The sequence below is a fragment of the Propithecus coquereli genome, unplaced genomic scaffold, assembly GCF_000956105.1.
Source record: "Propithecus coquereli isolate 6110/MARCELLA unplaced genomic scaffold, Pcoq_1.0 Scaffold310, whole genome shotgun sequence".
In the NCBI taxonomy this organism is placed as follows: Eukaryota; Metazoa; Chordata; class Mammalia; order Primates; family Indriidae; genus Propithecus; species Propithecus coquereli.
In genome coordinates, this window is record NW_012148731.1 from 1928420 (window position 1) to 2000508 (window position 72089).

The 72089-nt window shown below is 45.5% G+C and overlaps 1 long non-coding RNA gene across 1 annotated transcript; it reads left to right on the top strand.

The window, feature by feature from the left end:
• The first annotated feature begins 17669 nt into the window (after positions 1-17669).
• On the top strand, positions 17670-60417 carry LOC105814968. The gene is made up of 3 exons (XR_001137718.1): positions 17670-17713; positions 38479-38543; positions 60008-60417. It is a non-coding gene; the product is annotated as an uncharacterized LOC105814968 (long non-coding RNA).
• The last annotated feature ends 11672 nt before the right edge of the window (positions 60418-72089 follow it).

Below are 72089 nucleotides of genomic sequence, written 5' to 3' on the forward strand. Positions count from 1 at the left end.
AGACACACACGGAGCCCCCAGTTCTGTTCAACAAGCGCTTACCGAGGACCTATCTATGCTAGACTGTGCCAGGCTTTGGTGCTACAGTGAGGAAAATGTTCTGGTTCTTTCCTCTGTCTGTTTACTGTCTCTTCGATGCTAAATAAAGAAATAAAGATACTGACTCTCACATTGGGAGGGCCCTTTGGCGTTTGCAAAACGTGTTCACTTCAAACGGTCCTGTGAAGATGGAAAGAGCCAATCTCCCCTTTCTACAGATGGGAAAGTCAACTCGGAAACACCAAGGGACAAGTTCAAGGTCATCCAGCCATGACCAATCCGCATCTCTACCTCCTGCCACTTCTTAAGTCACTTTTAACCATCTCAACTTTCTGTTTGAAACGTTAAATTCTAGTAGGTGAGCAAGTCTGGGTGGATACAGTGATGGGAAAATAAGAAAGAAACAAAAAACGTAAGTAAACCCTTTCCCATAGTTTGTACCATGAACAACCACATGGACAAAAAGCCAGCACGAGTCTCCTTGACTTGTGACCTTATATTGTGACTTTCGACCCTGGAGAATATTTTAATTTGATTTTTTCCCCTTTATGTTTTCAGAGAGCATTTTTAAGAGTGCCAATAACCCGGTTTAGTCAGGCCCTCCCTCGCTTCCTCCCTTCCTTCCATACTTCCTTCCCTCATTCATGTATCTGTTGATTCGACAAATATTTATGGCCATTCCTTTGTGACAGGGACTATGCTGAGGGCTGGAGATTCAGAGACAAATAAAATCCACGTGCTCCCCTTGAGGGGCTCACAGTCCTATGGTGAGACAAGAGGTAGACTAGGAGGCTGGTGACAAATAGTCACCGAGGCCTGGGCACACAGCTGAGAGGAGGGAGCACATCCACTGAGAGGCCTCCCAGAGCAAGCAGCTGGCGTGGCCTGTGGGAGAGGACAGTGGAAGGGCCCTCCCGGTCTGGGTGGAGAGTGACCCAGCAGCTGTTGCAGAGTGACCTCACGCAGAGCGTGTCCTCAGGGAAATGACCAGCTCGAAGTCCTCTCATTGTGTCTTCATGTGACGGAAAGAGAGGGACTGAGCTTGATCCATGGTGACTCTTCTTCTGAGGACACTAATTCTTTGAGATGAGGCTCTATCCTCATGACCTTGTTTAATCTCAATTACTTCCTTACTCCAAACGCAGCCACACTGGGGCTCAGGGCCTCAACATACGAATTTGGGGGGACCCCAATCAGCCTCTCCTCACGGCACATGGCCCCTGACCCCCCACTCCTCTCACTGCTCCTTCAGCCCCCCAGCCTGAGAATCAGGGTTTGTGGAGCAGGCCTGGTGCTGGCACGCACCCACATGCACACGCTACTCCATGCACGCACCCACATGCACACGCTACTCCATGCATGCACCCACCTCCACACACTATTCCATGCATGCACTCACATACACACGATACTCCATGCATGCAATCACATGCACATGCTTGCACACACACTGACACGCACAAGCTGTCTCGGTAGCTCGAGTAACTGCCTGACAAAGTCATACACGTACCTGATACAAAATTCAGAATGTATAAAAACGGGATGAACAGTAAAATGTAACTGGCTCCCGCCCCGCCTCCCAGCACTAGTTTTCTTGTTCCACAGAAACTCCCAGTTTCTTCCGTGTCCTTCCGATGATGTCTGGTCTCCGTACAGCCTTACACTAGCACATGTTTTAACCCAAGGGTGGCGAGGGATGCACACTGTTTTTCTGGCTTTTGTCACCGATCCTTCCATCTTTGAGAGCAGCCCCATCTATAAAAACAGACCTGTCCCTGTTTTATGGCTACAGAATGTCCCATTCTGTGGCTGTCCCAAAGCCTTCTTACCCAGAATCCTCGTGAGGGACATGAGTTTATTTCCAGTCTTGTGGAGACAGTGATTGTGACAAGCTCCTTAGGCGATGCTGTTGCCCACCGACGTCTGGGAGCTTCTTTCACACTGTCTCCTGCCGACACCTGCACTTGCCTTTGTGCCTTTCCACCCATGATCCCCATCCCAGGGCTGGCCCCTGCAGACACCACGCCTCAGAGCAGATGTGGCCTCTCGCTGCTCACTGTCCTCCTTAGGACAGGGGCAATGCACTGCCCACGGCCGATGGGGACCGAGGTGCCGCTGTTCCTCCTGCCGCTGTTCTTACTGTTCGGAAATGCACTGTGTCCAGAAGGTTGAAGAACCGGATGCCATTACTTCCTCTCCTTGGAGGTACCGGGATAACTAACATTTCTCTTGGACAGTGTCAGTTGATCTGCACTCACTGGAGGTGCGGGGAGCAGGGGTGTGAATCGATCTTTCTTACCTTTTGATATGAAAGCCATTGATGGGGAGGAACTTCAGGATTTGGAAGCAGAGTTTCCATATTGACACAACTATTGGAATTCATCCTCCAAGATTCAGGTGGGATGGGATTCAGGAAGCAAAGCTGCCACTGCAGCTTCCTCCTTCCACGGCCCAGGTGACGGAAGCGACAGCTTCCTTCTTCCCAAAGGGGAGGAATCTCAGAGATGCCAACTCCGCAGCGTGGAGGGTTCCCTGAGCCCCAGACTCATGCATTTCCGGAGAGCGAGCTGTGAAATTCTGGGATCCTATTCAGAGCTCTTGCGATGTGCTCAGAGATGATGTTACATGTTTTCTACCATTTTGGCCATGATACAGCCACACTTGCCTCTGATTCTAAAGAAGCTCAGAATTTCATTAAGCCTCTCCTCGCTTCTCCAGGCTCCCTCCTCCCCCAGCTCTCCTCTTCACAAATTAGGAAAGAAGCCGCTTTTTATGATTTCCGAAACACTGTAGGTGTGTGTGCTCCGTCGCTGTCTTAGCATTGCGTGTACTGCATGTATATGTGTTCTCAGGGAAATCAAATATTATTCATCTTATATTAGAAAATAAGACTCTTCTAAAACACACAGTGGTGCTTTGACCAGTCTACAAACTATAAGGCATAAACATTACGCCCAGGTATCTAGATGTCACAAAATGCCCATTTGATGTAGCTTTTATTTGCCATCAAAGGCTGCTATCTCACAACACAGAACCAAATCCCGTGGCAAACTTTGCTTTGCTTCAATCAGATAAACGTGGATCCTGTAGAACTTCCTTTATCTGCCCTCCCCAAGCTCGAGTTCTGGGGAGAGGCCTTATTGCCTTGAGATTTGCTGCCTTCCGGAGAGACCCAGACTGCAGGCAGCTCATGGGTCCGGATAGGATGTGTCTTTGCAGTGTCTTGACTTCCACTCCCTCTCCCCACAGTGTGCTGCAGGCACTCGGCCGTGCGGTGACTGGAGGATGGTCATTCTGCACAAGGCAGCCTGACCCCCTCCTGGGCGATGGGGGTTCTAAGATCAGTAGGACCTAGTGGCCCCCACCCCCACCCCAGGGACTCACAGCCATGTGGGGGAGATGGGGGGTATGCAGACTACTGTGGTAATAGGTGGCCTTGTGGGGAGGATTTGGAGGGCAGGGGGCTGCAAGAAAGTTTGGTGCTGATATGTAGGTGTGATAGGTATGCAGGAATTCCCCAGACAGACGAGAAGGGAAAGACGGAAGGAACAGCATGTTCCAAGGTGTGGCGATACAGGAGGTAAGAGTGGGTTCAGTGAAAAGGAGGCTGGACCATTGGAGGCTATTGGGGAGGTGGTGGTGGCATCTCCTCCTGAGTCATCTGCTTCCTCTTTGATGGAGGAGCGTCACTGCCCAGCTGGCCAGGCCAGAGCTATCCTGGCTGCTCGCAGGTGCTGGGATCGCAGAGAGCTGTTGATCCCACCTCCTTCCACTGTACCGCACTGGCGTGGCCTTCCCGGCCCCTCAACTCCTGCGTTAGGAATAGGCAGCCTCCTTTTTGCCTCCTCTGCCTTTGGCCTTGCTTCCTCGGTCTGTCCTCTCCGCCACGTTAGAATAACTTCTTCAAAACTGTACCTTCGCTGGATCCCAACGATCAGTGGCCATGCATCCCAAACTATAGTTTTGTGTCAGAATCACCTGGGATGGGGGGAAGTCTTTAGTAAAATTCAGTTTCCTTAGCCCTATTCCAGACCTACAGGATTGGAATTGGAGATGAGGCTTAGAAGGCATGAAGGACACACACACACACACACACACACACACACACACGTGCATACAGTGATTGAGTTGAGTGACTGATTGATAAAGTAATATTCCAAAATAAGAATTAAAGTTCTCATCTAAGATGGCAATGGACGTATTAAACATTGGTTCAAGGTGTGTCCCGTCTGTCTCTGGGTTTGTAGTAAAAAGGCTTAGAAATGTCATCAATTCCTACCTTGTTGTCCCCTTCCCCATTTTAGGTTTCTCTCTGTAAATAATCTCTACCCCTCCAATTCTGCAACACTCTTGCTAGATCAGGCGGCTTGGGGGATGTAGACTTGGGCTTCACCATGGCCCCAAGGGCGGGCTTCCAACCTAGCAGTAGCCAATTAGAATTCTTCACCTCCGCTCTGCCCGCCTGTTGGATTGGAGATTGGCATATGATCCAACTCCTATTCCAAGAAGAGATAAACCGATTGACACATTTAGAGTCGTGTGTTCACCCCTGGCCAATCAGCTGTGGTCAGGAGGTCTGGACACTTGGTGAAATAAGGATTCCAGGGGGCTGATGAATGCTGAGGATGAGGAAGGTCTCGATGAAAGGGGATTTTGTTCTGAGCTGGGCTGACTCCCCCTAAAACATCTTCTAGGAAACAAAATGTGCAACAGTTAAGGACTGGTTAGTAAAATCTTGATTTATTCAGTTCATAGAGTGCATTGTTTTAGGGCCATAATAATGATGTTTATGAAAATCCTATAATAATTGGATGATGACAATATATTGATGCTGATTTTAAGGGTAATAAATAAACTCCAAACTGCATTTAAGAACTCAGTTCACCATTTTAACTTTGGGAGGGAAAAATCTTTTGCATAGTCATGAGTCTTTATGTCAGTTTGTTAGAATTGAAAAAGTTTTGAGTCTGATTACTTTCTTAGCAAATGAGGAAAAGGAGGCCTAGAGAGAAGAAGGCATATTGTGTGATGTCCATCCATGAGTTGGCTGCAACATGGGCCAGGGAGCCAGGTGCCCGGGCTCCAGGCCAGTGCTCCTTCCATTAGCCCATGCTCCTTCTTGCTACCTTGGCTTTGTGGTTTCCTAAAAGGGAAGCAAAGAAGGGAGCATTAACTTGAAACATAAGGAGAACCCCTGAGCGTTCGAATCCATTACCGAGTGAGGTAGCCCTCCTGGACCCAGCTGAAAGATAATGCACTTGGACCTGGCGTTGGTTTATCGGCTGGTGCTCCATCATCCAACGCCTTGTTCCCAGACGTTTTCATTACGCACTCTGCCATCGTGACGCACTGGCACCATGCCACTCCTCATGTACATTCCACAATGCTTTCATAAAACCATTAAAAGAAACCATTCCTAATGAGAGCTGCATAGGAGACGGATTCCTGAAGGTTAACGTGTCTGGGTTATCAGTTTTACTACAACTGGGTACCTACACGGAACCTGCAAAGGGGCAGTCACCAAAGGGAGACGCCACCTACTCTGCCTTGCCCTGTCCTTCCGGCACCACCAGTATGGTGTGTGGCCCTTCACGTACCACCTCCATCACCGCCACCGGCAATGACTAATTAGCACAGCTAGCAGCAGCGAGAAAGGGGGGAAGATCATCATGTAGGAAGAGCAGCATCTACCTAACCCTGCCTGGGCACTGCGCGGCTGAGGTCCCAACACCTCAGGTTGTGTCACTGATCCTTAAAGAACCTGGAGGGAATGGTCCACGGCCTTGTCTTCTTTGGAGGCATCAGTGGAAAGAACAACTGCCTTCTCCCCTATCCAAGGCCGATGGGGACAGAGAGGACATCGCTGTCCCTTTGATGAGAGAAATAAGTACTTTAGGATAAGAAGTATAATTGATTTGAACACGATGAAACGTTCAGGCAATGCATTCTTTCTGTTTTTTCTGGTCTTTGCAACTCAGAAAAACAAACGTATCTTGTGATTTTGACATTCCTTCATCTGCTCCCGTTTAAAGCACTTTATTCCTTAAGTAAATTTCTTTCTCTTCCCTCCCTCCCTTCTGCCCTGCCTCCCTCCCTCATTTCCTTCTTTCCTTCACTGAGGCAAGGTAAGGAGATAACACACAAAGATGAATGAACCACACTTTTCACCTGGAGGAGATTTGTGGTCCACAAATGTCCCCTCTACTCTGCACTCACTGAGCTCTCAGCACTCTGGGCTTCCAGCAGCCCAGACACACCAGGGCCACCCCATCCTTCAGGCCTCTCCTGTCTTCTGGGTGCTCTCTGCCCCCGGACCTGCCCCTGGCCGCCCATTCTTATCTTCTAGACCTCAGCTCAGAAGTCCTCTCCTCACGGAGGCCTTCCCTGATGGTCCTGGTTAAATCAGCTCCTTCCCTGACCTTCCTCTCTTGCACCACCCTCTTGCTTTTCCTTCTCAGCCATTATAACCATCTGAAATCTTCCTGCTCATTCAGTAGTTTCCTGTTTTTAAATTGTCTTTCTTCCTGATCAGAACATAACCTCCTGGAGGCAAAGTCTTCTTTATTGGTGCCCAGAACAAGCTTGACACCAAGTAGATGCTCAGTAAACGTTTCATAAATGAGTGGCTGGTTAGGGCAGGCACACTCCATCTGCTCTGGCTGCTGTAACAGAGAATCACAGGCCAGGGGCTTATGCAACAGAGACTTATTGCTGATAGTTCTGGAGGCTGGAAGTCTGAGATCGAGGTGTCAGCAGGGTTGGTTTCTTCCGAGGCCTCTCTCCTTGGCTTTCCGATGGCCGATGGCTGCCTACTCCCTGTGTCCTTACATGGTCTTCCCTCTGTGTGTGTCTATGTCCTAATCTCCTCTTCTGATAAGGACAGCAGTAGTATTGAATTAGGGCCCACCCTAATGACCCCATTTTAATTTAATCACCTCTTTAAAGACCCATCTCCAAATGCAGCCAATTCTGAGGTCATTGGGGTTAGGGCTTCAACAGACAGGTCTGAGGTGGGCTCAATTCAGTCCGTGACACCGGGCAGCTTCAGCATCATAGAGCATCATCCATCCAGTTACCTGCAAATCAGCCTCTGGGGGCAGCCAGCGAGGCTCGCTTCCTTCCATGTCACTCTCCTGCTCTGTCTTCCCCATGTCTTGTGGAAAAATGGCCTGCCCAGTGCTGCTTGTGCTGCTCACGTCACCTGGGCCCACCTGGGCGATTCTACTTGTTTTCCCCGACTCAGCTCTGTTGCTCCCAGGCTGGCGTCAGCTCCCTCTTACAAGCCTTCTTGGAGTCACATCACTGCTCTCCCTTACGTCATCCTGTCACGTTGCAACAGGATTCAGGATTTTCTTACCTGACTTCCCAGCACACTGGGAGCTCTTTAAGATTGAGAGCCGCACCTTTCGTTCCTGTATCCCCTGACTCTCTCGGCGGGCATTCAGTAAGGGTCCATGGACAGTCGGAGTTGGTTCTGAACCTGACTTTGGTCCCTAGGTGTATCATCCAGGGTTCTCCAGAGAAATGGAACCAATAGGACGTGTGCACATAAAGAGAGGGATGTAGCTTAAAGGTATGGACTCACGTGATTGTGAAGGTATAAGTCCCAAATCTGCAGGGTTGTCCGGCAGGCTGCGGACCTGGGGCAGAGTTGCAGTTCGAGTCTGGACGCTGTCTCTTGGCAAAATTCCTTCTTGCTTAGAGGAGTTTAGTCTTTGTTCGATTTAAGCCACCCACATTGGAGAGGACCTCTAAGCCCACCAATTTAAATGTTAATCTTCCCTAAAAATCACCTTCATAGAAACATCCAGAATAATATTTGACCAAATATCTGGGCACCTTGATCCAGTTCAGTTGACACATAAAATTAACCATCACACCAAGGAAGACACGCTGTTTGCCTGATCTTTATACATGAACAGCTTCTGTGGACAAACTTATGACTCGTGTGAACGCCGACCCTCCCCGCTGAAGTCGGCCAGAGACCCAGCGAGGCTCACACAAACCACAGGCTCCTCCAGTCCCCCTTGGCGGTTGTGGGAAGGGCCTTCTGTGAATAGCTTTGCCTACCATTTCCTTTCTAGTGGACGAGCTGAGGAGTCTAGTCTCTGGGTACCCATCTGGCAACCTTTCCAAGAACTAAATTTGCTTACAATGTCAAATAAAGCCTGTGAGACATTTCAGCTTCACTCTCCCGGTCTCCCTCTCCCTCTCTCCTAAGTACACTGTTAAATAATAGATTGTGAAATGAATACCAGGCTCTGGTGGCAGCGGTTGGTCAGGAAACGTGTGTGGGCGGCTGGAATGGTGAGGCGGATCGTTAAGCGGATCTCTCTCTGGTTTGGGTTGGTTTGTTTGGGCTACGTGTCCTCCCCACCCCCTGCCCCACCCTCACCCTGCTCCTTTTCCCACTGTGTCCCGTGACTTTGGGGCTTGTTGGGGTTGGAGGGAGGATGCCAAAGAACTCACCTGGGCAGCAATTGGCTCTGCCCAGGGCCCATCGCACAGGCAGAGCCGGGGAGCAAATGCTGCAGGTGAGCTTGGGGCGCAATGCCTTTCCTTGTCACGGGCAAGAGGGAAACTACATTTGTACACACTGATTAAACACCACCCAGAGCAAGACACCGACACAACACTCTGTACACAAGTCACTGCAGAGTATGCCGAATGCTCCTCAGAGCATGTGACCTCATGGTCCTGCCTTCCCAATCCTTACCGAAATCTGGGGGTGATAATGACGAGGTGAAGACCCCCGGGTGGACCCGGGGTATGCATGTTTCTTCACAGTGTCAATTTTGTCCTGTTGGAGAGACGCAGAGTAGGGGTGGCGGGGCTGCCCATTGCTTACTTGAAATCTCTTCTCACTCCCTTTAGTGGGAAAACCCCAATGCATTTAGAGTAGCGAAGAGCCCAGCTTAAAGGACCAACACTCGCAGATGAACAGGAATCAGCCTCACCTTTCCCAGCTTCCCCTGCGTCTGGGAGAGATCACGGAATGACGTTCTGGCTAATGGAACATGAGTCCATGTCCCTGTGTGGGGTTTTCATGAGTGTTGTTTAAGGTGAGCTGGCACAGCTGCTGTGTGCCCCTTTTGTCCCCGCATTCTCCTTCTTCCCGTTGGGAGAGTGACACGTTACCCTCTAATGCTACACTGCCTCGTGAGTGCATGCGTACGTACATTTCTAACACACCATTGATGTGTATAAGCACACTTCTGTGCGTCACACAAACATGGCCATGTTCACATATCTGCATATGAACATGCTCACCTATATATATTCAGAAATATATACATATAGACATAAACATTGCAGACCTTCTGACACATATAGCGCACACATGTTAAACACACATGCTTGCCTAAATATGTGTGCATATACCCACATTCCTCTTTCCATGCCTTACTCAAACGCACCTCCATCTGTGTGTTAGTGTGTACACATGGATGCACATACACATTCACATCCTCTTTGCACACACACAGACTGGAGGAACGAAGGACTGCTGGATGTCCACAGGTACTATAATGCCACATTTGAAGAATGATTTGGGCTTTGTCCTTGGGGAATAGTAGTTCACCTACTATGTGTGTAAAACTGTGCTGGATGTTTTTAGTGGGGTTTGATGTGGGGTTTCATTCTCAAGGAATTTACAATTTCCAAGGGGAGGAAAAAAACAAATGTCCGCAAAGGTCACCCAAAAAGCACCAAAACAAATATGAATAATGTCACGGAGCCATAGAGAAACATCCACCATGAGGGTGAAGGTGTTTGGACTTTCCTGGACCAGTATCCTATCAGAGGTCAGGAATGCAAACCACGTTTGCTAGCCAAGGCTGCCATATACAGTTGCACAGGATGTTCACTGTGCAAGGGCCTTAGACCAACATCAAGTCTGCTCTCTGCTCTTTAAGCTATCCATTTGCCATGGGACTGCACTCTCAAGAAGAAAGGGCACTTTGGGGGGTCTAGTTTGCATAAAGTTGCCCTATGGGCTGGGGGCAGCACTATGTCCATGGTACCCCATCCAAGCAACTTTGTAGAATCTGGTGCTTAGATCCCAGAAGAAAGTAATTTTTTGGCTGAGAGTAGGTCTGTTTACGCGACTCCTTGGCTAGTGGTCAGTGTTTAGCTTTGTTCTGCACTTCATGTTCACAAGCCGAACTTGCTGTGGTGCATTGAGTTAAATGAAAGGAATGAAGCGGAAAAAGCTCACTGAACTACCTTTACCCAGCACAGAGCAGCACAGAGAAATTGATTAAAATATGCATTCCTTTAATAGAGCGGCTGGTCCCAGTCTGGAAATTAATTAATGCTAATAGTACACAATCAAAACTGCTTTTGGAAATCTTCTTAGAACATTAACTAAAATGTTCATCTTTTTAATGCATTTGCCTGAACCACAGAGACTAAAAGCTTCGCTTGTTCCATGCAAATGTGAAGGTGAGGAAAGAAAAAAAAAAAGAAAGAAAGAAAGCACATTTAGGTATTTCAGGCTTGATAACGCTGGTGTTTCCAGTTAACCCAAACCCGCTCCCAGAAGGTGGTTCCATTAGCTCCTGAGATGGGAGGGGGCCTGGAAATTGGATACAGTCACCTCTGCATTTATGCCCTGGACCGCAGATGGGGAAAACCAAGTGCAGAGTGTGTGAATGTGTGTGTGTGATGGCGAGAGAGAGCACATACATGTGTGAGCGTGTGTGTGCATGTTGAGTGTGTGCGTGTGAATCTGTGCGGGATTGTATGCACATGTACGTGCATGTGTGTGTCTATTAGAGAGTGCATGTGCATGTGTGACGGTATGTGAGTGTGTGGGTGTGATGGTGTGAGAGAGCACATGCATGTGTGAACATGTGTGTACATCCATGTGCACATTGAGTGTGTGAATCTGTGCGTGATTGTATGCAGATGTACGTGCATGTCATGTTTGAACGCGTGCACATATTTGAGTGTGTGTGTGTGTGTGTGCCTATGAGAGAGCACGTGTGCATGTGTGAGGGTGTGTGAGTGTGTGGGTGTGATGCTGGGCACGTAGGCTGAGGCAGGCACAGAAATGTGGGAGCAGAAGCGCTTGAGCAGGACTGATTGGAGGGAGGCGGCAGAGGCCAGATACCCTACAGGAGGAAGAGAAGGTGAGTCACTGCCAAGAACAGGAGTTGGTTGAATGCAGGAGATCTTGCACTGTCCAGCGAGATCATAGGCAGTTGCAGAAAAATCAAGAGGAAAAACCTGCCCTGGTGAAGGTGCTCAAGCTCCCATATTTACCCATTTCCTATTTTCTGAGGGTGTTTCCCCAAATCTTCTCTTTCTTAAGGTTAAGGAGACCTCAGCACTGCTCCCCACCCCCGGGCTGGGGAGTTCTCTGTGATGGGGCTCTCCTGTGCGCTGCAGGGCGTTTAGCAGCCTCCCTGGCCTCTGCCCACTGGATGCTGGTTATGACAAGCAAACCTGTCTTCAGACATTGTCAGATGTCCCCTGTCCCCAGGAAACAGAGATAAGAGCCATTGGATGAAGATAATGTGGGAAGAGGAAGTCAGGTAGATTTGATACCGAGGGGGCTGGGCCTGCTGCTCAGTGCTGACCTTCGGCTCCTAAAGGCTCAACTGGTTTCAACACCTGGACTTCTCCAACTAAGGCTCTGATAGTTTTATTTTTTTTAAATTTTGAATTTGCATATAGTTTTGTCTGAAAACTGGAATGGAGTATTAAAAATAGATTCTGGCCTTTTTTTAAAAAAATATAATTCTAACCACCCCTTAGTGCTTGTTGGTCACAAGAGTGCAGGAGAGATTCTCATTAAAACGGGACCACATTTTCTCAATTGAGGTGTGCTCATTTTAAAATTTTAATTTCTTTGATTTCATTTTAAAATAAACTATGATGAGATAAATGCTAACATTTTAATAACGAAAACCAAATGACTATCAGTTTCTTTTATAGTTTATCATTTTCTGGTATCGAGCAAGGGGAAGGAGGCAGGCATGGCAGACACCCTGGGCTGGGTGGCCGCCACCCTGAACTCAAGCCCACACTTTCCGAATTTGAGCCATGAGACCTCCAGCGTGTCTGGGATACTCAGTTTCCTCTTCTGCCTGATGGAAATGTTTTCTGTCCTCTTGGACTGTTGGAGAATCCAAGTAAAATCAGGACTACCAAAAAACTTTGAAAACTGAAAAAAATAATGCTATGTAAATATAAAGAATTATTATCACACATAGGTTAAGCATCTGTTCTGCAGTGAGTAGGTCTATGCAAACCTACCCCCAAAAGCCGAGGGAGCTGAGAGGCTGAAGTCCCTGCATCTGCCCTCTAGAAAGTATTCTTTATGCAGCAAGCTTTCCGGGTAACACATGCTCAGCTGGTCGTGTCTTCAGACCTTCTTGCCAAGACTCATGTCCACTGGGGAGGCGCGACAAGCATCGTTATGAGGCATTGTTTAAAGATCTTGCTGCAGAACACCTTGGTATGCGGGGGTCAAACATTGGTCATCGTGGTCATTGTGGTGGTTTCTCTTCAAGATGACATCACTCTTGCCACGAAACGGGCTGTTTTCCTACAGCATCCAAAATCCCAAATCCCAAATCCAAAATGCTCCACAAGCTGAAACTTTTTGAACTTTGACATCACGCTCAAAGGAAACGCTCATTAGAGCATTTCCGATTTTGGATTTTTAGATTTGGGATAATCAACCAGTAAGTACAATGCAAATATTCCAAAATCCCAAAAAATCTGAAATCTGAAACATTTCTGATCTGATGCATTTCGGTAAGGGATATCCTACCTGTAATAGAAATTGTTATAATTCTACAGAAAGGTCGAATGGCATAAAACCAGGTAGCACTGAATACAAACCTTAGATCTGCCACTTACTGGTTGTGCAAGTTCAGGAATGTTACTTAAGTTCTGTAAAATTCTGTTTCTCCATCTGCACAACTCAACAGAGAACTCGCAGCATGGGACTGAAGGATTACAGGTCAAAGGTTGCGCAAAATGCCCACCCGGTGTGGGGCACAGCGTATGTGCTCAGAAACATTATATTGCCAATATCTCCATGGTTACTATTGTCATCACTATTGTTAATTTTTCAAACCCACTTAGCTTACATTTTTTTTAAAAAAAAGTCCATATGGCTGTGTTTTTAACCAAAAGCTAATACTTTTGGCATTTGTGTGTGCAAGGGACTCACTATACAGTTCAGTCTCGTTTCATCTGCACAGTCGCAATGACGTGCTTTCCAGGCAAGCTCTTAAAGGATGCTGTTATCGCATCATGAAGCCTGTGGCAGGCTGCCCTTGGCTAATCCCTGTCCCTGGAATCCCATGTTTGATCCTCACGGCAGCCTTAGGAAATACGTGATATTATTGGCCCATTTCACAGGTGAGGAAATGGAGAGCATGAGGTGCAAGGAGGCAAAGGCTTTTCCTTGTTCTCTGTCCTAGCTTTAGACCGTACTGTGGTGCCCGTCCCATGGCAGGCACTCAGTAAACACTGCGACCAACTCAGTGGACGGACGAATGAATGGAGAAGTTCGCTGAGTCCTCCGAGATGGCCTTGAGTGGAGCAGCAGAGACTCCCAACCAGATAGCCTGGCTCTGGTCGTCCCTCCAGGCCTGTAGGACGCAGACGCAGTTCCTACCAGAGACAGCGGCCCTGGAAACCCATCTCTGCCTTAGAGCTTGTCCCCTTTCCCTCACTCTACCCCAGAGCTGGAATCCCACAGCTCCTGACTTCTCTGGGTTGCACTAGACAAACCCGGCCTCCCCCTCTGGTCTCAAACCTGCAAGGTGCCCCAGGAGGAGGTCAGAGGGACATCTCTCTCCCTCTCATCTCTCAGACCCTTCTTCCTCTTCTGGGACAAATCTCTTCCCTCAGAGCTGGGACCAAGGATGCCACTTGGGGGCTTAGCTCTGTCTGCATCCTCCCCTTGTGTGGCGATGGACAGGGGAGTTTGTGTTTCTGAGCTCCTCTTCCCTTTATTTGGAACACGAGAGAGTAGCACCTGTCTGCTGGCTGGTGGAAAAGCATCCAACCCACAGTTGATCTATATAAATTTTGCAGAGTGCATGGATGCACCAACCAGAGATCCACTGTTTCAAAAGGAAACTGAGTCACAGTGGGCTGTTGGGACTCGACCCTCACAGTGCCAGGATTGTACCAAAGACTGACATCTCCCACCCCTCCGGACCTTTGCCGAAGTCCCTCCTACCATCCACAAGCCCTGCCTCTGCCCCCTTCCCCCTCAGCATCTCTCCAAAGTGCCGTTTCTGAAACACATTCTTTGCTTAGTCACATCACAATGTCTCTGAGAAACACACAGGTCCAAATAGGTTCACACAAGTCTCTAAACTGGTCCTGCCTAAGCTCCAGTCTCCTCACATCCTACAACACCCCGAATATTCTCAATTCCAGCCACCAGAAAGTCCTGGTGACATGCCCAAAGCCTCTGCCCCGCCTGTCAGCTGCCCCCAGGCTGTGGGCTATTCTTTAGAGCCTCAGATCCCAGCCCTGCCACACGCACGGGCCCTGTGTGTCCCTCTGTCACGGCACTGACCACGCTGCACTGACGTCTTGTGGTTTCGCCTCGTTAAACTGGGACCCTCCTGAGGGTTGAGGTGGCTCTCACCCTCTCTGTCTTCCCAGTGCCTGCCCAGGCGAGGTTCTGACCCAGAGTAGACACTCAGTAGAGCTTTTTGTACACATGAAAGATTTATCACAGTGCCTCCAGAAAGAATGATGGGACTTGCATAAACTGACACGGTTATTATTGGAATTCATTTATTAAAAAAAAAAAAAACTTCATATATTTTATTATCCCAAACACTGCATTTGAAGACATTTTTTATGCCAAACCTGACAAATGGATCGCTTTCCCTGGATTTTTTTTTCTTTTAATTATTTGCATTCATTTTCTGTTTCAAAGACATTTTAACATTGGGCAACCAGATGATGGCTTAAACAGACATTATTAATGGGAATATTAGAAAAATTAAAATCAGAACTTTTAATGTAAGCTGAACGAAATGCTCAGCCACCCGGCCAGATGGAACGGCTGGTCGTTTGTTCCGAGAGCACAGGAGAAGGTGACGGACTTGAGCAGAGCGGAGTGGGGGGCAGACAGGAAGTGAAGTAGGAGGAAGGGCTCAAGTCCCAGAGCAGCCCCTGGGGACCCCTGTGACCTTGGGCCAATCTCCTGACCTTCCTACAGCTGAGTTTCTTCATCTAGATGCTGCAGAGGGGCTGAACGAGAGAAGCGATTTTTAATCTGCATCTGGGAGCTTCCAGCTCTGCGGAGAGAGCTGCGGAGCTACTAAGTTGTATGCAAGATTGGGGTGGATGTGCGTTTTTCTAAATAGAGTGCCCACAACTTTGATGAGATTTCCAGAGATCTGGACTCAAAGACATTTAGTAACCATTAAACTATGTAAGTAAATCATTTAGTAAACCATTAAACTAAACCGTTTCTTTTTTTAAAAAAAGTATTTATTTTTATTTATTTATTCTTTTGAGACAGATTCTTGCTCTGTTACCTGAGTTACAGTGCAGTGGCATCATCATAGCTCACTGCAACCTCAGACTCCTGGGCTCAAGCGATCCTCCTGCCTCAGCCTCCTGAGTAGCTGGGACTACAGGTGTGCACCACCACATCCAGCTATTTTTTTCTATTTTTAGTAGAGATGGGGTCTAATTTTTCTTTTTTTTCTTTTTTTTTTTTTTTTTTTTTTTAGTAGAGATGGGATCTTGCTCTTGCTCAGGCTGGTCTCAAACTCCTGAGCTCAAGTGATCCTCCCGTCTTGGCCTCCCAGAGTGCTAGGATTACAAGTGTGAGCCACTGCGCCCGGCCAAAACTAGGCAATTCCTAAGCTTTGTTTGTTTGTTCATTTATGTATTCGTTTATTCATTCATTCATTCATTCATGCTTTCAAGTGACAGATAACGATGAACACTGGCAGGCGCCAGGCATTCTTTCAGGCCTTGGAGATACAGCCGTGAGTAAGAAAAAGCTGTTGTGCTCATACTGCTGCCTGCTCGGACCATTCTGTTCCTGTGTGCTGAGGACCTCGTGCTGATTAATACCTGTGCTGACTTTGAAAGTCAAACGCCACTGTTCAGCTTTCTGGCTCTGATCAGGTACGTAGGATCCAGGCAGACCTGGACTGCTCCAAAAGGCTGGGGGAGCTGGGCCCCCAAGAACCCATTGAGGGAGGAAGACAAGCCGTCTGGGAGAGAGCTCATCCTAGGGAAGAGAGCAGTCTGCTGACAAGGCTGGGTGGGGCTCAGTGCTTCTGCGGGCAGCGGGCAAAGTGCCCAGCCAGTCCTAGGGCACCGAGGCACATGACGCCAGAGAGAGCCATTTCCACAGAGAGCACAGAGTAGCACATCCTCTTCTTTGGTCTCTCTGTGTCTGCAGCCCCCACAGCGGGGTGTCCGGCCCCACCACAGCTTCCAGGTGGTGGGGGGGAATAGGGAGGAGATGCATGGGATGCAATGCAGTAGGTACCCCCCAAAACAGAGGGGACACTTTGATAGGGACTGAGCTACCCTAATCCCAGGAACCAGCAGCGACAAATATGTTTGTGGTTTTTGGAACCCTGGGTGAGCTCCTATGAGCCCTGGTTCAGGATGACCTAGGAAACACAGGTCGCATCCACTCAGGGGCTCAGTCGCCAAGAAAGAGCTTAGAGGGGCCACTCTAACATGTCCTGCCTGCCCCGAGTGGGGGTTGGGCGGGCTTGGCCGGGATGTGGGTCAGGGTGCGGCATCTTCTCCCCAGGGACAGTCAGAGCATGCTGTGGTCCAGAAGGGGTCCCAGTCAAGAGGGCTGATGTCTGCCTTCCAGTCTAAGGGATGAGCCCAGCTGGGAATGGAAGACTCCATCACAGAGCCCCGGAATCCAGGGAGACCCCACACGAGCACCTGCCAGACAAAATATAGGGTTCCCAGTTAAGTGTGAAGTTCAGAGAAGCAAATGGATATATTATTAGGATAAGCATATCCCCAATATTACACGGGACATACTTACCCTAAAAAATTATTTCTTGTTTATTTGAAATTCAGATTGATTGGGCATTCTGTATTTTTATTTGCTGAATCTGGCAACTCCTCTAGAGTAAGAGTGTGGCTATATTTCTATAAAACTTTTTTTTAACACAGAAAACTGGTGTCAGGGCCGATTTGGTCTGCAGGCCACAGTGGGCTGACCCCTGATCTAAGAGCATGTGACACAATCCAAACCACATTGAGCAGGGAGTCCCTTCTTAGCCAGAATGGCTCGTGGCACACAGTAGGTGCCCAGCAAGGGGGCCGGTTATTAATTTACTGACAAAGGTTACATTTAAAAGATATGAAACAACCGCAGGAGTGTCCTGACTCCGTGAGACAAGCATGTGCCGGCGGCCAGGAAAGGTAAGGCCTGCTGGGTAAAGCTCACGTTCTGAAGCTCCACCCTCAGAATTTAGGTCTGGGTGTCAGCACCTCCTGGTTGTGTTTCCTTAAGACATTATTTAATCTCTGTAAGCCTCCGATTCCTCATTTGCAAACTGAAGTTAGAAATACTTATTTCATTGGGTTATGTAGGGTTTGACGGGCTGCATTACTTATATTAGTGTCAGACAGACCTGACTTTTCCTTCCCAGCTCTCAAAGATTCTTCCTCCCTCCTGCTCCTCCTCTCCCAGGTGAGCACACATTTCCCCGGAATGGAGAAAGACTCCGCTTCCTTTAACTGGCTCACAGTTTAAAGGCAAAGAATTCCTCAGTTCCTGCTGCCAGATCGCATTTGCTAAACAATCATTTTCCTAACTGGGATTCAGACAATGTAGGAAGAAACACTTGAAAACAGTTTTAATTGATGTTGAAAACGAGAAGGGGGGGAATCAGAGCATTATTAAATTTTGCTGCCATAATGACCATTGTAGAATTGGCTGGTTATTTCCCCATTAGAGCATAATGACATCTATTGTTGGCAGCTCTGTGTTTGATTATAAGATAATGACAATAATTCATTGTTTGCCACTCTTTACCTTAAGACAAGGTAACCACAAGTTTAAAGGAAGAAGTACAAGAGGTAAATTATATGTTGCTAAATATGAAACAGCACCTCACTTGTCCTGGTTTATAACAATAAAAACAACAATTTCAGATAGAACATATATTTAGTAGGTTTTCCCCCTAGGAGAGACAGAGACATTGATCATCGCATAATTACTACAAAGGAAAATCCTGCTAAATTGTTAGGTTTAGATACGGTACAAAACCATCTTCTTAAACTCCAGAAAGAAAAGGGAGTTTTTCGAACCTTTTGCTTGCTGTTTGAATGAAATCATTTCTAATCACAGGGCTGGAAGCCACCCTAAAGATCCATCCAGGCTGGGGGTTTTCAAGCACCTTTTAAAAACGGAGCACCTATTTGCAAACACAGTCATTCATGGATCAGCCGCGTGAGAAACAAATCCAGTTCTCAAACTCATCTCTCTTCCGCCAGGTGTCCTGCCGGCTCCAACTGCAGGAGGAGTTGGAATCACCTCCTGCCCTCCGAGGCTGAGTCCCTTTTGCACCAGTGCACAGGGTCGTGGGCTTGGCTCCCCGGTCTCTTCCCCACCAGCAGGCAAGTGAATCTTGTGACCCTCAGTTCAGATCTGTGACTCCTCTGGAAGACAATTTAACAGTTTCTTACAAAGCTGGACATAGTCTTACCATAGGATCCAGGAATCCCACTCCTAAGTATTCACCAAATGAACTGAAAATCTTAACTGTCCACATGAAAACCTGCACATGAATGCTTATAGCAGCTTTACTCTTCATCACCCCAAACTGGAAGCAGCCAAGATGTCCTTCAGCAAGTGAATGGATCCACCAATATGGTGCGTCCAGACAGTGGAAAACATTGAGGAAGCAAAAGAAACGAGCTCTCGAGCCAGGAAGAGACATGGAAGAAATGTAAATGCATGATACTAAGTGGAGGAAGCTGAAAGGCTATACACCAAAGGCTCCCAACTATATAACGTTCTGGAAAAAGCAAAGGTAGAGACAGTGAAAAGGTCAGTGGTTGGTGGGGTTTTGAGGGGGAAGGCAGAGGGGTTAATAAGTGAAACCTGGATTTTCAGGGCAGTGAAACTCTTCTGTATGATGCTGTAATGGTGGACACATGACATTATCCACTTGTCAAAACGGACAGAATGTACAACACCAAGAGCGAACCCCAATTCGACTACGGACTTTAGTTACTGTTAACAGTAATGTGTCAATATTGGTTCATCAGTTGTAGAAAATGTACCACATTAAGGCAAAATGTTAATATACACAGAAATTTTGGGGAGGGGAGAGAAGGGTATGTGGGAACTGTCTGTACTATCTGCTTAATTTTTCTGTAAACCTCAAACTGCTCTAAAAATGAAATCTATTAATTAAAAAAAACTCTGGTTGGGCATCTCCCTCAGATAAAAACCCACGTCCTTACCGTGGTCTCAAACCTTCCACGCTCTGGCTGAGCCATTTCCATGCTTATTTGTTCTGCTCCATCGCACTTGCCTCCCCGGCTCTCTGCCACTCCTCCTCCCTGCCTTGCCCTCAGCCTGCAGTGCACACCCCCCAGAAAAGGCCTGTCTTGCTCCCCACTCACTCAGGTCTCTGCCCGAATGCCACTCAGGCCATCCGACCGGGAGGGTGGCTCTCTGTCCCTCCTACTGTCTCTTCTCACCAGCTTTTGTTTTCTTCTTAGATGTTGTTCTGTGTTTTTCTGCTTATCTTCTGTCTCTCCCACTGCAAGTCCCCGGCTGCCTCCCCCACACCTGGCTGGGTGTCCGGCTCACAGCAAGCACTCAGTGAGCATGTGCTGAATGATGAAGGCGGAGCCGCTCCTGCCGTCCCTTCCTAGGAGGCTCCATGCTGCCTGGAACCTCCTGGGGATGTAGTTTTGGGATGTAGCCCCAAACCCTTGATCTTACACCATTTTTGATAGGGTGTGGGCTCTGTAGGACCCATGTCACCAGATGGGGCATCTTGCTTGGCACTCTCCAACTTGGGACTTTGAGGGGAAATTCCAGAGGCTACTCCAGGGCTGTGTCTTGCAAATGATCTTAATCCAAGCTTGCAACAGAAGCTTTCCTAGGTTTAAGCACACACACACACACACACACACACACACACACACACACACACACACACAGAAACCTTAAGTTTGCCGATGGTGTTCAAAGTCTCACTATATGCTGCATGTGGTTGCCAAGTGAGGACCTGCAAACGATGCGATCTATGCAGATGAAGGCTGAGGTTCTTCCGGGCCGGGGCCAGGGCTATGGGGCCTCCTGTGCTGCCTTCTCCAGCAGGAGATTCCTTCACTGACTGTGCCTAGTGGAAAATTCTCTCCATGTCTGGAAGACACCATTTTCCCAGGCCACCTACAGGGAACATTCTGGGTCTGCTCCGTCTTCCTCTTTGGCAGTGCATAGTACCAGAAGGTGTGGTCTGGAGCCAGAGTGTCTGAGTCAGCATCCCAGCTCCACACCTCATTATACATGTGGCCTTGGGCAAGTTACTCCATCTCCTGTGCCTCAGTTTCTTCATCTGTAAAATGGGGGGAGAAGGATAGCCCAGATGAAGTGATTTAGTACTTATCAAGTGGTCAGGACAGTGGTGGGTGCAAACTGGCAATGATGAGTGTCAGCAGTATCAGTCACGTGTTGAAAGTCCCCATCCCCATTAAATGTCAGCTGATCTTATCTCTTCCTCAAGACCTGCACATACACATCTCAGCGGGTTCTCAGCCTGTCCTCGGCAGCAGTCCAGTGGCTGTCCCTACAGCACTCCACATTACATCTAGGCTGAAGAAACTGAGGGTGAAGGTTGCAACGTGGGAGGGTCCAGGTCGTAGAGCAAGTCAGCATCCTTCAAGGGATAAAAAGCCACTGAGCTCTGGAGGAGATGCTGGCATCTACTTCCTCCCTGAAAACATCTCAGTGAACTCACAGGAACACCACCCAGCCCTGCAGTCACAGTGCTGCTTCCTCACTGTTCTGCAGGTTGTTGATTCCTTTGAGACTTAAGGTGGGTGGCCATGAAACCCCACCTCTCAGAGCTCCAGCGCAAGCTCCAGCCAAGGGCCCCACCAATTTAATCAGTCTATCAATCACCAATTTAATACTCAGGCCACGCATCCCAGTGGCTGCTCCCAGCCAAGGACTGAACAGTGAGGGACCCTTCCTGGAAAACCCAGGACTGTTCTGCCCAGCAATTTTGCCCGCAGACTGTTCAAGGTCCTGCTGAATTTCCTTAAACAGCACTGCAGACTAAGACACTACTGCCTAACCTTTCCTTCCCTTTCTCCTTCACACTGGTCAGACCTACATCACAGCCTGGTGGCTCTCCCAGGCTCTCCTGGGTCCCTCTCCACACCACCCCCCCACCAGGCGTTTCCTGTAATAAATCTGTTGCATGTCGAATCCTGTCTGGGCATCTGCATCCCAAAAGACTTGGAGTGACATCCATGAGATACAACCTCGTTCCAGTAAGGTGCGCCTGTACACAGTCAACCTGAACTCACGGGCTTTCAAACATCCAAACTACATCCTCCATACATCTTCATTTAAAAATACCTGTATTCATTCAAAGCATGTAGCAGAAGGAATTATCTGCGTCGACCGAAAAGGCCAGTTTGCTTATTCAGTCAACAAACGTTTGCTAGTTGTCTGTTTTCTGCTCAGTGCAGTGGCAGGAAGAAAAGCACACAGCTGCTGCTGTTGAAAAGCCCCCATGCAGGTGGGGAAAACAGGAGACAGAGAGATAAAGCGATGCGAATAATTTTGTTGCAGCACAGTAGGACAAGGGTGGAGAAGAAAGACCTCGAGTCAGATCTTGAAGCAGAAGTAGTTTGCAAGGGAAGAGAGGAGAATGTGCCTCCTTGCGTGGGGAACAGCATCAGTTTCTCGAGCCCAGGTCTACAAAAGTACACGGCTTGAGGCTGATGCAGCTTGGCACAGCAGTGAGGCTGCCTGGTTCTGAATTCTGTGTCCACTACTCACTAGCTGTGTGGACTTGCACATGCCTCTAAGCCCTCATGCTGGATCACTGCCCTGGACAAATAGTGGGTAGCAATGCCTCATGGTGCTGTTGGGAAGATTGAAATAGTTGGGAAGTGCAAAGCTACTTAGAAAGGTAAATAGGATGCACTGTTAGACATTATCCATCATTCCAGCCAGCGTGTCAGAAGTGTCAGGCAATGAGGTTTGAAAGGTGATCGGATTTCACTTAACACTGTGGGTATTTTCTCCGTAGACAGTGACTCTGCAGTTTCTGGACCTTATGCGCTTACTAAGAGTTGGGCAGGCATCATCTTTGAATTTCATACCCAAAGCACAGGAGGCACCAAAATACTCCAAGTCTGTCTTAGGAAAGGGCATAAACATAGAAATCAGCCTCCCAGAGGAATCTCAGAACCATCTGGCTCTCCCTCCCACCCGAAGCAGGAAAGCCCTTCGCAGCATCCCAGAGCGACGGCCCTCCGGCTCCTGCCAGCACACTCCCAGGAGCGAGGTCCTCGCTCCCGCACGCGGCAGCGCGCTCGGGTGCACCCGACTGCTAGAAAGTTTGTCCCGACATTGAGCTGAGTCTGTCCCCCTGGAACTTCTACCGCTGCTCCTGGTTTTCCATCTGGAATTCCGGAGAACATGTCAGCTCTCTCACCCCCACAAAAGAAAAAAAGAAAAAAGGTTTGAAATACGTTGGCTGTTTTTGAATCCTTTTTTTCAAAGTAATCGTGTGGGTTCTTCTATTCGCTTTCCCCAGGACCTGGTCTCCAAGCCCCGCATCCCCTCGGACACCTGCCTTCTTGGAGCTGGACCGGCTTGAAGTCGGGTGCGGAGGCTTGCCCTGTCTCTGGGATGTGGAGGAAGCCACTGCCACAATTTAAACCTGCTATTGGGAGTTGGGGGGGGGGTTCTACTTCCTCTTCTGGAATTTCTTCCCAAGTGGAGGGAACTCCACTAGTGTAGTACTATACTAGCCTCTCTGTCCCTTCACTTTCTCTTTTCTGGTGAAGGCGGAGTAAACTATTTGGGAATTTTGGAAGGAATGCCCTGGGATGCTTGACTCAGATCTCTCCCTCTTTCCCCCACAGGAAGCCTCCTGCCTAAAGACTGTGAGTTCTGCTTCCTCCTCGTAAATTAGGTTCCCCACAAAAGGGTGTTGCAGTAATTCCATTCCGGGAGACAAGCACTGGGAAGGCCGTGTACCCACAGAGAAGCCTCTCTCTCCACGAGCGCCTTGATGTGTAACCAAGGTGTCATTGTGGCTTCCATCGCTACCTTGGGTTGGCTTCTCAATGGGTTTCTTTCAGAATCACATTGGGGGAAGAGGTGGTCTTTATTATGTCCCCCTTAGGGCCCCCAAACTTGCGTGTGATCTTTCAGTGGGAACCTTGATATTCCTGCCATCCAGCACTTCTCGTTATACATCCATTCTCAGACTATGTATAGCTGTAGATATGCAGATCTCAAAAGATAGATGGTGTCTTTAGATTGCATAAAACATTCTGAAAGAGCTACGTAATTGTCTTCATTTTAACAGTTTCCTTTTCAAACTTACCAGCAGTGGTTTCATGAATGTCTAATCTAGACAAGCCTTGATGAATTGGCCTGAACAAAATCGTCTCGTAATCCAATTCAGCCATGGTTAGATCGCCACCACTTTAGCCTTATCTCATAGAGACCCGTGACCTTTAAAATAATCACATTGTCCTCTCGGTGCATCTTTAAATTCTTCTCTAATAGAGAGGGACATCCAAGCCCCAGGACTGAGGGGCTCCTTCCTTAAAGAGATCTAAAACTTCCCCACCATCTCCCTTGTCCAACTGGCTTCAGTGATGTTTTTCCTGGGTGGTACTTTGTCAGAAAAAAGTAGAAGTTGAAAAATTTGCCAGAAAATTTGCATGCATATCCAAGCTAAATATTCTAGCTTTTATTTCTCATTTTGAAAGTGTAAAATCTGAGTTGTAGGTGTTCTTACTACATTAATGCAAAAGTCCTTTTTGTTAACAATCGTTTTGAAATTATAATAGTTCACCTACCCTAAAAACGCCAAATAAATATTTATTTTTTAACTTCCCTTTTGAAAATGTGTATGAAATATCTTCATAACTTAAAAAGTAATTTTTTTTTCCTGTATAACTCCTCATTTAGAAAATCTAAGTGTCAGGCTCCCTTCACCCCCAGCAATTTCTTAATCAAATATTTTGACATCTAGGACCGGTTAGAGAAATATACATTAAAAGAACTATTCTTCTTTTATAGGAAAAAAAGCGCTTAAACCTGTCTAAATGATACACATTCAGAGACAAACATTTCGATTCTGGAAATACTTGCTGTGGTTCAGAGTGCTCACATCGTTTCTATACCTGTCTGTTTGGGCATCCGGAAGGTTCTCTTTACTGCCTCATCTGCCCCGCAACTCCTGTGCAGAGTCTGGGCCACTGTTTTTCTGGAACCGCCACCTATTCCTAACGGAAACTTAGCAACCTCCTGGGACCCTCAAATTCCCAACTCTGCCTTCATTTTTCCTCTCTCAGCTGAAACCGAAGGGAATCACTTGGGAAGCAAGTTGACATAATTACTACTATTAATAATTACTTTAACTGATTCATTGTGGGAAACTTTACATTCCATACTAGCCTGACATACAGAACCTTCCCAAAGTATTGATCGCCCGGCCCCCGTCCACCTCTCCAATGTCATCGGTTAGCGTCCAGTGGCACGGCCGAGTTCCAGCTACCTTCGACCACTCATGTCCTTTTGCCTGATTTCTCATTACCTACTTATTCACCTGTTTAATTCTTCCTTATTTCTTGAGACTCACTGTAGCTTCCACTTTATAGAAATCCTTTCCAAATATCCACGGGACAGACCAGATGCTTCTCTTCTCTACCAGACACTGAATGTCACTCTCCAGTTGCTATTTCACAAAAGAGGAAGTTGAGTCAGAATGAGAATAAATTGACTTCCTGGGGGCTGGCAAATTTCATATTTGAGATTCAATACCAGATTTTCTGACTCAAAGTCTAGCATTGTTCCTTTCATACCACATTCTTCACATCATTTCTAAAATGAGACTGATTTTACAGGATGGGGAAAAAGGGCCCATAAATGAGGACTGCAAAAAGCCCATCTTACCAGCAGCAAATTGCTGTGAATGGAAGTCGTGTTACCGTGAATGCCTGAGAAGGGAGAAGCCGAGATCTCCTGCCTCTGAGGTCTGTGTCATCAGCCAAATGCCCCTTCCGAGTTACCTCATTTGTGATTAACCTGTGTTATTAATATTATGTACCTCTCAGGCTGATATTTGCTATAAAGCCATGTGTCGGAGTCCCTGGCATACAGTAGATGCTCATTGAAGGACTGTTTCTTTGTTTATAGGAACTCAAAGGAACAAAGTAACAGGGACTAGTGTGAGACAGAGTGAGGGAAGTCTTTATGAATACCCTTTTTTCATTCCTTCTCATTTATTAATGAAAAGAAATATAAAGTCTGCAAAACAACAACAAACAAGTATTTTTACAATGTTCTAAAATCCGATTACAATAAACGAGACCAGCTGGAGTATTTTAATGGAAGTGCTTCATAATAGGAAGCACTTTACAAATGCAACACATTATATCAGTCCGTAACTGTTATCCTTTCACTCGGCGCAGCTCTTCCTAGTGGCTCCTCTAGGGCGGCTGTGGCCCGGGAATTGGGATACGGAAATGCACTTCCTAGACACAGGTCCTGCCTTCAAAGAGCAACGGGTAGTGGAAGAGATGGCAGGGAGTGAGTCACAGCGGGTTGTGGTATGATAATGAATATCAGTTAATATTGACCGATCCCTTAATAGTAATTAGTTAATATTAATATCTGTGCAGGGAGGGCAGAGGAGGGTGCAAGCAACTGGCAAAGGGCAGTAAGGGCAAAAAAAAAAAAAAACAGTAATCGTTCCGTTCCCTGGAGCTGAGTCCTGAGGAATCTGTTGAAATTCTTCAGCGTAAGTCAGAAGATTGCTGCAGGCCGAAGGGGCAGCCCAAGCTAAAGAGGCACAGCACGGGTTCAAGGAATCATGCAAGTTGTCCTGGCGATGGTTAGTGTGTGATGAGCAGGGCAAGATTCTGCGAGGAAGCTGCCAGCAGGCAAGTGTGATGTGTAGGGTGGGTCGCAATGAGGAGTTTGCAGTCTATCCTACAAATGTTAATCATCAGAGAGGAAGTGAATCCTTAGCCCCTTCCCAACACGGGCCTCCTTCCTCCCCCCAGGTTTCCTCCCCCGCCTGCGCCTGCGTGGAGTCGGACCATCACTGGCTTCTTCCCAGCCTGCAGCTGCACCGAGGGGAGCTCCCAAGAACGGGGCCACCAGTCAACTCCAGGTGGGGGGGTCGCGAGGGGAAGAGGAGAGGGCCTCGCCTCTCAAAACCTGTTTAAGACAACATGAGAAACCACTCACGTACTTTCAAATAGGTGAAATTTCTCTTTCAGCTTTATTTACCTGAGAATGAATTTCAGTTTGAAGAGGCCTTTATGTCGTTGGAGGCAAAGTACCAAAGATATAAGCAATTTTCAACAAGAGTACTACACATTTGTCTTTATAACAATTTGTGTGTAACAGCTTTTATGCAAATGACACTAAAGTGGCACCTTTTTTTCTAAATTGGACATTTTTATGGTTATAATTTTCTTCTGTAATAACAGCAAAAAAAAAAAAAAAATGGCTGTCCCAGTGGAGTTGAACATTTCATCTCTGAGCACTGCCTTGTGAAGTTGGAATGACAAGTTTCTTTCATTTGCGCCAAGAATGACAAAAAAGTGTTCTTTGTCTTCCTTGTCTTAGTTTTCAGAGGCAGTTAAACTTCAGATGCCATCGTCCCCCCTCAGCCACCCTGAGCAATCAGAACGGTCTCATAAAACCCCCAAACAGCTTCAAGACACCAAAAATATAGCCTGCACTTTCTCCTTCCAAGCTGAGCGGCATAAATTATTTGGTTGAATTTCAGTTTCAACACGTTGTTGGGTCTTTTGCATTCATACCCACTTTTCCCCAAGTCAGACAGGTGACTTTTATAGACAATGGGGTTTAATTGACTACAATACAATGGAATTTATATACAGTATTCCAGGCAACAATCCCGAGATAGTCATAGAATAATCCACGTTTTTGTTGCTTAATCGACCGAAAATTTTTGCAGAGACAACAGAAGACGGCTTGCGTTTCACACAATGACTTAAATATATCCAAGGACTTAGCTAGACAATATGTATAATTTGTGGCAGTGGAGGCCTTTGGGACGGGCAAAACTGGAAGGTCGTAGCGAGTATGGATGGGAGCAGTAGAGACAGGTGCTGGAAAGAACTAGAAAGAACAAAGGCTTGTACCCTGAGTAACCTTGGGAGAGCTCCTCTGTCTCTCTGTGCTTTATTCCCCAACAGCAAGAAAATATTCTTTCCTGGCAGTTTTTACCCCCTTCTTCTAAAGTCAGTAGTTAAAAGGGGTTGTTTTAATATAGTCAGAGAAACGTGCTACAATATCGGCTCCAGATTTTGGGAGTTTGGAGACAGCAAGAGAAGAGTAAATGGAGAGGCAAGAGACAAAACCGTGTCTATCATATGGTGATGATGTGATACGCACATGGAGGAAAGAGACTGGAATATGGCTGCATGCCATCTAGACTCGAATCCAAGAATTTAGAACTTTCTAGGTATTCAACACTTAGGAGGTAACCTGTCCTTTCTAAACTTTCATCTACCTGTATCTTCATTCATTCAGGCTGCTGTAACAAAATGCCTTAGACTGAGTCATTTATAAATGACAGATATTTATTGCTCTCAGTTCTGGAGTCTGGGAAGTCTAAGACCAAGGTGCCGACAGGTTCAGTGTCCAGTGAGGACCCGTTACCCATACGTGGTGCCTTCCATGTGTCCTCACATGGCAGAAGGGGCAAAGATGGTCCATCAAACCACTTTTATAAGGGCAGGAATCCCATCCATGAGGCCGGCCCTCCTGACCTCATAACCCCCTAAAGGCCCCACCCTAATCCTATCACACCGGAGACCAAGTTTTGGCATATAAATTTTCGAGAGACACAGACATTCAGACCAAAGCAACCCTTTTGAAAAACAGGGTCAGCAATACCTATCTCCTGAGGTTCTCGTGAAGATTAAATGAGGTCATGAGTACGAAACATGCTGACAGCTATAAATTGATGTGCACATTGTTATTGAAACGATGACTATCATATCTTTTCTTTTCACTATTAGACTAAGATTACAAGGTCACCCAGAAGCCGCCTCCTGTGTTGTTAATACCACCCAACCAAAAGTGTTGTAATTTCTGGCTTGAAAAGTCACACCTCTGTTGTGTCACCAATAAAAATGCAGTGCGTGTTCCTTGGCTTCCTTCCTGGGTTCCACAGTCTTTTCATTCATCCAGCAACCCTTACAGTACTCTGTCACGCTCCACTCTTGACAGGCACTGGAGATCCCCGATTTTTCCCAGTTTTAGTAAGTACAGGGTTTTGATAAGAAGGATGTACCTGGAAGCCACCTTTCTCTCTCTCCCATGGAGGGTTGTGTCTTTGCTGGTGGCACATTGGGTGATTTCTACTTTCCTCCTTAACCCTTTGTGAAATATATGAACACTTTTTTTTTTTTTACAAAAAACACATATTATTCATAAAATGAAAAAGCTATTTTCACTGTGAAATGAAAAAAATTCGGAGCAAAAATAGTTCAAAAGGGAAGTTGGTCATTCTTGATACACAGATTTTGAAATAGAGAGGTTTGAAATGTGTGAGTTAATATAGTACAGATATCTACCTACCTACCTATAGACAGATGGATAGATAGATATGTGTGTGTCTAGCAGCTGGATTTGTACATGCAAATGTCTATTGTGTGCATGCATAAGCTATGTGTTTATACATACGTGTCCACACATATCAACACAGAGGCATTTCGTGAAAGGGTATTTCTTTAGCTCCAGCTACTCAGTGGGATTCCTGTGCTAAGACTCCTCTCTCCTGGCCACCCCACCTGTCCTGGGGTGAGGTGTCTTGATGTTCTCATTTTGGCTTCCCTTGCTCAGCTGCCCTTGACTCCCCACATTGCAGTGCACAGGGTGGGCGGGCAGCCCTGGCTCAGGGCCCTACCTCTGACCACCCTGCTTCCCACTCCAGCCTGCAAGTCCTTCCAGGCCTGTCCTTCCAGGCAGCGCAGAAGAGGGGGAGCACGCTCCCTAGGCTTCCCCTTTCTACTCTGCCACTTGCCGATTCGATTCGTTCAGTTGTTTATCTTTTGTGGACTTTGGTCTCCTTGTCGGAGAAATAGGGAAAATCAGGATAATATCAGAGACTGCTGGGGGAATGAATGAAAGTCCCTCGCACATGCTGGTCATTTCATAACCATCACTTCCTTTTTTTCTGATTTGATGCCTGGGAAGAAGGATGGTGACATTTAAACCACCTGTCAGCTCATTAATAGGAATGAAGCTTTTCCCAGGTGGAGTAATCTTGAAGACACTGCAGTTACTATCCTTCACCCACTGGACAGATGAGGAGATTGAATATCGAAGTGAGAGGTGCCTAGGTGCTGGTGACACGGGCCAGACTGTGGTCCAGCCAGCGGAAGATGTTCTGGGGAAATCCAGCCTGGAGTAGAGTCCCACAGACCGCGGTGTGTCCACAGCATCGCTTCACCTTGCACTCTTGCAAGCAGAGATGCTTGGGGACCAGCGTGCACACATCAGCATATCTATACATCCTTACAAAACCAAATACTGAAGCATGTCATCATCCTAGGATTGCTGCACAAGACAAAGCACTTTGCGTGGATCCTTTGCAAGCTTTCTTTTGCAGTGGTAGAAACTCATTAAAATCTCATGAAATCCTTCTACATAAAATGTGAAGCAATACGAGCTGCCACCCTAAAAGTTAATATGTGTGTGTTCAAGGGTAGGGGCTGTGACGGGGAGCGGGGGCACATGTATTTGAAGCAGCTCATCATTGGATCCAGCTGTCGAAGGACAGGGGAATTCCTTAGCATATTTTAATTACCGTCTGGCTGCCCCTGTAAATAAACGAGCCAGTGGCTAGAGCTGGGAGCAGGCTGGGGACCGAAGCAGAGGCGTGGAGTCCCAGTGGTACCTGTACTTGCAGCAGGGCTGAACTCGGGCATGATTGTTGCCGTGAGAAGAAAGGCTGCTGGCCTACCTGGGATTAATGAGTGCCCAGGGAATGGGGGATGGCTCTAGGCTGGAGCCGGGGTCATTAAATTCCGCTGGTCATTAATCCCCTGGAAATGCCCAGGGCTGAGGTCATTATTCTTAGGAGATAAAAAATTCAGGACCAAACAGCACGCGAGCATGAATACCGTGCATTTCTCAGATTGGTGGTGTGTTTCTCACGTTGTTGGCAGAGTCCAATTCCCAGGAAAACAAATCGCCTTTTCACATATCCACTATGCACGCATTGATCACCTCAACTTTAAATGTGAATTTAACTGGCACTTTTGGTGTGTACCTACTGCGTGTCAGGAGCAGATGTAAGTTTGATTTCCTTTAGACTTCCAGAAGATAAAGGTCATACCCCTGAGTTTAATGATGAGGAAATTGAAGGTCAGAGAGTGTAAGTGACTTGGGCAAAGTCACGCAGGTGCACAGCACATCAGCCAGAGTCCACAGCTGGCTCTCTGGGCTCTAAGCTTGGTGCCTCTTCCGTATATCGCAGCTGCCTGCCCAGTGGTGCAAATTGTTTGAGCGGCATATCAGAGCTCCAGAGTCTTCTCGTCTTTAAACCCCTTCAGCTAGTTTTCCTTTTTGTAATTTTTTTCACTCCCTCCTATAAGTCAGAAAAGAGTCTCAATTCCAGTTTACATTTGCCGTAATGCCTGACGCTGTTGGTAGGAACAGCCTGTGGGAACAAGCCATCCTGTCGTAGGGCAGATTAAACTTTAAAATCTGTCCTAAATTGCTGTGAGCTAACTAGGGAAACAGGCTGTGTGATTATCTGACTAAAATCATCTTGGGCTGACAGCAAGTGGGACTCTACAGGCAACTTTACTTCTGTGTGCCTCAGTTTCTTTATCTGTAAAATGGGACTAATAACTGTGCCACCTTATGGGATCGCTAGGGGATAGATGATAGATGATAGTATTTGTAAAGCACTAAGAACAGTGTTTAACTCAGAGTAGGCAGATGTGTTTGTAAAAGAAAAAAAAAGTAAAATAAGGTAAGATCCATTGAAACAAAATCAAGTCAAAAATGATAAAGTAGCATAAAATAAAATTATAGAATAAAATGCATTAATAAGGCTGAGAAATAAGGCACTGTTATAAGGCGTATATGTTCTTCTAACCACTCTAGTGAGTCGGAATGCATAAACTGTTTTAGGCATTTATTGGTCTTTAATATAACTTTGAAATGGCTTCTAACTTCAACGGTTGGATTGATAGCCACTTGCTGCATTCTGCCAGCGACTCTAAGACACCAGCAGAGCCAGTCTTGTTTGCTGCTACTCCTTCAGATGTTTTGCCGCAGCCTCATGAGCTCTTTTGCATGCAAAAGAGAAAACAGCACCAACACTTTTAATCCCAACTATGTGCTTGGAAGTTTATATGAAAACAACTCTGCAAGTGAGGATGTTTTATCTTTATTCTACAAGGCTTTGAGGGTTAATAAAACCTGGCTCCAGTCACCCCGCAGAAAGGGCAGGCTGGGCTGTGAACCCAGTCAAGCAACCTCAAAAGCTTTGGCTTGTCTCACACCAACAGACAAACATTTGTAGAGCCATTTAATGCATCAGTTGCGTCTCTGCTGTTATTTCTAATAATATACTTCTTATTATATTTATTTATCTGGAAGTATTATAATAACAGTGGCAAGCAAAAGACTTAAGAATTAAAAATTGAGCTATGGTCCCTTCTATGCAACAAATTGTCTGTTTTCTTGGTCTGCATTCCTTCCCCGTGCCTTCCTATACACACGCAGCACTTTTCCATAGTAATAATCATAGCAAAGACCCAAGTTTAAGCAGCTTTTTCTGCTTAATATTAATTCAAGGTGAATAATTTGAAGGACTTGACTCATTTTGATCCCTTTGCCCTGGTATGTTTGTTAGAAAAAAAATCCAGACCACTAGTTACTCTATTTGTTTGGCCATAATTGAATAGTGTTCAGCTTCAGATAATTACCAACTTATGTAATTTTACCAATTTACCAGTGTACATAATTTTAAAAATTGCATCAAGAGAAGGAATAAGTCTTCTGGAGCAATGGTAAGCCTGTCCACTGTAATAGAACACTGCAGTGTCTGTTATGAAACCACAGACTTCCAGACACTTCAGAGGTGACTAGGCTGGATTTTTCAACATACTTGATGATCAACAACAGATGTGTTTACATTATTTGGGAAATGCCTTTTATTCACTATGTGAATTAAGGTGCCGTAGGCCCAGAAGTTCTGCCATGAAGTTTACTGTATGGGACACCTAGAACTTGTATCTCTGTCTAAGATGCAAAGTGACATCATTCGTTCATTCATTTATTCAATATATGTTTATTGAATACCTTTGTTTTTAAGGCACCGGGTTAGGACAATGCTTTGCAAACTATAAGGTGCATATGAGCATCCAGGGATAGTGTTAAAATGCAGACTCTGTTTTGGTAGGGTGGGGGCTAAGATAGGCAACATTCCTAACCAGCTCCCGGGTGAGGCTGATAGTGCTGGTCAATGGGCTACACCATGCAGTGCTGGAAGTGCAGCCAGGAACCCACATGCCAGCCCGGGAGACGGAGAAGAAGCGAGTAAGCAAAGGCCGCAGGAAATCTTTTCAAAAAGTGAGAAATAGTATGAAAAAATAGAATTTGGACATGGGGATGCTGGCTACCTAGGATGCTCAGGGAAGGCTTCTGTCTGGGAAGAGGGGACAATTGAGCTGAAACCTCAACACGGGGGACTCAGGAAGATGAGCATTCCAAGCAGAGGGAACAGCAAATGCAAAGGCCCCGAGGTAGAAGAAAATGGGTTGTGCTTGAGGAACAAAGAAATCCAGTGTGGACAGAGTAAGTGAGGAAAGGAGCAGTGTGAAATAAGATCAGGGACATAGGGGAGGGCCAGGGTGCATCAGGCTGTGTAGACCACAGTAAGGACTTTGGGCGTTAGTCCATCCACATTGGGAAACCATGAGATGGCTTAAGTAGGGCAATGGTGTAGCTGGAATGATTTTTTCATTTTCAAGGAGCTCTTTAGCTGCTGTGTGGAGGGCGGATTCTGAAGAGGCAGAAGGGAAGCTGTACGCCAATGAGGGGTCTGGAGCTGGAGTCCAGGAGAGAGATGATGGGGTTTGGACAGGGTTGGTAGCAGCAGAGATGAAGAGCAGCGGCTGGACTGGGAATATATTCTGCAGGCAGGACCAACAGGCTCACCATTCTTCTATGGTGAGCAGGGCAACAAGTCAGCCCTGCTCTAGGTGCTGCCTACTGATACCAACCTGGCTCCAGGAAGACTCGCAACACCCCCGAGGGAGGGAAGCAAGTGATCACTGCTATAACTCCAGGGCCACGTGCTCCCCCAGAGGGTGCTCCAGGAGGGCGAAGGAGAGGCTGTGTTCCCAGGCTGGGGCCAGCTCCTGTGCTAACCTTGGCAATGTGAATCCCTTCTCTGGGCCTCACCCTTTTTTTTTTCTTTTTTTTTGCACAGTCTTTATTTTGCAGAGTTCATGTCTGCAAAATAAAGATGTGAAACAAAGGACAGTTAGATCCCGGTCAGATCAGAATGTCTGTATTGATGACATCCCTTCTGTCATCTTTGTCTCTCTGTTAGTTTCTCAAATGTTTTGTGAGTATGGGGTAAATCATGGAATGGGTTAGTCTGAGCAGCGTGAACTGAGACTGAAAAAAGAAGGCAACCGGGACCTGCTGTGCTGGTTTAAGAGAGGCGTCGCGTGCAGCAGCAAAGCCCATGAACTCCTGGGCTTCAAACCCCACTAGCTGTGTGGCTGTGGACCAGTTAGTTAACCTCCGTGTGCCTCTATTTCCTCATCCAGGGAAACTACATAATGCTGCCAGGGTTAAATGAGTCAATGCAGGGTGAAGATGAACTCACAGAAGTGTGACTCCAGGTAAGCACTGTATACACTTAGCTATTACTATTGTTGTTGTGCTGCTACTGTTGTTATTATTACTATTACCTGGGTAGCGTGTCACAGCAATTTTATTGGATCATGGGCACAATTCTCTTTTTCTCTGAACTGATGTGTTTATGGTCCACAATGTATTTTGGGAAGCTACGGAGGGAAAGATAATAGGTTTCAGGGCCCGACACACCTGTGTTGAAACGTATCTTTATCATTCACCAGCTCTGTGATCTGGGAAACAGTCTTAGACTTCCTGAGCTGAGCCTCAGTTTCTTCTTCCGTAAATTGGGAATAATAATATGAATCTTAAAGTTCAAGGTATTAGACATCATGTTTGCTAAGTGACCAGTGTATCGCCTGGACCACAGCAGATCGTTTATCGATGACGTACGCATGCAACCAACAACTGTTTGCCAATAGCTTACTCTGTGCCAGGCACGGTGCTAGTGTCAGAAATGTGGATGGGGTTGAGTGTCTGGCACAGGAGAAGAAAAACACAAGCAGATAGTAGGCGGCACCCACTAGGGTGATGCTAACTTATCCAGTCAGGAAAGGCTGCCCTGAGGAGGTGACATTTCCATTACCACTAGCATGTGGATTCTCAGCCATGGAGACATCCCTTGTTCGATGCCAAGGCATCCTGCATCCAGGCATATTTTGTGGTCAGTTTGATGCAGATATCACAGAATGATGACAAAATCCTCTTGATCTGTGGTGCTGTAGAAGAGAGTGTCCCCACTGTGACAGGCAGAATAAGTGCCCCCCGCCCAAGATGTCTAAGTCCTATTGCCTAGAAACTGAATGTGGTACTTACATGGCAAATGGACTTTGCAGGTGTGATTAAGCTAAGGATCTTGAGATACGACTGTCGTAGATTATCTGGGTGGGACCAGTCTAATCATGTGAGTGCTTAAAAATGGAGAGCTCCTCCAGCTGAGGTCAGAGGGAGACCTCACCATGGAAGAATGGTCAGAGACATGCAGTGCTTCTGGTTTGAAGCTGGAGGAAGAGGCCACAAACCAAGGTGTGTGGAAAGTCTCCTGAAGCTGGAAAAGGCAACCAAATGGTTTCTCCCCTAGAGCCTCTGGAAAGAAATCCAGCCCAGCTCCCACCTTAATTTTTGCTCAGTGAGACCCACGTTGGACTTCTGACCTCCAGCAGCGATTGAAAACGAATACGCCCACGTACGCAGGTCCTGACATCTTTCTGTGTTGGACACCGTGCAATTCATGCCCCCTGAAGTACTTGCTCTTATCCCATTTTACAGATGCGTAAACACTGGGAGTCAGGAAGGTTAAGCACTTTGTCCAAGGCTAGTGAGAGGGTAAACTGGGGCCAGGGTTCCTACCTGTAGCCGCCTGACTCCAAAGCTTTCCTGTTTCTTAGACCCACACACACCTGTGCTGGGCAGCCCCACTCCCTCTAGAGCCTCGCGGAGACTCTTACGATAGTGACCACCAAACACGGGTCACCGCCTTAGGTCACTGCCCATCTGTTACAAGGTGTGTGCATTAAACTCCACTTTCAAACTTTGTTTGGTTGAGCCTGTCATGCCAGACAAAAGTTGTGTGACCCAGCTTGTAGTAGCTTTTGCCATGAAGGTATCATTTACTGGTGAGTATATTTTACTGCGCTGTTATAGATCTCTTCACTCAAGCAGCTGTCTAACATGTTGAATAGTCTTTCATCTTGTCAAACACGTCCATGCGCCTTTCTACAGCTTTCTCAGCCAACATGTACGCACCTAATCAATCTAATGCCACTGTCTCCAGACTTTCAAACCCAAAAGCACTGCCCCAACCACTTTCTTAAAGAGACAATCCCTTTTCATTGAAATCATTTCATCGCACTCACGGAATGGCGAGCGGGTGCTTTCAGAGTGGTGGAGAGGAAGACTGAGCTGGGACTTTTTCTAATTGCTATGTAACGTTTGTATGTGTTTATGGGATACATGTGATATTTTGTTACATGAATGGAAAGTGTGATGATCAATTCAGGGTAATTAAGGTATCCATCACCTCGGGTAGTTATCATTTCTATGTGTTGGGAACATTTCAGGTCTTCTCTTCTAGCTATTTTGAAATATTCATGCATTGTTGTTTACTATAGCCACTCTACTCTGCTATGGAACATTAGAAATTATTCCTTCTACCTAACTGTATGTTTGTGCTCATTAACCTACCTCTCTTCATCCCCCCACCCTCCAACACCCTTCCCAGCCTCTGGTACCCACATGTATCTGCCTCGCCTGCATTTCTACTAGATCACTTAGGAGAACCTCGTTACAGGAGGAAGACACACAGACTGATGCCTCTACTGTCTTGCAGACGGACACTCATGGATACACATGGATAAAGCAGATTTTATCAACATAGTCTCATGTATTCATTACATAAACATGAAGTCAGGGTCTGAGTGTCTGGCACACAACATCTGCCATCTTCCCACATCAGAAATCACCTGACTTCTCAGTCTCATCTAAGACCTTCCACCTCACCCATCACCTCCCTCCATGGGTTCCTGGGATACTAGTTGGCATTATTTCATGCCTTCATATTTAGGTCTGCAGCCTTACCACAGCCTTATCATGGCTTACAATACCCGTCTCCCCTGATCTGTCCAATGAGCTCCTACTCACCCTACACACTCAGCTGAGACATCATTCTTCATAGAAAGCCCTTCTTGCATCTCCCAAAGCGCATTGCTCTGTCCTCGACACCCCGGGGGTCCTTGCCCGCTCTTCTGTTATATATATTTATAAAATGGTGGTATATATCTCATCCGTCCCTCTGAGACAGATTGCAAAAATAGCCCCCCTTCTTTAGGCCCCTGCCTGTGCCCACACCCCCTGCTGTGTAACTGTGCAGGACCCTCCCACTCTAGCTTAGACTCAGCTATGTGACCGTTGGCTGGTAAGATGTTAGCAAATGTGATGCAAACAGAGGTTTGCAAAGCGCTGATGCCATTGGCCTTGCCCTCTCCCCTGTGTCTCCACCATTGCCATGGGAACATGCCCAGGCTAGGCCCCTGGAGAATGGGAGCAGAACCCAGCCACCCCACTTGCCCTGGCCAACAATGTTAGTCAAACTTCAGGCATAAGAGCATGGCCAGGCAAGACGAGCAGCACTAACAAGCCAACCTCCCCAAGGGGCACAAGCAATAAATACTTCCTGTTGTATGTTATTGAGATTTTGTTCATTAAAGCAGCATTATTATGGTTATAGGTGACAGATACACTCCCCTGTAAACCTATATTCTCCTTAAGGGCAGACATTGAATCTATCCTATTTGAGTCTTCAAGGCACAAACACTTAGTAGGAATTCAATAAATATTTGTTGAATTGAAAGCAAAAATGATTTTCAAATTCTGTATACATAATAGCAGCTCTAAATTACTAATACTTATTCTGGGGCTTTTGTTACGCAGGAGGGAACTTAACATCATTTTTCTCTTATGACTCCAAGTTACAGAATTTCCATTAATAGACTGATCCTTCATTTGTGCCAAGATGGAAGGGGAACTCCACTTTAGAACAGCCTTGCCAATCCCCATGCAAAGCGTAACTCTCCCATAAACCACATTTGTGTACAAAATATTAGTTAAAACCTCTTGTTTTTCATTGTAAATACATTACTTATGTGACGTAAGGGAATTGTGTGCAGTGAACCATGTGGAGGGCAGAGATCACTCACGAGTTAATCGTCGTCCCTAAACCAGTTAATAGAAGGGGGTTGTGAAGAAGCCAATAAATAAAATGATTGCTATTTTTAAAAATCAAAACAAAGCTAAAAAAAAAAAAATTCCTGCCAGCCCTTTGATTTAGTGATAGACTGTGGATTTTCCAATTGCACTTTTTGTTTCTCAGTATGGTATTTTCTGTTTAAATTTCAGATTGCTGCAAACAGATCCACACAAAGAAGGCGCTGATCACATAGGTAGATGTGTGCTCTGTTTTAGTCTTTCTTCTTAAAAATTTTATATATATGTATATATATAGAGAGAGACACACATATGCACACACAAATACACACACACGTGTATTTGAATTAGTTAGGATGGAGGGAGGTAAGTTACTTCAACCTTTAAGCCCCTTTGACATTCACAAGGTGCTAAAAGTCAGCTGGGGTCTCAGCTCTGACGAATTTGCATCTCTTTGAATATGATGCTTGAAAAACCCCAGCGATAGATTAAATTTTGCCAAGGAGAAAATGAGAGAGAGGCTTCCATCTCTCAGGTCTGCTGGGAGGATCTTTATGGTTGATTTACTTTTTTTAAATAAATGTTTCTTTATGTGTTTTCCTCAGTTCCTGCCCAGGCTGCCTCTATCATACAAGCTGTAACTTCTGCCAGTCCTATCAGCCGGCGAACAGTAAGTCAACCTGGTTCTCAGTACAAGGTGAAGGGATATTTCAATCTAAGCTGCATATACCTTCTGTGTTTTCTGATTAAAATTTGCAAGCAAACCTTGGAAGAAACTCTACCTGACATGACTTCTAAAATAATTTATGCTCTTTGCAAGCCTCGAATGTAGGGATTGATTTTGGTGCCTGTCACTATATTTCAGATGATCAAAAATGGATCAGGGCTTTTAAGTGAATTTAATGACCAAAGATGATTCTTCGGAAAAAAAAGAAAAATCACCGAGGTTAGAAAACAAAATTCCTTGTCTAAAGCCATGGAAGAATGCTATTTTTTTCTTATGAAAATGGCCCATATTAATCATCAAGAATTTGAAAAATGTAGAAATAAAAAAGAGAAAAAAATCACTCATAATTAAACAAGTCAGATCTATTGCTAACACATAAGCATATTTTCTTCCAGTCTTACGTATGTCTTTGTGCTTTTTAATATAGGCAAGCGTATAATACAAGTACAATTGTATTTCCTGAATTTTTTATCACTTGTAATAATAAATGATGATGATGATGATGATATTTGAGCACAATTAATCAGGAACTTTCTAAGTACTGTATATATGTTGCCTTGTTTAGTCATCAAAATAACCAAATAGGATGAGTATTATTATTTTCCCTATTTATAGATGTTAAGTAATTTGCCCAAGGTCACACAGCCAGAATGTTGTGGAGCCATGACTCAAATGAAGGAAATCTGATTCCTGCACCCCATGCCCTTAATCACTACGTATGATATGTGATACTTTTAATGTTATCATACAGTAATCATATATGTGTGTGTGTGTATATAATTTTTAGTGGTTGTATAATATACAAGGAAACTCTACTTACCATATATTCACATTGCATTTTATGCAAATGTGCCCCCAGGGAGGTGTGCAAGGTGACAACCCTGCACTATAACATTGTATAAATGATCTATTATCTTTTAAAGCCATTTCTCTATTTATGGACATCAAGTGGTATCATAATTTGGCTCCTTTAATCACAATCTATGTTAGAATTGAAAAAGCACCAAATATCTCATCAGATAGACCTGGGTTTGAATCCCAGCTGTGCAACTTTACTACTAGTGTTTTCTTGGACAAATATTTTACTCTCTCTGTATCTAAGGCAAATTGGGGAGCAGTGAAAATTAAATAAGATGTCATGGGTTCAATCTGTTTAGCACAGTTGCTGACACACAGGGAGGGGCTAATATCTAGTAATTCTTTTTATTATTAGTAATAATTTACAACACCTATAATGTTTTGAGCAATATAGTCAATTAGGTGACAATAAATTATCTGAGTCAATCCTCACCTCAACCCAATAAAATAAGCATCAGTTATTGTCTTTGATAGATGAGAACAACGAGGTTTAGGAAGGTTAAGTGATTTCCCTGGGTGAGGCCTCACCTGGCACCGTGGGACCTGATTTCAGAGGCCACACTCTGAGGCTCTTTGTGACACTGAGGCCCAGTCACGAAGTGCAGTAGTGACTCTGCCAAGGAGTTTAAGTCTAAACGGGAGCACTGAAGAGACTGTAAGTAGGGGATGCATACGATTGTTTTTGCAAGATCTGTCTGCTGCGGCATCTGGCATGGAGAATGCATAGAAGGAGCAAGACTGGAGTAGGGAGAACCTAATAAGGGGCCATCACTGGAATTCAGGCGAGAGATGATGAAGCACGTACGAAAGAGGGACAGTGCAGTTGGAAAGAAGCAGATGGTTTTAAGAACTGTGTTGGAGACAGAACTTGTAGGATTTAATGCCGTGGGAGACACAGAGAAGAGGGGGGAATAACATGTCTGAGTTTTTGTTTATGGAATTGTGCAGGTAAAACCAACAGGTTCATCCACCAGTAGAGGATTGTTCAGGGGAAGATGGTCAGCTTAGTTTTGGATAAGCTGACATTAGATTCCTAACAGACACTCAGGTGGAACTGGCCAGGCAGCAGTTGAATGTAGACATCTGAAGCTCAAAAATAGAAACAGAATTAGTAATTTAGATTTGTGTGCTTTCAGCAAATTAATGGTGGTTGAGGACATGGGAATACATAGGAGTGTCTAAGGAGAGTGTCAAGAAAAGGGAATTGAGACTGGAACATGAAAAAACACAATTTAGGGGATGAGCAGAGGCTATGCCGTGAGTTAGTCAGGATGGGATAGGCCATGCTGCAGTAACAAAGTTCAATACCTGAGTGGCTCAGCACAACAGAAGCTCATTTCTTCCTTATGCAAAATGTGATGAGGGTTGACCGGGACTGTCCTCCATTTAGTGACTCAGAGAACCAGCCTCCCTCCATCTTGGGGCTCAAACCTATCCACAGTTAACTTCCAAGAGCCCAGAGAGAGGGGAGGAACATGTACACCAACTCTTAACTGCCTTATTTGGAAGAGATACATACACTTGTGCTCACATCCCATTAGGTATAGTAAATGCAGGCCATGCCCTGGCCACAGAGGAGTCTGGGAAGGACTGTGAGTGCAGGAAGAAGAAACGACATGGTGGATGAACACAGGTCTCTTCTGCAAACTCAGGTGTATTCCCCAAAATCAATATGAGTTTTAAGATTCTATCCAGGCACTACTTACCGTAAATAAATGTTGATGTCATAGCTCAAGTTGGTATGGTCATGAGGTATGATAGATATTTAGCAGCTCTCCTCCATTTGGGCAGGTGAGCAAGACACCAAAGACAGGATAAGAGGTAGTAGGACTGTCCCAGTGCTAGAGGCTACCCAAGTAGAGTCCAACAAAGTCTACAGGAGTGTGGGAAACTTGGTCAAAGGAAGGTTCACTTACCAGCAATCCAGGCCACAGTTAAAATCAGAATTTTGATCTGTTCAATTGATCTTGGTACAGTAGGATTCTAGAGCCAGCCAAGCTGTCCCAAAGCCACTGAGCAATCAAAGAGCAAGGCATGGAGACAATGCCAGAAGCTCATTTGTCCTGGAAGGCTGAAACTCATTTCAACAAGTGTCCACGGATAGTGCCAAATATATCAGACCTGAGGTCTTAAGCTGTACAAGCCCTGGACATCGCCCATAAGGACCCAAGGCTGATATATGTCCTACTTTGGTTAGGACTGGATCAAGTTCTGAGCAGGGAAGAACTTTAAGGCTCAAGGAGGCAATCCAGGTGAGAGGGCCTGGGAATGTCCCCAGGGACACGTACTTGGTCTGGCATCCCAGCCGTGGTGCTGGCTGGTCTCTGCTGCCGATGACTGATGTCCTAATGGCTCAGGCGCTCATTTCTGTCCTCACTGGGTGTTGGTTCCCTGATTTCTGAGTGGAGAGGGAATAGTGAAGTAGGTGATCCATACGGTCCCTTCCCCTTCTAAATCTACTAATCTGTAATTAACTGAGATATTGTAAAACGCAGGGCACATTAACGTATGCTGTTACACAAGCTGTTATTTTTATTAATCATAGACGGCCCTTCCCCTCCCTCTGAGTTAATGGGCACTGCAGGTTTAGAAAGTCATTCCGAGGGGGCACTTAGAAGGGGGACGCCAAATCAAAATAAAACTTCTCATCCAGTTTAATTGCGATTTGCTGCCCGAGTGAGGCAGAGCTGTTACCAAGTAGGAGCAATTCTGTAGCGCACTCGGAGATTTAAGACACGACGTAATGCTGCTCATAGCCACGTCTGATACTAGGAAACGCAATTGTTGGAAGCATTTGGAGGCAGAAAGTTCCTTCCCACGGGCAGAGGAGCGCCCCGTTGGAGCTTTGTGGGTTCTGTGTTTCTCCTGCATGTGGGAAGGTGGGTGTGGACCCACAGTGTCGGGGAGTCTAGATGCCAGGAGCCCTAACTGTGCCCTTCTGAAGTGGTTTGTAAGGGTGGCATAATTTGTGACAAACCGAATACTCTTAATTCTCCTTGTCCAGCCTCTCCCCCGTTACTTCCACTGCCCAATCCCAGTCCACGCGGGTCTCGGAAAGACCATGTTGCCCTCAGTCCCTCACTCTCTTGCCTTACGAGTGAGCTAGTCATGTCTCAGCAACTGCTCCTGGAGGAGGCTGCAGCCGGGTTCTGGTGGGGGCTTGTGTGTGAGAGGAAGTTTCCTAGAAGGGTGAGAGAGGAACGGAAGGAAGCAAGGGCAGGCGATGAGCGTAGGAAGTGCGCAGTGGGGCCGGAAGGAGCACAGCACCCACAGCTTGCAGCATCCTCCCCCCAACTCCCGGACAGCGGTGAGGCCTGCAGCGCTGGAATGAGGAAGGAGGGTGGGAGGCCGTGACAAGGTCAGTGACTTGCTGTGGGCACACGTTGAATAAGCAGAGGCTCTGAGCTTGAAATTCAGGCTCTCCACTGCATAGGCAGCGCCCTCTGCATTGCACTCTGGACATCACTGTTCCTACCTCTGTCCACTCTGCCCCTCCCTGAAGCCTCCCTCAGTGCCACTGCTTCTGGGCTCCCGCTTGGGCTGCTACCTACGTGGCTGCCCTCATATGTCCTCTGTTCCCCTCTTCCTGTGGCTCTTCCTAGTGATCTTACTTGCCATTTGCTTCTACTTGCTAGGAGCTCTGATGGGTGTGACGATCTTGTTTAATCCTCACAGTGACTCTCCAAAGACCTCTCTGAGGTACAGAAGGACAATCCACCTGGCTCGTGTCACACAGCTAGTGAGTGACCCAACCAGGATTTGGTCTGAATCCTAAGACCAGTCTCTTACTTGTAAGCTACATGCTTCTATGTAGCCTGAGAGGTGGCTTTGGGGTGGGACTTTACAAAGCAAGGACCCCTCCCAGGTACGATTTGGAGATGCAGGATTTGGACCAGATAGGGGAGAGGAAAGACCAAGCGCGGTCCTGGGGTAAGAACCCATGAGAGGCACACAGGTCACACGACATGGGCATGGCAGGCGTGAAGCACAGGGGGGATGGGGGCAAAGCGGGCTCCAGAGGCCAGGGCTCTGGGGACCCACGGAGAAGTGAATGCGGATATTCGCAGCATCACGGAATCTCACTGGCCCCAAAGAGTGCGCATGAAGAGTTGTGGACTAGAAGGAAGGGAGGAAAGAAGGAAGGGAAAGGGGAATGAACAAAGGGGAATAGTGGTATCCTCAGACCTCTGCTCTCATACCCATGTGAGAGCAGAACTTCTCAGAGACATGACACTTACCATCAGTTTTTATAAATCCGATTTCCTAAAAAAGCTACAAAGGTTTTTCGGTTTTTGAGATGAATGACACAAAATCCAACCAAAAGCAGTATAGGGTATCACGTGCCAGCAGTCATTACATGCTTTCTTCCCATTCCTACTTACCATGGCCTCTGGGCTGGCTGGAGGCGGAGCAGGTGGCAGCAGAGGCAGCATCGTGGGGTGCATGTCAGGAGAAGGGTGTCCGGGCGCTTCTCTCTCCTCTGACTGCTGCCACCCGTGAGTCCTTGAGCAAGACCCAGACTCATCATCTGTAAGGGAGGGAGCTCAGTGCCTTTCGTGACAGAGGGCAGGGCCCTGGGACAGACCGTCCTGAGACCCTGGAGGACAAGCATCACGTCCCTCCACAGTTTGCAGAGCATTTCCATGCACATTCCCACACTGCCCATTAGAACAGCACTGGGCTTGGCTGGTGAGGGATTAACATACCCATGGTGGTGATGCCACCATTGTGCTGCCACTGAGACTGAAAATGTGAAGCGAGTTTCTGGAAATCACACTCAGGAAAGCAGGGCCAGGGCTGAGACTCTTCTGCTTTCTGTATATAATGCTGCCTCTTCAAACACCATTTCCATGGAGACAACCTCGACCCCTCCCCACCTTTTACCTTATGGGGCACCTGTATGTGAATGGGTCATTCTGGACTTCCTTTTCAGACTATTCCTTTACTTACGAACTGTTCCTCTCCAAGTCCCAAACAGTGTACGTTCTCAGGAAAAAAATAAATTTACTCATTATATTTAGAATTTTGAATGAACATCTCACATAGAAACCTGGCTGGAAACAAATATTTCTCTTGTGTATAATGCAAAACAAATCTTGGCTTTAAAAATAAACACAGTACTGAGATGACAATTATATTGACAAGAATGCCATAAACAAGCCCAGCTCCTGATCAGATGCCCCTCGCGTGACGTGCCTGCCTTTAACATGTTGGTGTTATACTTTGTCTCTCTACTTAATTAAAATTGTGTACCTAACAAGGGCCAGATTGCACAACGAATTTGTTCTTGAACTTGGCTTTACATGCAGCCGTGGAAACAGCTGTGTTTCAAGTTGTATTCCCTGCCAGCTTGGCTATATTTTGTATTTCCATTTGCAGGGTTTTTCTTTCCCCATTTAAGTCTTATTTGGGAACAAATACCTAACTCTGGCCCACCTTTTCAAACATCGTTCTCATCAGAAATTCATCACTTGGATACATTTTTGCCCAGACCTATTCCAGGCCCTCCACTGTGTCCATCCTGAATGCTCTTGAATTTTTCAAACGTCACCCTGTTCTGCCGTGGTTGCCTGTTGTCTGCTAAACTCATCAAATACTTCTCACCCTGGCACTCAAGGCCTTTCTTGACGAGACTCCAGCCTGTACCTTCCACAAAAGCATCTCACACACAGTCTATTAACAAACGTTTATTCATTTATTCTGCAGGTACATATCAAGTAGCTATTGCACTCCAGATGCTGTTTTATGTGATCCTACTATGTGCAACGTGCCAAGAGAGACACATCCTTCTTTTTCAAGATGTTCAAAATATCCTGGGAGAATAAAGGAACGGGCAAGGAAATTGCTAGACAGACCCTCAACGGTGATTGTATAAAGGTAGAAAGTGCCAGGTTTGTATAAGGAAAAGTTGAGTTTTTCACACACAGGGTATTGAAGTCGGCTTCTGGAAGGGGGCAGTGTTTGGATGGGACTTGAAGGAAGAGCCATTCCAAGACAGAGGGAGTGGGACTGGGACCCCCAAAGAGGACACAGCATGAGGCCAGAGCACATAGGCTGCTTCTGAGAATGACCGGCGGTCTAGTGCTTTTGGGACTCTGAGGGCAGCTGGGGAGAAACAGTGATGAATAGATATGGAAGGAATCTTAGGGACAGAGTGTGGAGGGCTTTGACTGCTACCTCAGGGATCCAGAATCTGATTTCATCAGCGCAGAGGGAGCGTCCCACTGAGCGTCCCACAGACCAATAAACTCAGTCACTATTTCCCCAAACACGCCCAACCTCGCCTGTTCCAGGGCTTCACTCATCCTCTGCACCTTTGCCTGGAACAACACTCTTGTATTTCTGCTCGTGAGTTTCTACCAGTTCCTGCATCTGCTAACTCCAGGCTTGGCGCTCTTCTGAAGTGCTTCTGCCTCCACGAACGTGTGTGTGTGCGTCTGCACGTGTGTGCACCGTCTCTTACTCTCTGCATCTAGGTTCAAGCATTTAGAAATCACCCAATATTTCTAGTCTGCTAATGGCACTCTGGCTGTTTTCATGGACTCATTCTGTTTCTTTGCCTTGTTTGAAACACGTTCCCTGGCATTTTTCATGATTTTTCGTGAGCAGTAGAACAGTCACCAGTCAGTCTGCCATCTTGAACTCATCTCAGAAGTTCTTGGAATAGCTTGGAATCACCATTCTACTTTTCTCCCTCACATCACTTTATTTTAAAGGACAAAAGTCTTCACCTGACACACAGGTAGCAAAATACTATTTTTTTCCCTCAATGCCATGAGGCAACGTTTCACAAAAATTTCAAAAAAAAAAAAAAATCCAGCTGTCCACTGAACTTCCCTGTCCTCCTCTCTCCAGGAGATCACACAGTCACAGAGACAGATGCTGCTCTTTCTCTTTCTCCCTGCTGCTCACAACCACTTGCCTGTGTTTTGTCGCTGCTGATACACAGAACCTGGCACATGGGAGAGGCCCAATACGTATCCTTGTTGAAATTCTGAATGGGATACAGACCTTATCACAAGAGTAATCATGTTATAGCTGGGAATGGGCAACAGCTCTGAAACCATGAACTATCTACGCTGGAAGAATATGCAAAGCGCTATGAGAAAAGAGATGAGGCATTCATTTTGTCAAGGGAAGGTTCTTATGAGTTATTCATTAACAATTTCAACAACATAAGACATCGTTTTAGTTAGTATTTAATCTTATCTTGGTGTCATATTGCCATTTTCCCTACTGCACACATTTTCCAAAAACCTAGAATTCTTCCTTTAGGGTATGAAATTAGCACAAGGAAAACAATAGAGCCAGACCATGAGCTACTTGGAGGCAGTGACTATCTTCCTAGCCCTATTTCTGGACTAAACTCAGTACTCAGAAATATTGGACAAATGAAAGAAGGCATGAGGATGGATTGCTTCTTGTGATCCTTAATGGCCCTTACTATTTGCAGTGTATTTTCCAGGTTTCAAAATCTTATCACATACTTAGGCTTTTTTTTAAAATTCTTCTGAATATTCTATAAACAAATAAGTGAGGGTTCTTTTTCTTTTTATCATCACGTTCAGCAGGCAAGGAGTTTGATATTTACCAGGGTTTTAACTAGCCTAAGATGTAGACCTGGAAGTAGACAGGTTGGGACTTGATTTCTGATCTGCCTGGCTTTTGATTTCACACAGACTTCCCTGTATCACCTCAAGCATCAGAGATGAGCACCACTATTACTATAACTGGGACTTTTTTTCATGGATTATTCATCTTTTTTCCTGAGTTGCAATTCAGGGATTATTAGTCTTTTTTACCATTTGTGATAATCAGTATATGATTAAACTAAAAGGATGTTCAGACAAAATAAGTTCACTTGATTCTAATGTTTGATTTTAAGCATTTACATTTGGTGATCGATTCTCAATCTTTGTTGTACTGAACCTTTCAGAGCCAGTGGGCATGGCTGCTCACGTAACACTCTCTCCCTCCCAACCTGCTTATCACAGGCTGCTGTTGACCTTTGCCATCACAGCCCTGGCAATTGGGATTCTTCTTTGAGTCCTCTCCTTTATCTGCTGTCTAAAGGATGTTGTTGTTGCACATGTCTTGGTCCTCAGTCCCTTTTCTCCATATACCCTTTCCCTATTCCATTTTTTCCAACCCTTTTGGCTTTTTTACATTATTGTGTTAATGGATTCTCAATTTTATCTCTAATTTGAACTTTAGACTGACATATCCAAATGTCTACTTGAAATTCACAGACCTTCTTTTTTGATTCATCAACTATTTGCTCATTACATATCATATGTTAGATACTCTTCTAGGCATTGGGAATACTGTAAGGAAAAGATTTAATGTAACTTATCCATCCATAACTTATCAAAGTGGAACTTAATTCCTTCTCTATGAAACTCATTCTCCAGCTTGCCCTAACTTAATGCATGAACGGCCATCTTTCCAGTTGTCCTAGCTGAAGACCTAGGAGTTGTCACAATTTTTTCATTTCTTTCACTTCTCAAATCCAGTCTGTCAACAAGTTCTGTCAATCCTACTCCCAACATTTTTCTAAAGTTCATCCATTTCTGTTTCTATACCTGTTGCAACCACAGCTATCCCAGGAAAACCATTTTCTTTTAGCCAGATGATTGCAGTAGACTCCTGACTTCTTGTCATCATCCTCCAGTCCATTCTCTAAACCATAGCAATAGTGACCTTGAAATATTAACATCAGTCCCTGATGATAACCATTGGTGCCTTTCCATTGCACTTGGAATACAATTCAAACTAATTACATGGCCTACTCATAAGTCTCCTGGACAACCTGACCCCTGGACATATCTCCAAACTCATCTCAAGTCATTCCCTCCTCACCTACTACCCTGCAGCCACTAGTCTGTGAACTGGTCCTTGAATGTTCCAAAGGTCTTTCACACCTCGAGATCTTCCCATATGCCATTCCCTCTGCCTGGAATGTTCTTCCTTTTTTTATTTGTTGCTTGGCTTTCTTTCCAATCTTTCGAGCTGAATTTAATGACTTTATCAGAGAAGACTTCTTTGACTGTACTTTCTTCTTCATTCCAGGACTTCAGTCTTCAGAGAACTTAATACAATTTGTGATCATTTTACTGATTTTTTTTTTTTGGTTTAGATTTTAAAAATCTCTTTCCCTACTAGAATCTAAGCCCATGGCAAGTAGACATCATTTTATCTTGTTGACCAGTTTTATCCTTAGTGATATGGTATGTAGCAGGCCTACAGTAAATATTTGTAGATTGAATGAATGATTATTTTTCCATATGAAAGACAGTCAACTGAGAATTTTGCTAAAATTTAATCAAATATTTTAAAGCAAGTTATTGATTTTTTGTTGTGAAAAAAAATAATAACCAACTCAGTGGTATTTTTTTTAATAGTAATGAGATAGTTCAAGTTAAGCACAGAACAGTCTTCATCTGAGTATACAGTCAATAAATGTTAATGTTGTCTCTCTTCCAGACCAGAGGGTCACATGAAAAGATGTTCAGGGAGCTGCTTTATATGGTTCCTGGGATTGCATGTAATGACATTTATCATGGGCTCATGCAAATTTGATTTAGTCTAGTCAGTGATCATTTTTGAACCCTTCCTCTGTGCCAGACTCCATGGGCAAAAGTGAGATATATGAAGACCGTGGAGGAACATCCAGCCTGCAGAAAGGGACAAGGACAACTTCAGACTCAACTCAAGGAAGATGATGAGAATGTGGCAGCATTTGATACAGATGTAGAAACATATACATTCTTTGAAATCACAGGGGAAAGAGATTAAATTTTTCCCTTAGATAAGAAGAGGCTTCATAGTGTTGGCCTTTTTGTTGGGCCATGGGATGAAATAATATCAGAATAAGAAAGAAAAGAAAGCCAATAAAAAAAAAATAGCCAACTGTATGAGCATTCCACATTCCTTATCTTATTCTACTCAATAGTCCTGTGAGCTGAGGGGGCGGGAGTCCTAATGTTTTGCCATTATTGTTGTTGTCTGTTTGCTTGTTTTTCTCAAGAGAATTAAAAATCAGAGAATCAGTGTATTTTTCCTAAGGACTTGGCCCCTCACTTGGCTCTTAGCAGTGAGAGGTCTTTAACCACAAGGCTCTTGAACTGGGCTCTGTGCTGGGTGGCCCCATATAGATGTTGAATGAAGTGGGTGGCCTCACATCCTTGTTTGTTCTTCTACTCCCAGTGGTTTGAGAAATACTCTGTGATGGTTCATTTCCTAGAAGAATGTAGGTTCTGAATAGCTGAAACTGTCACCTGTCCACAAATGCCCACAAGCCATGGGGGCAAAGTTTTAACTTTTCAAACATTATCAAAATTGGGGGAAATGTCTACATTCCCTGCCTCCTGGGTGCACTGGGGCTGCAGAATGGAGTGTGGACCCTCTGCGGCAACTGGTTATTTCACAAAGCCATGGGTTTCTGCCCACCTTCCCCTCCAGAGCACGGCGTGTGCTGCCAGAACGCTTTCTCTGGAATGGAGTCGTTTAAGTTGATAGAGGGCTTCCCTCTCCTCACTGGCTCATGTCTAAGTGTGGGCAAGAAGACAGTGGTCTGCTGCAGTGCCCAGGGATCTCAAGAGGAGAGGTGGGGCAAGGGTGACATCTACGGCTGCTTATTGTTGCCAGCACACGGTCTTGAAGGAGGCCATCACTTGGATCTGGAACTAATGCTTTTTGTTGCAACATATTGTGCTGGCGCTAGGAGGAGGCTGGAGCTAGGGAAGACAACATAGTGGTGAGGTGGGTGCCAAGCGCTTCTGTGTGGATGAGACAGATCCCCATTGCAGAGCACTCTGTACTCATACAAGAACCTGCAGAGCCCCTCCTTCCTCAATATACAATATATAATTCTGTCCCATGTCATGTCCTAATTCTCACTCAAACCACCTCGAACATGTACACACATGCTCACTTCCCGTTAAACTTCCCAACGGAAAGAACAAGGACCAGCGAGGGCAGGATGTACAGGGCCTACTGGTATAAACGTAACCCCTAGTAGATCAATTCCGGGAAGGTGATAGAGTGTGGGCCAAATGGGAGAGTCTGAGAGGCTGAGAAGGATTCAAGTTCTCTGTATAACAGAAGGTCAGGCACTTTCCTCCCCCGTCTATTGAAGGGGACTGGGCACTGTGGCCCTGGGCTCTCAGAGAACCTGCCAGGAGAGAGGCCTCAGGTAGGGTCTAGAGAAGGTGGGACCCTGGGACCAGTATGTCAGGGGCACCTGCGCAACGGCTGAGATTTGACCCTCCGTCACTGCCTCCTCCCCTTAGTCATCGCTAACCCTCCGTTAACCTTGGCCTTTGGTTCAAGTCTGCTGCACACGGTGACCCATGCAAGTGGTGCTCTGGGGAAGCCAAGCCATGCAGTGGTGCTGAGCGAGGACCAAGGGACGTGATCCAGTGGCAGAGCAAGCTGAGGGATGGAGAAACCAGCCAGGGCACTGAGGGGGAGGAAGAAAGGCCAGGGGAACGTGGGCATCTGATGCTCTTGACTCAGAAGACCACAGAAGGATTGGAGAAGACTTGAATGCTCCACAGAGCCTGAGGCGGGGCCCAGGTTGGGATGCAGGCTGAAGGGACGAGGCCAAGGGGGCTGTGCAGCCCAACTCCACACAACTGGACACGACTCTTTGTGGACATCAGACTCAGCACAGTTCAGCAAGGCTACGGATTCCACAAAGGTCTTGGGAGCCAAGCAGTGAGCCGGGGCTTGACGTACACCCTGGGGCTGCCCCCGAGGATCCCAGGAGGCTGACGCCAGCCAGCTCTCTAGCACCCTGCTCTTCCAGTCTCTCCTGCGTGGTCCCCTGCCTCAGCCACTTGACGCTTCAAGCTGGGTTTGTTGTTGTGGACTCTCAACTCAGGCCCCCGGCAGAGTGGAAGATGACTAAACGTGGATACTTTCATGCTAATGGCACATTGAGGAAGACGTATCCAGAGGGAGGTGTAAATGGTATCCCCAAACTCAGGAAAATAACCAAACCTAACAAAATGCTGAGCTCCGTGCTCTATGGTGCACACATGCATGCATGCATTCATTCATCCCAGCTGTCTCTCAGCACACCCACCCTCCAGCACACCTGTTCAGCCGCCAGGCCCCACAGTGCAGCCGGACACCTCAGTAGAGTTGTTTTTCTGGGGTGCTCTCCTCCTGTATCCCAATCCCCCATTCGTCCCTGTCCTCCTCTCTTTTCCTTCCCAATGGCAGTTTCTTTTATTTCAGAAAAAAAAAACTTATAAAATTTGTTGAAACATGCACTACAAAGCAAAACCTTATTTTTTTTTAACATTCAGCGGAGAGCTCCTCGTACCCACCGCCGCCCCCCACCAAAAAAAAAAAAAACGGCAGCCATGTCAAAGACACTGCCTCCCCCTTTGACATTCATGCAGTGCTCGGAGTCAGCTGGGGTCTCAGCTCTGACAAATTTGCATCTCTTTGAATGTGACGCTTGAAAAAAGCCGGAGCCGCTAGATTAAATTTTTTTTTTTCCGTCGAGAAAATGAGAAAAGCCTCTATCTCTCGGCAGAGTCTACTGGGAAGATCTTTATTCTGATTCTTGTTAGAATTGTTTATCACCCTGACAGGCCAGACTCGGACGAGATAAAGGCTCCGCTGCATCACGGGGCCTGACAGTGGTAGGACATGCAGGAAAATGAAAGGAGTGGGAGAAAATATTATTAATAGATGCCGACTTGCTTTGCCTGCGTGGCACGTCAGGGAAGAGAGAGGGGAGCCACGGCTTGATTGCGGGCCTGTGAAGTTCTGTCCAAAAAAGAAGCTATTTTTCATTAAGTGATAGAAGGGCCTTTTTCATGTTCTTTCCTGAGGAGCTGATAACTTATGCAGTTTATTCTAACCCTGCTGATTTCTGTCAGGGGAAGAAAACTCCGGAAAGATGGCTCTGACTCGTCCTTTGCAGGGAAAGGAGGCTGGTTTGACGGACACGCGAGTGAGGCCGGGAGGCCTGGCCTGGACAGGCTCAAGGTCCCCAGGTTCCGGTTGGGTGTGTTTGCTGTCGTGAGTCTAGGATTGGTGGCGAAGGGGAAGAAAGACTGGACCCAGGGCCCTCGGCCTCCATGGGGCTCTCTGCCTTGTCAGCATGATGGTTCCTTTCCTGGACACGCACACTCAGGGCTGCTGCACGCGGACGCCTTCCTGGCCACACCACGATTTACTGTTGGGTTAGCTCGCTTGGGAGGCCGTAACAGAACGCCACACCTGGGTGGCTTAAACCAGAGAAGTTAATTTCCCCATAATTCTGGAGGCTGAAAGGCAAGGTCAAGGTTCCAGCGGGTTGGTTTCTCTGGAGGACTCTCTTTGGCTTGCAGATGGCCACCTTCTCACAGGGTCCTCCCACGACCTTTCCTCTGTGCAGGCACATCCTGGTGTCATGACATCAGTCCTACTGGGTCAGGGCCCCAGCCTTCTGACCCCATTTAGCCTTAATTGCCTTCATAAAGGCCCTATCTGCAGTCAGATTCTGAAGTGCTGGGGCTTAGGACTGCAACATACGAATTTTGGGGAGACGCAATTGAGGCCACAGCAGCTACGCAGTGATATCTTTCGTTTTAGGTTTTCTGGATTCAGGTGGCAAATCTGAGAGTGGGACATGATGCCAACACAGTCTTGCAGCGTCCTTGAGGAAATGCTCACGCTCAGGGCAGGAGGTTATGCAGATTCTCTTTGGCCAGCTGGCTCCTGGGCACCAAGGGAATGGCCCTTGTGAGGACGATGGCTTCTGACAGCACTGTCTCCCTGATGGGACAACCATGGTGGGAGAGGAGCCACAGACATGCCGCAGTGTCTAGACCAAGTAGCTGAGTGATCCAAGGCAAGTCGCTTAACCCTCCGTGCCTCAGTTTCCTCTCCTGTAGAAGTGACAGCATTTCTGTTGCTGCCCATATGAGGACTGAAGGAGATGAGAGGAGGGCACAGATCCTTGCCTATGCTGGAGGGTCACACGGGTCACAGGGGAGAATCACAGTTGCTGAGGGGTGAGCACACGATGGGCGTTTCAGAAGGGTTGGTGGCACTCCCATGGGGCCGCCCAGCATGTGGTGTTTGTCCAACTCTGGGCTCAGCCATGAATCTGTAAGGGCTCTGTCCATAGAGTTTTGTGGGAACAGGTGAGTTTCCTTTGTCACCTGAGCCCTAACCCTGCATCTCCTTCTTCCCCAACCTGGAAGCCAGAAACCTGGCTGACCTCTCTGGGAAGGCTTAGCTGGGACAACCTAGCAACACCAGGACACTGCAGAATTCACTCAACTTAGGAGTGTGGGGTGGGGACTAAGGGGAAAAGTCTCAGCTCAACTGGAGGTAGGTGATGCAGTGCAGACACTTCAGTCTCTGTGGGGTCCATGCAGCATCTGGGATGGCCAATGGCCTTGTGCATCAGGGACCAGACTTCGATACAGGTACAGGTGGCATGGCTCCCTGATCTGTGTCATTTACTAATTTAGAATATGACTTCACCCTTTCAAGCTTCAGTGTCTTTGTGGGTCAGATGGGCACTGCTGGAGAGAGTTTTTATATTAAATAAAGTGCACACATTGCTTGGCAGAACCTCTAAAGTATAGTAAGCACTCAGTTTACAGTTGTCATGATGCTGTTGTTGCTGTTGATGACAATGATGATTGTGATGATGATGATGATAATGACGACAATAAACATAGTTATTTGCTTGATAACCAACAAGTACACGGCACGTACCATGTGCCAGGCACTGTCCTTTGTCTTCCTGTGCTTCATTTTGTTTAATGCTCACTACGGTCTTAATGAGTAGGCATCATTATTATCCCTGTGTTAAAGATGAGAACCTTTTAAAATTTGTATAAATTTATGGGGCACAAATGCAATTTTGTTACAAGCATAGGTTGCCTAGTGGTCAGGTCAAGGCTTTAGGGTATCCATCTCCTGAGTAACGTATATTGTTCCCATTATGTGATTTCTTATCATCCATCCCCCTCCGACTCCCTCGCCTTCCGAGTCTCCAGTGTCTATCACTCCACTCTTTAAGTCATGTGTACACATATTTTAGCACCCACTTGTGAGTGAGAACATGCAATATTTGACTTTCTGTATCTGGCTTGCTTCACTTCAGATAATGATCTCTGGTTCTATCCATGTTGCTGCAAAAGACATGATTTCATTCTTTTTTATGGCTGAATAGTATTCCATTGCATATCTCTACAATTCTTTATGCAATCATCCATTGATAGACACTTAGGTTAGCTCCATATCTTTGCTAATGTGAATAGCGTTGAAATAAACATACAAGTTCAGGTATTTTTTTTGATATATTGATTTCTTTTTCTCTAGGTACGTACCCAGTAGAAAGATTATTTGATCTAATAACAGTCCTATTTTTAGCTCTTTGAGAAATCTCCACACTGTTTTCCACATAGAGTTTGTACTAATTATATTCCCACCAACAGTGTATAAGAGCGTTCTTTTCTCTGCATCTTCACCAGCATCTGTTATTTTGTTTTTGTTTTTATTTTATTTATTTATTTTTCAAATAATAACTATTCTGACTGGGGTAAGATGATATATCATTGTGGTTTTAATTTGCATTTCTCTGGTGGTTATTATGTTGAGTATTTTTTCATGTACTTATTGACCCTGCGTATGGTCAAAATGTCTATTAATGTTCTTTGCCCACTTTTTAATGGGATTTTTGTGGTTGTTGTTGAGTTGTTTGAGTTCTTCATGTATTTTGGATGTTAGTCCCATCAGATGAATAGGTTACAGACATTTTCTGCCATTCTGCAGGTTGTCTGTTCACTCTGTTGATTAATTTCTTTTCTTTTTTCTGTGCAGAAGCATTTCAATTTACTTAAGTCCCATTTGTCTATTTTTGTTTTTGTTGCCTGTGCTTTTGAGGTCTTAGTCATGAATTCTTTGACCAGACCAGTGTCCAGAAGAATTTTCTCTAGGTTTTCTTTTAGCATTTTCATAGTTTCCATCTTATGTTTAAGTCTTTAATCCAGAACATGAGAACCTTGGTGTTCATGGAAGGTCAATGACTTGTGCTGGTCACACAACCAGTAGGAGACTCTGTAATTGGCTGGATGATGCTGAGTGTTGGTTGGAGCGTTGAGGAGGGTCTTTCATTTTACCACGTGAATTAGAGAAAATTACCAAATGACTTGGGTGGGGGTAACGTCCAAGAAGTCCTCACTGAATCATGTATGGAGGTGACTGGAATTGTTGGCCCATTGGGTACCAAGTCACAGGACATGTCATGTAGACTGGCAGAAATTATTTCAGCCCTCATAGACCCTGGAGACTAATAGATGAGCAAGACTAAAAAAAGCACGGAAAGATCCCAAGTATTTTATGGTATGGATAGACTGACTCCTGCAGGGGTTAATTGTGGACAGAAATCTTTTGCTCCTCCTTCAGAGAACAGGTTAAAAGTCGCTTCCTCAATGAAGCCTTCCTTAAGTCCTCCAGCATTGGAGACTGCCTGTCTTCTACAATAGCTGAGACCCTGCACTACATTTGCAGGTGTCATTGCACATATCATGGCACAGTGTCATCATTTTTTGACCTGTGTGTCTTTCCACCTTGACTCCCCACTGGACAGATGGAGAATCCGCAGCACCTGGGACTTTGATACCAAGATGGTGTTCAGCAAATGTCTGTGAACAGAACCACAGAAAGTAAACACTCTATGAATCTTAAATCATTGAATAGGAATCTTAAATCTATAATGAGAAAAAAGGCATGATACTAACACAAGCAAAGTTTAATTTTGGAATATGCATTTTAGAAATAATAATAGAGTTAGAATTATATTTCATTTAATTCAACACACACATAGCCCTTGTCAAGTACTAGGGTGGTGGGAAGGGGTGTTGGGGTGGGATGCAGGGACACATGGGGCATGAGCTCTGCCCTTCAGACACGGGCAGCCACCTGGAGTTACTCTATTTGTTATCTCTGAGCAACATAAAGAAGGGGTGAATCTTAGTAATAGGAGAACAGAAGGCTCAGAGCTAAGCGTTTGGGTTGCTTTCTTCTGATGGTTTGAACACGAAGGTTACTCAGAACATATTAATTCTTCCAGAAATTATTGGAAAGAGCTCAGGAGTTGGGGTGGGGGCTGTTCCTAGCTTTGACTTCTTTCTTTACCTTGGGCCAGCTCTGCTCAGTTTGACAAACAGTAACACGGTGCTCACTAGAAGCCATGCATTGGGTAACTTGCACACAGTTGAGAATAAAAGGGGGTGCTACTCATAATTATGGTGGAATAACAGGCTTAATTAAATAAGAACTGTGCTGGGCAAACTGGAATGGGATTGCCCTCATATACACCATGTCAAGCACTTGAGAAGCAGAGCTGAGTCAGACATTCACTTTCTACTCTCAAAGAGCCTCCAGTATAGCTGGAGATGCAGTCTTTTCTATTTATTCTGCCATTTATTTGTTAAGTATGTACTTATCTTCTCTAAGCCTCAGCTTCTGCATCTCTAAGTTGGGACTAATATTGGTATCACCATGTAGATTGTTCCAGATGCTGATGGGTACTGCTAGGGATAGTATATGTAATATCTTTGCACAGTGGCTGGTACTGAATGTGCATGCAATGTATGTTGTTCACTGCCTAGAGCAGTATTTGATATAAATAAGGTGTTCAATAAGTATTTGGTGAGTGAGTGAATAAATATTTGACAACTGTTATTGTTATAATTGTTGTCTGTTATGAGTCAGGTACTGTCCTGGGTCCCAAGGGGACTTCTATAAAGTAGTTTAATAGGTATTATGATATAGATAAGCATAAGACAGTCTGAGGACTAGAAAGAGAACATAGAAAGGCTGAGAGGAAGGTGAGTGTGCTCCAGGCAGATAAAACAGCACAAAGTCACAGTGCTGTGACACAGCAGAACATGTTTGGCAAGTTCCAGAATGTTGCTGGGTTTCAAATGCAGGCACACGGGAAGCAGCTGCAGGTGTGAAGAGAGAGTGGTGGACACCGTTTATTGTAGACCATGCTAAGCCTTAATCCTAAGCCTGCACAGGATTTGACCAGAATAGCAACATAGCTGGACTATGTCGTAGATCACTGTTGAGGTCTCTTGCATCTTCTACTATTAACATCCTGCTTGCATTTGCAGACGATATCATTTCCCCATTAAATCTGGTCTGCTAGGTCTGTCCTTGAGGGTACCTAGCCTTTCTTTAGCCAAGGTGTGGGTCTTGGCCAGAGCTAAGCCAATCAGGCACATGTATGGATTTTGGGTCTTAAGTGAAATGATGTCACCATGAATAAAGAGGCTGGAGCTGGTTCACCCTGCCAGAGATATTTGGAGATACTATGCGAGTTTCTGCCGCCCAGAACTCCAGGAGGGCTGATGGATTTCAAAGCTACAGTGTCCCAGGTCCCTGCAGTCTCACAGACCTGCTGCACTTACCACCATTCCTGAGATCTGCTGTCAGCCTCGGTTTCCCGCTTGTCTTCCAACCTTGTGCTGGTCCTTTCCATTGGAGAACATAGCTGGAGACAGGTGACCAGAGACTGAGAAGTGTAGTTTTCAGGTCCTGTAATAAAGAGAGTACAGAGGGACAAATACGGGCTGAGTGCCGACATGCAAACCTACAGCACGTCTGACTGCTCTCTTTCCCCCAGAGGTACTTCAGTGCAGGTTTTGCAGCAGAGGACCCAGGATGTTCATCATATACAAAGTCAAATGAAACCAGACTCAAGGAGGAGCAGAGCTAGATGATCAAAACTAGCCTGGCAATTGTCACTGAAATTTAAGTCCCCTTAGTGTAATGATTCTTTCTACCTTGTTCATCCCTCTAACCTGACCCCCAATCTCCTAAAATAAGTACTCAGTCAGTATTTGTTGACTAGATGGCTGACAAATGGGAAACTTTTGTTCAATGATGGCTACAACTGGAAGTTAAAAAAATATTTCCATTGGTAATTCTCACATGTGATTCAAAAACCTTTGAAACCTGCCAACGTCCTTCAATGGGTGGCCACAGTGTTCTGTAAGAGGCCTCAAGTCCCACAGACTACATGCTGTGTGAACCTCTGTCAGGACTGGTTGAGCTGTGAAACAAAGAGACCCCAAAATATATAAGGACTGAAATGTAGTAACATCCAATGTAGATATGTCTGGTCAGCAGGTGGCTTTCCTCCATGTTATCACTCAGGAATCCAAGAACCTTCTATCTTGTAGCTCTGCCACTCACTAGTGTCTTGCTTTTATCATCTGCATCCCAAAGCCAAAGGGAACAAGAGTATGAAGTGGACACACTGCTTCTTAAGAGACCCAGCAGAAGTGATATCCCTTCTGCCCATTCCACTGGCAAGAACTAGCTCTCTGCCCACTGCAAGGAGGAGACTTGAAAATGTGGAAGAGCTGTCTACAGAGGAAGAAAAGCAAACTGACTTTTGGGGAATACTGTCTATTTGTCCCACTGTGTGTGTGTGTGTGTGTGTGTGTGTGTGTGTGTGTATGTGTGTGTGTTGTGATATTTTGTCCAACATAGGTTTGATTCAATATTGCAAAAATGACACATACAGTTTAAAAAATCACTTTAATAATAATTATTTAATTTGCTAAAGTTTTACAAGATTTGTTGCTGTTGCTTTAGTTTTTTCTTTCTATTATATGTTTATTCCTGGTAGGGGAAGAAAAATATTATTAAATATTTTTGCGGATTTACCACGTTCCTGAATTTTGCTTGCTAAGTCATGCACACCGTTTCATTGGCTCCCCACAGTAACTCTGTGAGGGAGGTCCTATCATTCACCTTTTACAGATGAGGGCACCGAGGCTCACTGAAGTCAAGTAACTTTCCCAAGGTCTCAGGGCTGTGACGTTGCAAAGACCTGATGCAAAGTTGCCCCCTAAACACTGGACCACCTTCCTCCCAATGGAAGCGGGAAAGGCCTTCACCATTAGAAGGCCACGAAGAGCTCTGAGGGACAAGGCCGTGGAAAGGTATTGCTGCACGTGGATGGCACTGGTTTCCAGATTAAATGCTTGGAGATGTCTTCATTCTCCCAAAGAATTGTGTTCATTTACAGTTTTCCTGAACGTGGTATTTCTAATTCACCCTTGATTTTGTCTACTTTTGATAGCGACATGGACAAGAAAAGTATTCTTCTATTATAAGGAAGAAAAACACAGAGGGCACATGCAATGACCAAGCCTGCACCCAGCCCCACTAAAGGGAGATGACAGTGTGGTTGGGGTCGCGCCCAGTGGGGAGTATCTGTGAGGTGTGAAGGACTCAGCCCCACAGCCCCAGCCACTGTGGCCACGAGCTGAAATGAAGCCCATGGTTGACTTATCTTCCAGCGTTTCAAGACAAACTGAAAATCTAGATGTAAAATTTTCATTTTAAATATTGGATCAAATGAAAAAAGACATAAGGTCAAACAAGTCACTGTAGTCAGCACCTGGGACAGAGGGGGTGTGGCCTCTGCTTTAGTGCATCCTGTCGGGCAGCAGGTCCACTCTGCAGGGTTTACTCACCCACGGCCCCAGCCTCTGCTCTTTGTGTTACAGACAGAGCTGCAGCTCTGCCAGGGACAGGGATTTCTCAAGCTCCTGTTTGGCACAGCACAGGCAAGTAAGGGGCACGTCTAACTGCCCACGCTCAGCCAAACCGAAGGACAAAGGCGGCGAGACTCTCTCTGGACCTTGGGGACAAACACAGCTCTCCCAGGCGAAGATGCAAGCGTTCCCATTGCAGTGTAATTAGGAACAGCACAGAAACTCAGACATGTGCCCCTTCTGTGTTGGCAACAGATATGACAGAACTACATGAGGTGCAAAACGCAGGCTTTGTGTGCGCCTGTGTGTGTGTACATGTGCGTGCGTGCACACGCGGCGCTATGTGCTGCCGCCCAAGTTTCAGACTATTTCTAAATTGAAGTTGATGAGATGGGATATTGTGCCTTTTTAAAAAATGTAACCAACAACAAACTTTGCTCAGTGTAATTTTAGCAAGGATGCAAGTTTGCCAAGGTGCAGTATGTTATTGTCAAACTACTGTTTTGACAAAGCAGTATGTATGTGTGGTTGTGTCTGTGAGTATGAATGAGGCAAGCAAAAAGAAAATAGCAATATATACTTTTTAAGGAAGTGAATGCAATAAAAGGGCAAGAAATTTAGATTAGAGAGTTGTTGAGGTTCACTGTTGTTACAGCTCTTCTTGAAGGCTGTTTGTCTATAAATAGGCTCCCAAATATCCAGTTAATTCCTAAACCATTCTTACAGCATATTATCTCTAGAGTCTACATTGTGCTGGGCACTGTGGCAGCCCTGGCCATGCCAACGTGCACAGGACGTGTTTCCTGTGCCGCCTGGTCCCCTGGAGAGATCATGCAGATCAGCAGGGAACTACTTCTTAATTCCACAAGTAATCAGAGTGTCCAATATTTTATTATTTAATTCACGCAAAGCTCTTTCAGTAGTGACTAGCACATAGCAACATCCTCAGTAAATTAATAAGCACAGGGCAAAATGCTTTGCACTAGCATTTCTCATTCTCATAACAACCTCATGTTATAAAGAAGGCCAGGCTTGGAGAGAGGCACTATTGCAGAGTGATTAAAACTTCAAGGCCTGGCTCAGCCTCTTACTAGCTCAGCGACCTTGGTCCCTTAATCTTATCATTCCCTAGTGTGCTTGGCTATGATTTAGAGATTACAATACCACCATTGTATTAGTTTGGCATAACCAACCACCACAAAATTCAGTGCCTTAGACCACAACCATTGGTTACCGTGTGTGCCTCTGTGGGTCAGCCGGGATACACCTGATCCAGGCTGGACTTGGCCGGGCGGATCTGGTCTCAGGGGCAGCAGCTCTGGGTCTCATCTCACTGTGGGTTCTGGGTTGGGGGGGCTTTGCTCCAGTGTTCTCCACTATTCTTGGGTGAGGGGGCTCGCTAAGGCCTGCTCTTCTCCTGGCAAAGGCAGAGATGCAGGAAAGCAAGCTCCATCTCAGAAACACTCTTGAAGTCTTCGGTCACGTCATAATAGTGACTGTCTGTTGGCCAGACCAAGTCATAGGACCAAGCATGGGTTCATTCAGTGGAAAAGTAGACTCTGCCTCCTGGACACAGAGTGGGGTGAAGAATATGTATTTCTGAGCCATAATCTACTCTACTAAGCTCCATACGCCCTGGAATTATTTGGCGAATTACTTCGAAAAGTAGTATAACATGCTTAATAAAAAGTTAGGAAGAAGTGAGGGATCAATGAAGCTAGGGAATTTTTTATTAATAAGAATTTTCTGTATGGTGTGATCCAATTGAGGCCCAGAGAGGTTAGGTCACTTTTCTGGGACCACACAGTGGTAAGTGAAAAGCCATTATTGAACTCATATTGTTCAAATCCCCTTCCTTTTGGTGAAAATCTACGGGCCTGTCTGACACTGGGGCATAGAGTCTACGGTCCCAGCAGAGGCAGAGTGTGCACTCTAAATATACAAGTTCGCAGATTTAGGACGGCAGATTTCATACCTTGAGAGTTTACAGAGTAAACCTGGATGAACAAAGACCAACTTCAAGTCCCCAGGGCAAGAGCAAGATAATAAATCACAGCAAAAACTGCCATGCATTGAGGTCCCTGTGTACTGGGTCGAGGGTTAGGAGACCAGGGCCCTGGGCCTTGCAGGTGAGAGCTCAGAGGCTCCATGTCCCGACCTCTCCCCGGCGCTGGGGAGTGAGTGCTGACTGCTGGAGCCCTCCCTTCTATATTCAACCCGATGGTGGGAAGAAAGAGATTTCCTCTAGATCCCTTCATTTGCTAACATTTATTTTCTCCCTCTGATCTTTTTTTTTTCCCTCCCCTGAGGATCTTGAGTTTATAAGTATTAAATTTTTTAGAACTCTCTGAAAGCACCACATTAAATGCAGAAAAGTGAGATGGGTTCCCTGGGCACTTGGTAATACTCTTCTATCACGGCCCTAACATACTGGTTTAAAGGATTTGCTTACGTGCTGGAGTCCACCTGCTGCCCGCTCCTCACTCAATCCCTTGATGGTAACCCCATTCTTACCTTGTACCCAGCACAGCGTCTACCAGGCCAGACATTGGGAAAGTGTTGGTGAATGAGTGAATGATGGATGAATAAAATATGATGAATGGATGATTCAATCAATTATACATCAATGGATGCATGGGTGGATGAAGAGCAGGTGAGTCGGTGAGTATGTTGGGGGGCTGGAGGCTAGGGGTGCATGAAAGAGCAGGTGATGAAGTGATGCATTAATTTCTCCACCGTCCTAAGCCCCACTTACGATTGGTCTTTGCTAAGCACCACATCTTGGTCAAGCAGGTCTGGTTAATTACATTCATTGCACCAACTTTATTTAGAACTTGCATCAGGGAGAGGTCCTGCATTTGTAGCAGCAGGGGCTATCTTAATAATACAGCTTTGAGGGAGATCATAAAATCTGAGACAAAGAACCCTGGTCTCTGCTGGACTGTTGGGTAAGCTGCTAATGTAGCAGGGCAGAAAATTCGAGTGCGATCTCTTACCTCATTCAGTTATGGTCTCTTGCTTATCTGTCAGGTTAGCAAATAAAACCCGTGGTAGGAGTATTCTTGAGGGAGATGCTACTGAGGGGCAGGGCAATTTATGCCATGCAATTCTAATGGGACCTTTCTGACTGCTCTGCATCTTGGTCAACAGTTATCTCCTATGGCATGGCAGGGCATGACGTTGCTATACAGTGTCCCCTGGATGACACACCACTGGGGTGCACCCAACATGGCCTTGGCCACTCTATGACATTGGCCACCATCTAAAGGACCCCTCTTTCCTCTGACTTCTGGTAGAACTTTTGCTCATTGCTCTCTCTTGATTCTACATGCAGGCCACCTTGAACTCTCATTGACCTTGGTGTAGGCTACAGCCAACTGGAGAGTAAGCTCTGTGTAAACTCATCTCTAGCTGACCTGAAGGCACTATTTCAGCTGACTATGGGGATAATGGTGATGGGAAGTTATTTCCAACTACACTGGTTCTTTTCAGCGCTCCAGGGGCACCTTTGTCAGAAAAAGTGACGAGGGGTCAGAGAAAGGAGAGACCTCGAGTAGACTTTGGGGTGACCAGGAGCCACATCTGGGAGGAGATGGCATCAGAGCTGGGCTGTGATAGTGAGGAGAACTTCAGAATGCAGAGATGGAGTGAGAAGGGTAGATGTCATAAGGCAGGAACCCATGAACAAATTGAAAAGAACAAGATGGTTTGAGGTATGACATCTTGAAGGCTGATGTAGCTGGAGCAGTTCACTCCCTGGACATGGGAGAATAATCTGGAAACCACTTAGGAAAGCATTAACTTTCACTTTGTTCTCATGTAGCTTTCTGGATGCCTAAGTAGCTTTGATGAACCCAGAAAAGCTCCATTAAATGGCAAAGGATGGATTTCCACATACTACACTCCATGAAGGTCTCCCCCACAGTCCTCCTCACAGCCACTGGCATCCCCTCCCCCCATGACTTCATCTGTCAGTTCCTTGTTTCTAAGTGCTACAACCTGATACAGGATCTTCATCATGCTCTGGTTCTCATCTCCATCTCTACAGAGGAGTGTGGTCTTCTCTTTCTGGGGGATGAAGGACTAATGTGCACATTCGATTTCTGCAGGGCCTTCCAGCTGGTTGCCTGGCTTCATCTACTTCTGAGTGCCTCTGCCTGCCGGGATAGGGGGTAGGAGCTGTCGTCATAAGAAATTCTGAGGACATACATGCATCTGCATAAAGTTTGTCTAACATGTAGAGGTTAAAGAAATGTTCTCTTCCAAGTCCCAAATCCCGTATGTGCACACTGACTGTTGACATCGGAGAGCCCTGGGAGTTATGACTAGAAAGGTAAGTAAGGAACGATTGCTGATAATTGGAATATAAACTTGTCTGCGATTCAGACAAGTTTTTTGTGCAAGTAAGTTGCACAGAAGATGCCATTCTAGAACATTTTCTTAAAATGGTAGAGTCTAAGCATTTCATATGGCGTCATGGATCCTCAAAGCCTGACTCAGTCTTGACTCAAGTTCATCTCCCGCCTCTCCCCATTATTTTATTCTCACTTGAGCCACATGGAGCTATTTGTCATCCCTGGAGTGTGCTGTTGATGCGTATGACTCCAAACCTTTGTGATGTTGCTCCCGCGGCCTGACGGTGCCCTTCTTCACCATCCCCAACTGGCAAATCCACTAGAGCAAGCTCCCAACACCCACCTTGATCAAATATTACCCATCTTCGAAAAGCTCCTTTATACTTTCTCTTTTATATTTGGGTCACAGCAACAATCCAAGGGTACTTTATTTTGTGTGATACGTGCCTGCCTTACCCACCAGTTCATGAGCAAATTGACAGCCTAGAACCCACTGCCACATTTGCAGCGATGCACGTCCTCAGTAAATGTGTACAGGAGGAAGAAAGGAATGAGTTCACGAATCAGTGCATTCATAGGTGAGAGAGTCAGTTAATAATGACTCAATGGATAAATAAATAGTGAGCAAATAATCAATACATGAGAAGACAAGCATAGCAATTAAAAGAACAAGTGAATCAGTTAGTGAAAGAGAGGGTGAACACATATAGGAGGGACTGAACAGCCTCCTTCCTGGATACTCCAGAGAGGTTGGGAACTCCTTTCACACTGAATGAAATACAGGACCAAATCAGACTACCCTAACACCAACTATCCCAACCAGTTATTTCCTCCTTCATCAAATGACTGAGCCAAATATAAAAACCAGAATACCTGTTAACTAAGGTGACTGACTCAGAGAGATGATTGTTAGTTACAATCCAAATGTGTTCAATGTCATAATCGAATTGTTACACAGAGGAATTGTTTCCATCGGATGGAGGATGGATGGTATTAATTTTTCATTTCCCCTTTTCTCACAGGAGCTCACCAAAATCAGCCTCCCTAGAATCATGGAAGGGAACAGAAAGATTTGGAAAATGGCTTCCAGCTTGGGAGTTAGGAAATCTGAGAGGCACTTTAAATATTTTCACGATGGCGCCCCAAGGAATGCACTTCTGGTTTTGCGAGGGGCTTTGGAGTGTGTCTATGAAAAGGGAAGAATTTTAAAATGAGTTTTGAATAATCTTGCCCTTGCCCCACCCATCCCTGTCTCCTCCCTTGGCCTATAAAGCTCTAGTGATATATGATGAGATGGCCCTAAAGTATTTTCCCAAATTGTAAATAGAGTTGCAATGTGAAGATCCACTCTAAGGCAAACGTAGTTCAGGTTACGGAGCAATCTAGAGAGGCTGTGGCTGGCATTCACTATGTGTGAATGCCTGGAAAGCCTGGGAAAGACAACGGTGAATGTCCCCATGTCACCAGCAGATGGGACCTACACAGAGCTGGGGGCTGGCACCTTTCTGCTAAATGTCCACATACTTTCACATCCAGCAGGATGGGAGGACACAAGGGCTCCAGTGTTCAATCCTCTCATCTTAGTAATCATCCAGTTTAGGTCCAGAGATACATAGTGATCATTTCCTGTCACACGACTTGTTCAATAAATGGTACAATTATTACTGTTGAAATCATGTTGGTGTAATATCCCCACATCTAAACAAAGAAAGCAGGGCTTGAAAGGTTTGCCATCAGTGTCTCTGCATTTTTGAGAATAATACAATGAAGACTAAAATGTGTACAAAAATTAATTCTCCCATGTACCAATTCATGCCTTCATTCAGTGGATACCTAATGAGGGCCACTGTGTGCTAGACTGCGTCGGGCACTGAGGACCTAAACGGTGGAGAATAAGATGGATACAGTCTCTGCCCTCGAGGAGACTGTTCTTCAGAGGGTAACTGCTTGGGTAAGGTGTGGTCAGGAAGTTGAACCAACTTGCCAAATGTAAAGGGGGAAGGACTGGATCATTGGGTGCAAGAATGAGTGGAGGGAGCTTGCTTGACACCACAGAACTGGGGTTTTGTTTAGTTTCCTTTTACTTCTGGCTGGTGTTGCTGGGGAGCTGTTGGAGAGTTTGAGCAAGTGCAAGATGTTGGTCACCATATTTTATCAATGCAGCAGGCACACAATCAGAAATCATGAATTGTTAAATATTTGGAATTTTCTACATAGACACCCCTTCCCCTTCAGGTCACCTACCTATGCCATTTATGTTTTCTTAACAGATGGGAATGAGGATTTAAGTTGCTTTGAAGTACTTGGGATTGCTGGGAGGTGATGTCTTTAATTAAGTCAGACTGACTATAGATGGTTCAGAAGGATGAGCCTGACTCCAGGGTAAGAGTGGGGACAGACAGGAGGGATGGAGGCCAGACTGATGTCACTAGTCACAGGTGGAGATGATGAGGGTCTGAGAAAAAGCCATCACAGAGGGGTACACCAGCACATACAGGGGAGGCAGCGACTTGATGGGACTTCCTGACCAACTGTGTCTGGGAAGTATGAGAAGGAGGAAGGAAGAGTCTAACAGGAGAAGCCGCCAACATTGACCAGTCCTCTACTCAGGCTCGTGTAGAAAGGAGTATAGCATCAGCATCAACAGGAAATGTGAGCTCGTCTCCCAATTTCCCTAATTACATTTGTGAGTTGTCCATGATTAGATTGGCCCAAGTCAGCCTGTATTTCTCCAAGGCTCCTCAAGGAAGAGCCAGATGTTTCCTAGCATGTATATCTCTGATTGTCTCGTATTCACTTGGAACCTCTTGATCATCTGAAATAGTAAGAAAGAAATACAAAATGTTGTTACCAAAACCGAAGAACTCTTGGAGAGGTGATTTACTAAGAATACAGACTATATTTCAACCTCATGGTACACGATCACTAGAGAAATGCCCTCAATTAATTTTTTGTAATTGTTTTGATGATTGTCACCTCTACACAATATAAAAATGTTTGTGGATTCCCACATAATAGTAATTACACCTTTAGTACTGCTTTAGTAATATAATTAAATTAGTCTGAATTTACTAGAAATCATAAATGACTAGAAATTGGTGAGAGCTGGCTTTAGGCTTTAGCTTTGCCTCTTTCCAAGTGGATGACTGCAAACCACCTACCTTAGCTTCCTCATCTGGAAAATGGTAATAATAAGAGTGGCTGCCTCCTTGGGCATTGTGAGCATTAAACGAGGAAATGGATGTAAATGCTTAACCTAGGACCTGAGATATGGGAAGTGCTGGATCAATGCTTAGTTGTAGAAGTGATCAAAAAAAGTATCTTTAGTGCATAATTTTCTTGGAACTAAATACAAATAAAAATGGCAATAACTATTGTGCATATGGATTTGAGGATCCCATTGTAAAGATTATTTTTTTCCTTTTTCTTTGGGCATTCCAGGTGTTACCAATTGAGAACCCTGGCCTTAATGGTTCTTGTTAACATTAATTATAAGCCATAAATTTAAAAAGTCAAAATAAATCTACCTATACTCTGAAGACAGACTATGAGTGTGTGAAGACCGGATCACCGAACTACCTCTGGGGCCAATTTTGCCTCCAATGCAAAATTCGATTGTTATTTGGATTTTAAAATGTCTCCAATTACCCAGTCAATATTACACGCATATTCAAAAACTGGTTTTCATCTCACCTGGAGGTACACTTTCCAGTCCCATTCTTTATACATACATTTATAGGAATACAAATGAAATTGGGTCCATAAATTTCCTGTATCACAATAAAATCACAATCCTGTGTGTTTCTATCTTCCAGACAGATTCGTTTGGGCTTCAGAGACAGAGATGGCCCAAGCTTCTCCATTTTTCAGCATCTTCACCTTGAACTTCATTATGAAAAACAGAGTTTTAATTTAGAAATGGCCAAAACTTCCCAATTGTATGTCAGCCTGAAGGAACTCAACTTAAAAAGAGTATTTAATAATACACATAGTTGAAGGGGAAAATCCGGCTGGAGAACTTCATGGTTAAGCCTGCAGCATTTGTTAACATTTAAATTCTTAGATTGCAGTGCGCATTTCCCTCCCTAAGTCACATGGCTGTGGATAATCACCATTAATCTTCCATGTTCATAGCTTTTTTTCCCTTCTGAAATAGCATTTCACAGGGATAAACATGACACCCATTTTGATTTTCACTCATTTTTATTCTCTTATTAGCAGGGAGAAGTGCCATGGAACATGTTCTAGGGGCCAGGCATTGTCCTAAGCAATTTACGTGAATTACTGTGATTCCTTCTGTAATCTGACAACATCCCCGTGATGTAGGGATTATTACTGCCTACTTGAGAGCAGGACACTGCAGTTCAGACACGTGCAGAAACGTGTCCAGAGGCACCCAGGTAAGAAGCAGGAATATGTATCTCCTGTAATCATGTGTGGATAATGGAAGATATTTTAAAATCCAGGTAAAAATTGAGTTTTACATTAGAGTCAAGGTTGGGCAAGTGACTCAATTCTGGTTACAAACAAACAATGGCAACAACTGGTCTTGAAAGATCAACAGCTGACAGGGGCATATATACAAAGATGGGGTAAATATGAAAAGGGGGTCCATGGCACACAGATTGTAAGGTACCCCCATGATTCCCACTTCCTGTGTGCACACTCTTGAGTGGTTTTCTCCCCTTGGGTGTGGGTGTGAGGGGATGTACACTCCAAGGGAGTCACTCGGTTAGAAGAAAGTTATAGAATGTGACTTGCTTCTAACTAAGAAACAACGAGAAAGTTGGCGGTGCATCACTTCTGTGATTACATTAGAAGATCGTGGTATCGACTTTGCTGAGTGACGCCCCCTCCCTTCCTGGCTTTGAAGAAGCAAGCTGTCCTGTCGTAAGCTTACACGTGGGCCCAGGTGACATGGCACTGAGGGCAGCCTCCAGAAGATATCCAACAAGAAACTGAGGCCCATCGTCTGACGATCTTCAAGGAACTGAATGCTTCCAACCACCGTGTGAGCCTGGAGGCAGATCTTTCCCCAGTCAAGCCTCAGATGAGACGACATTCCTGTTAACATCTTGGAAGGCCCCGCAACAGAGGACCCCGCTAAGCTGTGCTCAAACTCCTGACCCACAGAAACTGTGAGATAATAAATGTGTGTTGTTTTAGGCTGTTAAATGTGTGGCAATTTATTATGCAGTAATAGATAACCAATACAGGATCTTTCAAAAGCACATCATTGAATGTGTAACTCCTTGGATATCCCTGTTGTCTTATGAGAAAAGTTGAAGACTTGGAGTGAAATTGCTCTCATCAAAGTCACCAAAGCCCACTGGACACATTTCAGCAGCCACAGAGATGGCCTCTGTGGGCACTTGGTACTGTTGGACATCCCTTCTCTTCCATGACACCACTCACTAGTTTTCTTTCTACTTCTCTGACAATTCCTCATCATCGCTGGGGCTTGCTTCCTCTGCCAACCGCTGGCACGTGTGTGGTCCCTGAGGATGCACTGCCAGCTTTGCTTCTCTTCCTGCAGGATACGCTCAAGGCACTCAGTGCTACGCGAATGCTGATCAGTCCCAGATCCAGTCTATGCCCTAAGCACTCCCCCGAGCTCCTGACTGAGAGGACCTCCTGGGTTTCTTGTTCTGGATGTCCTTTGGACAGCTCCAACTCACCCTTAACCCTTCATTCCCAATCTGCTCCCGCACCAATTCCCCACCCATCCGACCAGCCACTCAAGGCAAAACATGGCAGTTGCCCTTGAACTTCCCCCTCCATGAAACACTCACTCGCTAAATCCTGTTAGTTTCATCTCCGAAATAATTCTCAAACCCACACTCCTCTCCCACTCCAGCTCATGACGACTACCTACATCCTGCTTCAGGTTTACGTTAATTCTGAGGACTACTAAAATATTTTTTCTGGACAATGTCTCCATCTTGCACTTTTCAATCCACTCCACACACTGCTGCCCACATGACAAAATAACAGAGAGAGGGAAAAATTCACCATGAAATGCCCAATACTTCTCTGCCTCTCTCTTATTTGGACCATTGGCCTTGAAACTGACAATGCTTAAGCTCACAGCCACTCTCTTGTCGGGCTCCTTCCAACAACCCTTCTTTCTCATTATAAATAAATATTTGCTTTTGGATATAACTGTATATTCATGACTCTGTGTATTTTTTTCTTACAATAGGCTTCCATACATACCGCTTACAATTTTTCTTTGGTTCTGGGTCACCTCTGAGAAAAAGACCAAGCCCCTTAGTGGGACCTCGTCCTTGCTTAGCTCATCAATTTCATTTGCACTCTGCTTCACATTTTACTCTCAGTAAGGTAGAATGATTTGCACTTTTTTGTCGCACGTATGCTATGCCGTGCCTCTGTGCCTTTGCTTACATTGTTCCTTTAGTCTGCAACCCCACCCCATCCCTCATTGCCTTCTACCAATGCATATGCAGCCACAATTTCTACTGGGTAATTTCTCCTCCTTCTACAAGACTCAGCTCAGATGTCAACTGCCCAAGGAGCCTTCTGGAATCCCTTTGTCTCCTCCAGCGGATCTCTGTGCTCTCACAACACCTTGAGTTCTCCATTATTGCGATGTTGACTAAATGTCCGCAGTGCCAGCCATAAGGGAGACATGCAGCAGAAGTTTGTTGAGCTGTTGCTGAATGACAATTCCAAAACTTGGACAAGTTACTTGACCTCTTCGAATCTCAGTCTTTAACTTTGTAAATAGGGTTGTTAAACTACCTTGAAGATTGTGGCAAAGTTTCAATTTGATTTTTTGAAATAAAAATATTTGGCAAATATCAAGCATTGTAGCTCATACAAGTAGAACTGTGTGGTGTTAAGATATTGTTAGACCCACAGAAGTGGCCAACTTAAATGAGGCTGAATATTTAAATAAAAATCAGGTTCTATAAATCAGATCGGGAAATATAGTAAAAATTATATGGTGGTTGAAAGCCCAGGTACCAGGGCTAGATGACCTAGGTGGGTGTGAATCCTGGATCTGCCACTTGCTACATTTCATAAATTTAGGTAAGTATTCTTTTTGTGCCTCAGTTTCCTCATCTGAAATTAGAGATAATAAGAGGGTTGCTATGATGCTTAAATATATTAGCACACTTTTAGAGTAGTGCTTGGCCCTTGGGGTAAACTTTCAATAAATGTGAACTATTTTTACTGTTATTGTGATTAATAGAGTTTGAGAGGAAGGGACTTTTTGATGTCACAGTAAAATCAAGCCTGCTGGTTTAGCCGGTGGCTAAACTAGTTTAGCATATATATCCAAGCTGCATAATCCCATTGCTGATAAAAATTTTGATCATATTTTTTGTACTAATGGAGAATAATGATAGAGCACAGAAGGCACTAAGACATTACTAGTAGATTCAATCCAAGGAACTGGGGTGTGTGATGTGTTGCTCAGTGACAATACTCATGTCTTTTTTTTTCAATATTTGAACAGTTTATATGTATAAATTTGGCGATAAGATTAAAATCAAAACAAAGCAAACCTAGACGGAATTCTAGCATGTGGATTAGTAAACACAGTAAAGTACAGAAATGCCAAGACAGAGATTTTCTAGACATCTGTGGAATTAGTTTCTCCCTATGTTAAAGCTCTTTCGAATGACACAATTTCAGAAAGTTCATTTCTAGAGAATTACTATGGAAAACTGTACGTAAGAAGTACCACAACAGAGCCAACTTCCGCTTCCAGC